This window comes from Ochotona princeps, chromosome 15 (assembly GCF_030435755.1).
Source record: "Ochotona princeps isolate mOchPri1 chromosome 15, mOchPri1.hap1, whole genome shotgun sequence".
Lineage (NCBI taxonomy): Eukaryota > Metazoa > Chordata > Mammalia > Lagomorpha > Ochotonidae > Ochotona > Ochotona princeps.
The window spans coordinates 25,173,163-25,245,251 of NC_080846.1; the positions used below are offsets into that span (position 1 = coordinate 25,173,163).

At 41.6% G+C, this 72,089-nt stretch overlaps 1 protein-coding gene across 4 annotated transcripts; it reads left to right on the top strand.

Annotated features, from left to right (window-relative positions):
* Positions 1 to 15,228: 15,228 nt before the first annotated feature.
* On the top strand, positions 15,229 to 46,335 carry CPSF6 (cleavage and polyadenylation specific factor 6). Of its 4 annotated transcripts, none has more exons than XM_058673883.1 (11): positions 15,229 to 15,383; positions 24,492 to 24,701; positions 29,895 to 29,998; positions 32,934 to 33,079; positions 33,965 to 34,138; positions 34,268 to 34,378; positions 34,822 to 35,326; positions 35,521 to 35,636; positions 36,382 to 36,535; positions 39,172 to 39,366; positions 45,916 to 46,335. In XM_058673883.1, exons 1-10 carry the CDS (start codon positions 15,324 to 15,326, stop codon positions 39,359 to 39,361), a joined length of 1,770 nt encoding a protein of 589 aa, XP_058529866.1. In that variant the 5' UTR covers positions 15,229 to 15,323; the 3' UTR covers positions 39,362 to 39,366; positions 45,916 to 46,335. The 4 variants fall into 4 exon arrangements, with proteins under 4 accessions (XP_058529866.1, XP_012781804.1, XP_058529867.1 ...); XM_012926350.3 differs by having other exon boundaries at positions 39,175 to 39,366; XM_058673884.1 differs by lacking the exon at positions 34,268 to 34,378.
* Positions 46,336 to 72,089: the final 25,754 nt, after the last annotated feature.

Here is a 72,089-nt window from a genome sequence, read left to right on the forward strand (position 1 = left end):
ACGCAGCGTTTTAACTACTGGGCCACATGTCCACCTGTTGCATTGCTTGAAGCTACTATGTTTGGACTACTTTGTCACAGCAGTAACAGGAAAACTGAGACAAGAGCCTTCTTGTTAACACAGGGAGGCTGGGATACTGTGGAACACAAAGAAGAAGATAAGCAGGAGGGACAAGGGGCAGGCGGGCTGGCGCCAGCTGCGTCCTGGCTCTTTGACCACAGGGCTAAGCACAATATAGTCAGCAGGAGCAACTTCCAACCAGGTGTCTGAGCATGCCTAGATCCTGAACTCTTCACCAAACCTCTCTTTCCCTTTCTCCCACTCCTCTTCACTTTTATTTCCCTGGCTTTTCAATTCTTGACACACTCTGACTTCTCCAATACCTGTCGTTGCCCCTGGCTCTGAGGCCGTAGAGGCAGAAATCGCTTCTGCAGCTCCCTGAACTCACAGCGCAGCCCTGTGCCTGGCCTGCTTCCTATTGCCTGTGACATTCAGAGCTTCCCACAGACCTTCTTTCTCCCTGCCTCGCCCTGATGTCACAGAACTCCCAAGAGGCCAGCTGGTCTCGACAAGTGACTAAAGGAACTGGAGATTGAGAGGGAATGAGGTTAAGATCACAGGATTGTACTCAATGACTTTACAGCAAGCAAATCACAGGTACAGCACAGGAAATACCAAAAAAAAAGCAAGCAACTATAAAAGAATTTAATAACTTAAAACTGCAATAAGCTTCTCCGAAATCCTAGAACAGAAATACATATTTTGTTTGTTTGTTTGTTTATTGATTTGAGAGGCAAAGAAAGAAATACCGAGAAAAAGAAAAGATCTCCTAACAGCTAGTCCATTCTCCAAATGCCCGGGAGCCAGAAACTCCATTTACAACTATCCCAGGGGGTATCCAGGACCCAGCTTCTGCAGTGACCACCTGCTGCCTTCCAGAAGTCCTTTACCTGACACTGCTAACCGAGAGAGGAGCTGCAGTCCAAAGTCAGATGTGGACATCCCAGTGGCATTTTTGTTTTAATTGGAAAGGCAGAGTTACAGAGTGGAGAGACAGTCACATTGCCTGCCCCTCTCCCTGACAAATGGCATATTAACCCCTGGGACAAATGACTACCTCTCATCTTTCTTATGATAAGAAATAAATGTCTTGTCGCAATGTCCTCAGAAAATCAGCTCTAGTATGAAGAATAAATTTAATACATTAAATTTGGCATTATTTATACCCATGGCAAATAGGCTTTCTACATAATAATTACTAATTAATTAATGCTTTACTGGAAGCTTCCTTATATAAATTCTTAGAATCATTCTGATGAAAGTCTAAGGAACTTAGGCCCATTGCAGTAGGCTAGTGGCTAAATCCTCTCCTTACACATGCCAGGATCCCGTATTGGCTCCGGTTCAATGTACTGGCTGCTTCGCTTCCCATCCAGCTCCCTGGTTGGCCTGGGAAAGCAGTCGAGGACGGCCCAGAGCCTTGGGACCCTGCACCCACATGGGAGACCTGGAAGAGGCTCCTGGTTCTGAATCCTATCAGATCAGCCTCTGCTTGGGGAATGGACCAGCGGACAGAAGAGCTTTGTCTTTCCTTCTCTCTGTAAATCTGCCTTCCCAATTAAAAAAAAAAGAAAAAAGAAAGAAAGGAAGGAAGGAAGAATGAAAGAAAAAAGAAAGAAAAGAATCTAGGGAACTCAAGATTCAAAGTTATTCTGAAAAAGTTATTGTCATAGCATCTGTAAAAGGAAAATGTTGAACAATAGATCAAATAGCTAAGTAAATTATGCATAAAGTATTATTTGATCATTCAAATTTAACTGAATATGAGAAACAGCTTATTTTATAGCCAATGGAAAAAAGAAAACAGGAAAATGATGCACAGTATTATTTCAACTTCAGAAAAATGTATTTTGAGAAATATTAGGATAAATCACAGAATAGATAATACACACGCATTGAAGTGTAATAAAAGAATGTTTATTGATATCGAAAGACACATTATCGCCTGGGGTGCAAATGGAGCACATGTTATGATGCCTTTTTTCAAAACAGCAAAATGTGTTTCTACATGAGCATCAAAGAAGGATAAAGACAAATGTTAGTAAATTTTCTCTATGTTTAAAACTAATTTTAAATTTCTCCTTTTTCCTTTTGGACTTTCTGTAATTTCTCTGTAATTATCATTAGATGAACATTTTTCTTTTTTTAATTTATTATTTTATTTTTTTTATTACAGTCAGATATACAGAGAGGAGGAGAGACAGAGGAGAAGGTCTTCCGTCTGATTATTCACTCCCCAAGTGACCGCGACAGCTGGTGCTGCGCTGATCCAAAGCCAGGAGCCAGGAACTTCTTCCAGGTCTCCCATGTGGATGCAGGGTCCCAAGGCTTTGGGCCGTCCTCAACTGCTTTCCCAGGCCACAAGCAGGGAGCTGGATGGGAAGTGGAGCTGCCGGGATTAGAACCGACGCCCATATGGGATCCCGGGGCTTTCAAGGCAAGGACTTTAGCCGCTAGGCCACACTGCCGGGCCCTAGATGAGCATTTTTCAATTAAATATTTAAAAATGTAGTTTTCTGCACTTGGGAAAAAAACAAAAAGGAATACTCAAATGTTCCATATGTTAACAGTTTTTCTCTGCACAGTAATGTTTTGTATAATACATTCCAACATTTCTTTTTAAAAATCTTTCATTTTTGTTAATGAGTTCTATATCTTAAATTCTTTTCTTATCTGATAATAATAAAACAAAATCACTTTAATGTTAGCTGGTGTTTGTTATGCTTTTTTGTATCCCTCTATTTTTAAAATGTGTTTAGGTATATTTTTTCAATTTCAAGATCATAATGTTTCTTTTTTAAAGGAAAGATTTATTTATTTTTCTAAGAAAGGCAGATATAGAGAGAAAAGAAGAGACAGAAAGATCTTCCTTCCACTGGTTCACCCCCCAAGCAGCCGCAATGGCCAGAGCTGAGCTGATCCAAAGCCAGAAGCCAGGAGCTTCTTCCAGGTCTCCCACATGGGTGCACGGTCCCAAGGCTTTGGGTCATCCTCTGTTTTTTTTCTCCCAGGCCACAAGCAGGGAGCTGTATGGGAAGTGAAGTAGCAGGATTCGAACTGGCGCCCGTATGGAAGCCTACTGCATGCAAGACAAGGACTTTAGACACTAGGCTACCATGCTGTGCCTGATCATAGTGTTTATAATCATTTCTTTTAGTTGGTGAGTTCAGTTTGATGCAAATTTCTTGTGTCCTGGTATGTTTTGACCTAAACTACCTAATTAGTTTGTATTTCCTACTTACATTTCAGTTTTTCTTTCTTGTTTCATTTCTCAACTTCTGTTAGTAAAAATTTCCAACAGTTTTTTCCCCTTAATGTGAAGTCAATATATTATACATCCTTGATTTTATAGAATATATTTAGCTCTTTCCTAACAATGCCTGAAATTATCAGCAGTTGCATTACAGTCCAGAAAAGGACCTTCTGCAGTCTATTTCTATCCATTTCAGCATGTTTTAGCATGTTTCTACCTGAGTGTTTGCTGTCTCATGGTTGCAACACAGTTGCAGTAACTGCATTATGTATCATATTTATATCAAAGGCAGAAAACATGGGATGATATAAGGATAGAAGTTCTATCTGTGCTGTTTATTGAGATAGTAAAAACATTCCCATATGATACTAACAGAATTCCAAATAGGCTGTATTAACCAAAACTGAATGATATGGTTACCCTACTGCAGAGGAGGCCAGGAAAGGGAAGGCAGTGCCAATGTTGACCAAGGGGTTAGAATTTCATTTCCCCTCTAGGCAAAATTTGAAGATAACTCAGAGAGAGAGAACAAAAGGTATCCTTCTAAGATCCAAAGCAAGTTTTCATCCTCCATTGTAAGAATAACATGTTGGGTCAGGTCATCTCTGTTGAGGATATATAGTGCTGACAGCCTGGCACAGATAAAGAGGACCAATAAAATTTTCCAAAGAAAATCCCACAGTGAACACTAACATCTTGGTTCCAACTGTCTTTACTTGTTTGTTCCAAGGTCCGTGTGATGAGATCAGTAGTGTTTAGGATTCAGTTTCCCCTTCTGCAGAAAAAAAAAAAAAAGAGAGAGAGAGGAGGTAGAACCTGATTTATAAGTCCTTTATAACTTTGAAGTTTGTTGATTCTTTTTAATAATTCAATTCACCCAACAATCCTTAAATATTTCATACAGTTAAATCATTCTTCCAGGTGTTATAGCAATACTTCAAGGAGTTTACAAGATAATAAATGTGGTAAGAGTGTTTTTTTTATCATCGTTATTGTCGTGGTCATCATCATCATCATCCATGCTCCTTTCTTCAGGCTCACTTGTTTCCAAGCACAGCTATGAACACTGTTGGGTCCTAGTTCAGAGGTATGACTTGGCCCTAGCCATCTCCAAGCCTGGTTCCATGTAAACTGGTGTTCAGAAGGGAGAAAAAAGAAGTGAACTAGGCAACACAAGCTTCCTGAGAAGGAGTGGGTGTTGCTGTTGCTTGTGTGCGAGTCAGCTGCCCTGGTCCTTAATGGTGTTATCCAGCTGTGCAGATGAAACTTTCTTGGATTTTCAGTGACGAGGACATGTTTTAAAAACTGGTATTGAGTGCCCAGAATTGGATAATTTCATCACTGTATAGGCCATGTTGAAAACTGAATATGAGTTGAACCGAACACTTCAATCTCCCCACCTCTGAGCTACTATTCAGGACAGGGAAACTACTGAAGCAAAGGTGTAGTCTAGGATGGTTCCTCTTCCAAAATTCCTGTTGTCCAAGAAATGGCATGAAAGTTCTTTGATTCCCTCAGAGACCAGACCATCCACGGGGTAACATTTTCTTGCTTCTATGCTGTCTGTAGCATATAGTTTCATTTCTCTCTCCAGATCTGCTTCCCACCCTTCTCCAGCTTGCTCTCCATCCTGAGGTGGTGACCTTTATAGGCTATCTTTGAAAAAAAATTTATTTATTATTTATTTATTTATATTGGAAAGACAGATGTATAGAGAAGAGGAGAGACAGAGAGGCAGATCTTTCGTCCGATGATTCATTCCCCAAATGACCACAACGGCCAATGCTGCACTGATCCGAAGCCAGGAGCCAGGAACTTCTTCCAGGTCTCCCACACAGGTGCAGGGTCCCAAGGCTTTGGGCTGTCTTCGACTGCTTTCCCAGGCCACAAGCAAGGAGCTGGAAGGGAAGTGGAGTAGCCAGAACACAAACCGGTGCCCATATGGGATCCAATGTGTGCAAGGTGAGGACGTTAGCCGCTAGGTTACTGCACCGGGCCCATATATAGGCTACTTTATTAGTACCTATTTCCCTTTGACTTCCTGTTGGGTTCAACTTGTGGGAGGCGGGATGACCCTTCCAGGACGTGTAAGCACTGGAAGAGATTAGTAACAGGGGCTTACTCTCCAGGCTCTGTCCATTGCATGCTGCTACTGAAGGCTCCAAAGATTGCACATCTCCTCTCAGGTGGCAGTGCTCCACGTTTTAATAACTGGTTGCTTCCTTGGTCCCTTCAGATGTCCTCCTGTAGCATGCCCTGTAGAGTTAAACTCTCTTTCACTCCCCACCTCCCCCAGTGTGTGTGTGTGTGTGTGTGTGTGTGTGATCTGCTTCTTGCCAGATTCTAACTGAGAAGTCTATCCAGGAATATTAAAGCAAATACTTGTGCGTAAGGATTCCCATCTCCGCAGCCTCCGGTATGCTACACAAAGTTTGCAAGCTTGAGTTGAGGCTTGCAAACGGACTGTGTGTATGTATGGCGGGCTGGGCCATATTATTATGTCTTCAGTAATTGTTGGCTGCTTTTCATTCCTCTCATCCGCAATCCAATAAGCCACTTGTAGTAGGTATTATTTTTTCTCCCTCTCTCTCTCTTTTTTTTTTTTCAATAGTCACACTGAGGTTAAGTAACCCTTGCCCAAAAATGTCACAGAACTGAAGTTGACAGATTTAGGTCTCCAGAGAAGCTCTGTGCCACTGTACCTTAACACTGCTCCCTGCACTTAAGAGTTTCGCTCCTCTAACCTGCCTTAAAGAGTTGGCCTGTCTCCCCCAAAATAATTACATTAAAAATATCTGTTGAGGGGCCAATATTGAGGCATATTGGGGTAAGCTGCTTCCTACAATGCTGGCATCCCCGATGGGTGCCGGTTTCAAATCCTTGCTGCTCTACTTCTGATCCAGCTCCCTGCTATTGTGCCTAGGAAAGGCAGCGGAGGATGGCCCAAGTGCCTGGGCCTCTGTACCCATGTAGGAGACATGGCAAAGCTGCTGGTTCCTGGCTCAGCCTCAGCTGTTTTAGTCACCTGGGAGTGATCCAGCAGAAGGAAAATCTCTCTCTCTCTCTGTAACTCTGCCTTTCAAATAAATAAATATATTAAGTTTCATTTATTTTATTTGGAAAGGCAGATTTATAGACCAAAGCAGACAGAAACCCTGCACCAGTGTGGGAGACTTGGAAGAAGCTCCTGGGTTCTGACTTCAGACGGGACTTCCATTTGTTGGTTCACTCTCCAAGTGGCTGCAATGGCTGGAGCTTAGCTGATCTGAAGCCAGGAGCCAGAAGCTTCTTCTGGGTCACTCACATGGGTACAGGGTCCTAAGGCTTTGGACCATTCTTCTCTGCTTTCCCAGGCTACAAGCAAGGAGCTGAACAGGAAGGGAGCAGCTGGAACACGAACCGGTGCCCACATGGGATCCCAAGTGCTTGAGGAGGAGGATTGGCCAGCTGAGCCATTGCACTAGGTCTAGTTTTCTATTTTTAGAGATAATATTGAAATTTTTTTAATTCTAAAGTCAACAAGTACATCTTGTGACAGTAGTAAAACACAGACTGTGTAAAGTCTTTTTTCCCTTTTAATTACTTACTTATTTTTAATGTTTGTCACATACATGAATGGATTGCAGACCTGTAATGGGATGCCGCCATTGACGGCTGGCACCTGCTTCTCAGGTTGACAGCGGACAGGGCACAGAAACGGAGTTTCAGCACCCTGCCCTTCCTACCTACTCTGTGCCATTCAAGTTAATTGAAGGCACAAAAAGTTAATTGAAGCCGCTCCTTCTTCTACATCTCATTCATAACTGACAGCATGGAAATTACTTGGGAGACTGCGCACCTGACCCCTCCTGCCTCATGTTGTGCTACATTTAGGTTAGGTAGCTGTAACTTTGGGCTCTGGTAATTCCCTTCCTGCCTGAAACTTGGTACTGCACGGCTCTCAATCCGTTTGGAGGATGAGAGCTTAAAAACCTCGGACTTCTGCCACTCTGCACAGTGGCTCCTGGAGTACAGTGGGAGCTGCTGTCACCAAGCTTGGAAAATAGACTCCTCCTAACATCCTACACTTGGGTCCAGTGTGATCTCTCTGGCACCCCGCAACAGACGCATGTAGTTCACCAAGCAGGACAGAGAGATGAGGAGACAGGTAAGGGAAAAGCCCCTGACAACTCCTGTGACCATGGCTAAGGGTTGAGAGATGCTGCACTGCTCCTTGCTGCCATGAAATCACAGGAACTCCAATGTGGAGGAGAATGCTCAGAGGTGAGAAATTGCTACCAACCTGCTGTTGGCTGTCCATGTCTATTTCAGCATGTCTATGGCCTTTGGTATTTGCTGAAGAACTTGTTCAACCTGCTTTTCTTTCCACCTTTTGATGTGGTACTCAAGGTCTTTTGTTGAATTAGAGAGACCAGCTCTTTTGTCTATCATATCCATGTCTTTTTATTCAGTATGTTGTTTATGCACAGTTGAACTGATCACCCTAGTATTGTCTACATGGGTGTGTAATCCAAACTCAATGTTCAGCCTCAAGGTTGAATCTCGAGTGTACAAAGGGCCAGAACTTGATCTGTACACTGGCATTGGTGCAGAAGCCCAGCAGTGATCACAATAGAGAACATGGAGTGACATCAAGTGCCCAGTGACGGTGACTTTAGAAATAGCTTCCTAAGCCTTTTATCTCCTGGGTGCCATGTGTATTCCAGCTTGCCTCCCTTTGTTTCTGCCTGTTTCAAGCTTGGTTCCCAAGTTGCTTGTGAGTTCACTGAGAGCTTAGCAATACGTTTTCTAATCGTTTCTGTCAGCTTGAGTCTTGTTTCTCTTCTTCCAGCTGGATATATGTATTAGCATGGATCAGCATCCTAGATAATGTATCAGCATGAACCTCCGCACTTCCCAGTATGACACCATTACACATCATATGCATTCCCCATGATCCTAACAGAACTTGGCAGCAGGAAGTGTAGTGCTTGAAACGGTCGATTGATTGATTCAAAGGACAGTAGATGTAATATACTACTTCTCTTGGTATGGACTAAGTCTCATGTGGTCATATCAAAATAACTGGCATATCAATTGTCAATGAAACTGGGTATACAATTATATTTAGTGGGATACAGAAAGATATTAAATTATGTATCCTTTTTTTTATTTTGAAAATTGATGAATTTAGTCATGGTGTCAGCACAGCTAGTAAGCCACCACTTGGGAAGACTACATCCCATCTCAGAGGGCCTGGATTGGTTCCAGCTTCCTACTAAAGTGCTTGAGAGGCAGCAAGCAATGGTTCAAGTAGCTGAGTACCACCACTCACATGGGAGACCCACACTGAGTCCATGCTGCAAGCTTTAGCCTGTGTGGGCATTTAGGGAGTGAACCAACTGGTGCTAAGTTTCTCTGTTTCTTGATGTGTGTTTCTTGCCTTTAAAAAAATGAAACAAAAATATTGTATAATGTGAGTTAAGCTTAATTCTTTCATTAAACTTTTTTTGGATTCATTTATTTAAAAGGCAGAGTGACAGAGAGAGAGAGAGCGAGCATCGTCTGCTGGTTCATGCTGAAATGCCCCACGTGGGCAGGGTTCCACTAGGCTGGAGGTGGGAGTTGCAGACCTACGCTTCTCATGTGGGTGGCAGGGGACCTAACCAAATACTTGCACCACCAGCTGCTGCCTCCCGGAATGTGAATTAACAGGAAGCTAGAATTGGCAGTGAAGCGAGTACTTGAATCCAGACAGTGATATGGAATGCAAAGATCCCGATGGATGATGTAGTCACAGATCAAACGCCTATTCCCTTACATTTAGTTCATGGGTTGGATACTAATACTCTTTGTCAGTTCACATCAGATGGTTTTCTATCAAAATTTGACATAAGTCTAGGTTTTGTGGAACCTGATGATTCTTTTACGAGTTAAGGAAAAATAAAAATTATGAGTTACAGGGACCCGGCACAATAGCATAGTGGCTAAAGTCCTCCTTTTGCACGTGCTGGGATCCCACGTGTCAAAGCTGCCGCACTTCTCATCCAGCTCCCTGCTATGGCATGGGAAAGCAATAAAAGATGATGCAAAGCCTTGGAGTCTTGCATTGGTGTGGGAGACCCAGAAGAAAATTCCAGGCTCCCGACTTCAGATTGGCTCAGCTCCGGCCACTGCAGCCACTTGGGAAGTGAATCAGTGGACAAAAGATCTTTATCTCCTTCTCTGTATATCTGCGTCCAATGAAAAGAAATAAATCTTATAAAAATTATGATTAACAAAATAAGGTATGAAAATTTAGGTCAATGATGAATCACAAATACGACAATGAAGGCATCCTTAAGTTTATAACTGAGAGCCCATAGTGACTGTTCAGTGACTAAATCCTTGCCTTGCAAGTGCTGGGATGCCACAGAGGCACCAATTTGTGTCCTACCTGCTCCACCTCCCCATCCAGCTCCCTGCTTGTGGCCTGGGAAAGCAGTGGATGATGGTCCAAAGCCTTAGGACCCTGCACCCACATGGGAGAACCTGAAGAAGTTCCTGACTCCTGGCTTTGGATTGGCTAAGCTCTGCCCATTTCAGCCACTGGGAGTGAATCAACAGATGGAAGATCTTCCTCTCTGTGTCTCCTTCTCTTGTAAAATCTGCCTTTCTAACTTAAAAAAAAAATCTTAAAAAAATCTGACTTCTGAATATTTTCCAGGAAATCCAAGCTGAATGAATTCCTCATTTAGATTCCACTTACACTCCAACCTCACCATATACAAACAATAGAGTCTCAAACTGCAGAAGACTCACAAGTGACCTGAATTACTTAGGATTTAAAATTCAAATTAGCAATCTCTGTTTTTTTAAAAAAATACATGTTTTTTTAAAATATTGTTCTTTCAGTATTTATTTATTTATTTACTTGAAAGGCAAATTGACACAACAAAGACAGAAAGTGATCTTCCATCTACTGACTCATTCCCCCAGCGTTCACAACAGCGAAGGCTGAGCCAACCTGAGCCAATTCAGATGTCCCCTGCGAGTTGCAAGAATGCAGGCACTACCTCACCTGCTGTCTGCTGTGGTATGCATGAACAGGAAGCTAGAATCAGGAGCGGACAAGAACCCAGCATGCCAGTATGGGATGCACGGGCCCTAAGCTGCAACCTAACCACTGTGCCAAAGGGTACCCCAAAACATTTACTTCCTGACCTTTGCAGTAATCCTTTCTCTGCAATGTGGGCACTTTCGAGGGAAGAGGAGACATTCTACAAAGTAAATGCTTCTACGGTCAGCCTCTAACATAAGCACATAACACACCTTACTTGCACTGTGTTATGATACATGCTGATTAATGAGAGGCCAGATGTGAGATAACACACATTATTTTCTAGCTTTAACTAAGCGAGTCATCCCCTAAATGACCCGTGTCTTAAACAGGTTCCTAAGTAATCACAAGTCATAGCTAATGTTAATAATCCCAAAACAATGAAAGAAAGACAAGAAAATGGCAGAGCCAACACCTGACATGCTTCCAGGATTTTTGTCAGTCACACAATGTGAGGAAGATGACGACATAATGATATTTGACATGAGCTGTCCCCAAAGTATCAAAGATTTTAAAAAGACAACTGCAAATAGGACTTCCATCCATATCATATGACAAGTTGAGGCCATTAATATTGGCAAGACATTTTAAATTCTTAATTCACCTTTTGACATTTTATATTTGCATTGTGTTCATAGTACAAAACTGTTAATATTAAATGTCTTAATAAAATATTTAGATTTAAGGAGCTATTTGAATATCCCACCCTGGACCTGGCACCATTCCTTCTTCCTCACAGCTCATGAAATTTGTGCCAGTCTAGCCATCCACCAATCAGATGTAACCCTGCATTTCACCTAAGAATCCCACCTCAATCTCCCAACCCCGCCCACTCACCAATTATCCCTAGGCATTCACCTGCAGGCACCAATCCCCTGGGGCCTGCCCTCAATCCCTCCCAATCCTGCCCCCAACACATTGCAGGTCCACCTGCATAAAGAGGCCCCAGGCGTCTCCATCTTCCCTTTTTCCTCCCCGCTGATCTCCGCTACCTCCACCAGGAATAAACCTCCCAAGATAGCTTGTTGCATCTGGTGTTTTCAGCTCACGGTAAAGAACCAGGTTGCGGGAATTAGCTGCACATAATAATAACGTATTATTGTATGAACTAGAACTCTAACCCTTTTTAAAATAACTAACAGTATCCCTGCGGCCCCGCTTCCCATCCAGCTCCCTGCTTGTGGCCTGGGAAAGTAGTAAAGGATAGCCTAAAGCTTTGGGACCCTGCACCTGAGTGGGATACCAGGAACAAGTTCCAGGCTCCTGGCTTTGGATTGGCTCAGCTCCGGCCGCTGTGGCCACTTTGGGAGAGAATCAATGAATGGAAGATCTTCCTGTCTGTATATCTGACTTTCCAATAAAAATAAATAAATCTTTAAATAAAAATAAAGGTAACTCTTTTAGGAAAAATACACATAAAGGAGCAAAATATCAGAGCTTCAATGATAAATCTTAAAAGCAGCCAAAGAAAAAGAGCCAAATACATCAGGATTGACTGAACAGACAAGATGCTTAACAGAAATGATTTTATTAAACTACAGTGCAGCCTTCATTCATGCTTTTAGGATGATGTGCCTTGTCCAAGAACAGACTTTTATATCCCCAAAAGCCAGGGTAACAAAGGCCAGGATATGCAAGCTTTTGCTAATCACTGTCTTGGGGGAGATTAACAGTCTGTAGGGGTGTTTTTTTTTTTAATGCTAGTTAAATAAATTAAAAACTAAGAGCAACATAAACAATGTCCGTAAGGAGAGGGAAGGAAATAGTTTTGGGACATGAAGAGAGATAGCATTATGACTTGGTTGCTTCAAGATACCGGGTGTTCTTGGCTTGTGATAAGCCTCTAGTCCACATACACTCAGCTCCTTTACATCTGCTGGCTCTGTCTTCAGACCAGAGAGGGTATACCTAAGAAGCCGTTAAACTTGACTGGACAATAAGATGCTGGACTCTATGTTTGGTATATGCTTGCAATGGGGGAATCTCAACTGAACTTGAACTGTGGTAATGCAACAAGGTGGAGGAATCCACCATGGTGGGGGGGTTTGGGGAGGGGTGGGGAGAACCCAAGTACCTATGAAACTGTGTCACATAATACAATGTAATTAATGAATAAAAAAAAAAGAGAGAAGAAAAAAAAAAACAAATACTTTCAAAGATGCAGTAGCCAATCCTAAAATCTGACTTGTCATGAACAACACAAGTTAGAACCTTGGGCTGCTTTGTAAGTGTCTGAAAGAATGGAAACTATTTCCATCACTGTATTTCCTCTGATTATATTGCTTCCCTTTTACAAGGATCCTCCGGGCACACCAAACAATCAAGGACTAACCGCCTTGGCTTGATCACATCTCCAAAGTCCTTTTTACCAGGTAAGCTAATAAGTGCACAGGTTCCCAGATTCTGAAATTGGGAGCCAGTGCAGTGGTGGATCAGGATCACCTTCCACCTGCAGTGCTGGCATCCCATAGAAACCAGTGTTCCTGCTGCTCCACTTCTGATCCAACTCCCTGCTAATGTGCCAGGGAAAACAACAGCAGAGACTGGCTTAGACTCCTGCACCCACATAAGAGACCCAGAATAAATTTCTGATTCCAGGCTTTGGACCTGCCAAGCTCTGGTGGTGAACAACCTAGATGTTTTCTGCTTTTGTGATTCTGCCTTAATTGCTTGGCTGGGGGGCTGTGTGAACTTCAGGCCTGACAGTCTACGTGACACCCAGCAGGACACCTGTCAGGTCAGGTAGGCAGACCACTCCTCAGGAAGGAGGTCCCTGGTGTTTGAAAGTTGCTCACTTCAAACCCACCAATAGAAGCCTGCCAACTTGCTCTTTTAACAGATAAACTGACCAATCATGACTGTATAATTGTATGGAATTGTCCTGGAATGTGTAAGAACCCTGTGCTGTTCAACTTCACCCTTCTCTTTTTCCTGCACTGCTGCTCCTGCTGCAGCCTCAGTTAGACCTAGGTTAGCATAAATAAACCACTTTTATGCCTTAGCACTAACTTCAGACTCGATGATTTTCTGGGGATCTCAGAAATCCAGCATAATAGTGGTAGTGGCCATTTGGGGAGTGACATTTGGGGAGTGAACCAGTTAACGACATTGTTCTAGCTCTCCATTATTTCTCTTCAAATTTTGACTTTGAAGTAAAAATAACATAAAATCTCTTCTAAAAAAGTCTGGAATTGGGACCGTTAGTGGGGAACACAAAGAGCCATCGCTGGGTTGACCCAGTCACCTGTGATGCAGGCCGCCCATATGGGCTGCAGCTGCCAATCCAGCTCTCAGCTAATGGCCTAGGAAATGGAACAGCAGAACACTGGAGAGCTTGGGCCCCTGCCACCCACTGGGAGACTCAGTTGAAACTCCCAGCTCCTGACTTTTTGGCTGTGGCCATTTGCAGAGTAAATAAGCTAATGTAACAACTCTCCCCTTTTCCCTCTCCATAAGCCTATCTTTAATATCTATATAATATATTTTATATCTGTATATATGAATTATATATATGTCTTTTTAAAAACATTTCAATTGGAAAGTCAGAGTTACAGAGAGAAGGAGAGACAGAAAGATCCTCCTCCATCTGCTGGTTCACTCCCTAAGTGGTTGCAATGGCTGGAGCTGAGCCAATCAGGAGCCAGGAGCTTCTTCCTGGTCTCCTACATGGGTACAGGGTCCCAAGGCTTTGGGCTGTCCTTGATTGCTTTCCCAGGACACAAGCAGGGAGCTGGATGGGAAGCGGGGCCCATATGGGATCTCGGCAGGTTCAAGGCTTGGACTTCAGCTGCTAGGCTACTGTGAGGGCTGTATGTATTTTTTTTTAAATAACCTGAGATTGAAGATGAGCACAGACAACTTGACTAAGGTCATCTAGCTGCCCAAGCCTCTGATCAGAAATTTGAGCCAGCTTTCCCACCACAGCAGATACAGATGTCGTCACCTTGGTTACCCTAGTTATTGTGTGAGTGGTTTCTGGCTACTATATATCTCAGAAACCGCTCAATTTTAGATGACTGGAAAAGAAAGAATGTTAAGGGGGTGTTTCAAATTGCACTTCGAATAAGCCATTTGAATAAGCACTTCGAATAAGCCATTGATGGCCCACGGCCGTCCCTTTTACCTACCTGGTAACTCCTGTTAGATCACTGGGTTCCTGCTTGACCTAGGTTTTGTCCTCTGTATCTGGACCTAACAAAACCTTTTCCAGTTTGGACATTCCATAATTCTGAGAGAGAAGCCCACGGCCTGCAGACACTTCGACTTGCTCGGTAGGTTCCCAGAGGATTGCTCTCCAGAGGCACCTGAACTAGGGCTACAGGAAACCCGCTGCACATTGAAGCAGGGAAAATGAAGGGTGATGGGTGGGGGGAAGGGCCAACGAGGACCCCAAGGCATGCAAACGGGTCTGTAGGGTGCTCTGCACAAACCCAGCAGTTCCTCCGGGAGGACCCCCTGAGAGAAACGCCGCTCTCGGGCTCAGGACGCCCAGAGTGACCGGGGAGGCTGGGGAATCACACTTCATATTTCCTCGTGGAATTAACAACTTCCACCGTCCAAGGCCCCGAACGCGTGTGGGAAAAACGGAGACGTGAAACCTGTCGTTCCAGCGTGTCGCGGGCCACAGGAAAAGGTCCAGGCCGGGAGCGGGCGCGTACGCGCAATCGCCCTCTGCGCCCCCAGCCCCAAACCCGACGCACAAAGGAAACTGCCGGGGCGGGCGGTCGGGGGGAGGCGCGGCCTCCGCTCCCAGCCAGCACAGCGGCCCAGCGGCCCGGCCTCCCGGCCGCCCGGCCACCACCCCCGCCTCATCCTTTCGGGCCTCGGAAGTGACGCAGCGGCCCCGCCCCCGCCGCCAGATCCGCTGCTGCTGCCGCGGCGGGCGGACCTGCAGGAGGCGGCGGCGGCGGTGGCGGCCGAGGCCGAGGGAAGATGGCGGACGGCGTGGACCACATAGACATTTACGCGGATGTGGGCGAAGAGTTCAACCAGGTACGTGTGGGCCGGGGCCCGCGCCGCCGACCCGGGCGACACTGCGGCCTGGACGCTGTCCTGGCGGGGGACGGAGGGGGTGCCCGCCCGCGGGCCGCGAGCCGCGGCCACTGCAGACCGTGCGCCCCCGCCGCCTCTGGGCCGCGGTGCCCCCCCAGCCCCTCGTTCTACCGCGTCGTTTCGCGGGCCGCGGGCGCGACGACCCTCCTGCGGGGCCTGGAGCGCAGTCGCGGGCCGCCGTGCAGGCGCCTTCGGGCCCTCTCCTCCGACTCCCTCCCTTCTCGCCGCTCTCCATTGTTGGCGGCTGCGGACGAACGCTTCCCGCCGCGCTAGGCCCGGGCGGCGGGTGGGCGGGCTGGCGGGCAGAACGGGCCGCCGCGCCCCCTGCCCTGCCGGCTGGGAGAGGAAGCCCCGGCGGGGCGCGCGCCCGCCGTCCCCCCTCCTTACCCGGCCCTGCCACTCGGGCTCCGATTCCTCCCGTCGCTCCATTTTGTTTTCGCTGTCCACGCACGGTCGCTTCATGGAAGGCCGCGTTCACAGCCCTTTGTATCCCGCGCGCCCCGGGTTGCTGCGCGCTCTTGCCCCGCGTTTGCGGCACGTTGCCGCATGGCGCCCTCCTCCGCGGCCCGTTCACACTTTGCAGCGGGCTTCTGCAGTGTGAGCACGTCAGCAACAAGTCCTTGGGCTTTGGAAACCCGCCGATCGTCGGGAGAGGCCAGCGCGCGGTCCCTGTCTGGCAGCCTAATCTCCGGGCGGCCTAGGGACCGGGGGTGGGGGATGGAGAGTGGGGGCGGGGGGCTTGCAAGCCGACGCAGTCCCTTCTCTGGGCTAGGCCTTTGTGTTGAAAATATGGAGCCGTGGACTTAAGTGCCTGGGGTCGCCCCGAGGAATTGGAGGCGCGCGGCGGTGGTTGGATGGAACAAAAAGATGATTACTCCCGCCCAGACAGAGCGTGAAGAAAGCATAGACCTGGTGTAGTTTTAACTAGTGCTAAGGGAGGCGGGGGTGGATCCTGTTTTCGGAAGCCGGGTGCTGAGTTTCTTCGGAGGGCTGGGCTTCTGAGAGACTGCAGAGGAAGCCGGCCAGGTGTCCCATCGGACACGGTTGCCTGCGAGAACGCACTGGCGAGCATCCTTGGAAAAGGCGCTCCTGTGTTGCTGGGTGACGTTTTAAGCCCCAAGCTTGTGGATTCTATCTTCCCTGCTACGTTTTCTCTAGTACCACCTTTTTGTTTTTGTTTTTTAAATAATATTGTACCCAACTGGAGTGCACCCTAAAGCTCTTTTGTTCCCTTGTGTTTTCCAGGTCCATATACGAAGTTTCAATACAATACCTCTGGTTAAAGCTTTTTTGTTTTTAATTTCCTTCTTCTTTCCCTCCGTTAAGGATTTTGCAGATGTGCAAACTTAGAATTACTTCTCTGTGTATCTTGACTGTGCCTCTGATAGAAGTGTTAGGATAGATATTTCCAAGTGGGTTTTAATGTTTCCTGCTCTGTTGAAGGCTGGATACGTTTAAATGTAACCCATTGTAATCAACCCTGAAGTTTGAAAATGTCTTGTAAGTTATGCTTATATTTTGAATATATAATGTCTGTTGTGCTGATTACAAATTAGGAGATGTCCTCGTGCTACGGATGCCAATTATTTAAGGTTGATAGACCTCTAGGAAATGTCGTGTATTTATCCAACGAGTATGACAGTCAAATGTTGGAAGAGTACGTTGCTTCACCACGCATGCACCCTGTAAAAGGAAGAATTGGGGCATGGTCCTAAAGGCTGAGCTTTGTTCAGTATCTCTTGAAGAAGTATTTTTAGGCTTTTATATTGGTGAGGGACAGATAGCTGCTTGCACGGATACTTTTTTAACCTTCTGCAGTAACTGGTGTTGACTCAGCAGGAGGTGAGAAATTAACAGGGAGGGACTACTTAACATGTCATCTGCTTCTCATCTGCCTTCTCAGATACAATTAGGCATTTTCAAAGAAAAAACGATTTCAATACTTTTTAAGATCTTATCTCAATTAGAGGCAGCCGTGAGGCTTGTTGCAATGGGTTTATTTCATCTGTGCTGTTACACACGAGTGGCCTTGTTCTTTCCTGTCCTGTGGTGAACCGTGATGGGTTTATTTCATCTGTGCTCATTTACACACTAGCAGCCTTGTTCTTGCCTGGCCTGTGGTGAACCGTGACTGACTGACTGTGGTTTAGCAGAGTGCTTTACAGAAGAATTGTTTTAAGCTTTCTTTACTTATTTTTGATTGTTGTTAAACATTTTAAAAAACCATTTTCGCTGTGTGAACTGCAATTTTAACTGCAATTTTGTGCTTTGAAATTCTCTGTAGTGTATGTATTTTCTGTTTCTCCTTGTTATAGCTGATCGTTCTTTTGTGTCAACTTCAGAAATTGAGGCATTCAGTAGTCTTCTAAAAGAGAAAATTTTTTTTGTTTGAGGATGGGGTGAAAATAAGTTAACGAAACTATAGTAGAATTCTTTATCAGATGAGTTTAGAACTACAGAATGAAGAGATGACACCAGGGACTTGGCTGTTTTTTGTCGGCACTCTTTAGTTCCTGACTTGGTCTCTGATGTTACCAAATTGAGAGCAGTTGCTTCAGTTTGGGAAGAACTTGAAGTATCTCTAAACTACACTTCTGCATTGCATTTGGAATTGGCCAAAGAACAGTTCTTACTCCTGTGTATCACTTTACTGTGAATAGAGGTTTTTACTCAAACATGGTATTTATGAAGCTGATATATTTTTAATTTCTTTTTCTTTTTCACTATTTTTACTCATTAAAAAAATTGGCCAAGGCTAAGTAGTTTAAGAATTCAGTCATTCAGAAATACCTCTTAAGTGTCTGTTACATACGGGAGGTACAAAGCTAGCTTCCATGCCGTTAGGATATACTGTAGTGGGTGGGGAGGCGAGAGACATAATTAGATTGTGCTGGCAGGTCCTGTTTTGTAGGTAGTGCTCTTCATGTGTAAAATTAACTAGCAAAGGAAAGGAAAGAGAAAAAACTGACCATGAGGACAGTTTAACTAGATGGAGTGTCCTGTATCTGAACTGCTGGGAACTGAAGTGTTGATGGTTCCGTGTTCTCAGATTAGGGATGTTCCATTCTACTTTGTGCATTCAGGTAGTGGGCCTTTTTGTTTGCTTGGGAATCCAAATTCCCTCATTTTGTGTTTATTTTCTAGTCTCCCTGTCTGTATATTACTGATAACCATAGCAGTTTAGGAATCTGACCACTTAGCTAAAAGTGTGTGTGTAAGGGGAGTGGTGCAATGGCTCAGTTGACTAATCCTTTGCCTGCTAGTGCCAGTATCCCATATGGGCATCAGTTCACGTCCTGGTTGCTCCACTTCCCATCCATCTCCCTGCTCGTGGCCTGGGACGGCCCAAAGCGTTAGGACCCTGCACCTGTTTGGGAGACCTAGAAGAAGCACCTGGCTCCTAGTTTGGGATTGGCTCAGCTCCAGCCACTACAGCCATTGGGGGAATGAGCCAGGAGATGGAAGATCTTTCTGTCTCTCCTTTTCTCTGTAAATCTAGTTTACCAATTGGAAAACAAACAAAAAACAAAACAAAAAACTATATAAAATGAAATGTTCAAAGGTGGTGGCCAGGAGAAAATTGGGAAATGAGGGACTAGACATTCTAATAGGCCATTTCATTTGCTGATTTGTTTTGCATTATATTTAGCATTGTGTGTTTACTCTGGCCAGTTGTTTTGATGGTTATGGAAAATAAGTGTATTGTATAAATATCCTTGAAGCCTTATTTCTGATTTGTTCATGTCTTAAGAGAAGACTATCTTTAAGACTGTAAAGGCCAAAATGAAGTACATAGAAGTTCATTCAGAAGTCTGCATAGGAATGTTGAGGGGAGCTGACAGTTCTTCCCAGTTGATTCAGGTATGAGCTCAGTTAGTTAAACTGTGCCTTCTGAGAAACAGCTCCTGTTCACTTGTCCACTCCCCAGATGCCTACAATGGCTGGGCCTGGAGAGAAATGGGGGGATGGTAGGGGGAGGGACTGAGTGCTTGGGTCGAGATAGTCTACATGTGTGGCTGGACCCATGTCCCTGGGGAGCCTGGGGCAGGCTAATCCAGTGTGCAGCAAAGTTGTCCAGAGTCTTAACTGCTAGTCCAGACAGTCACCCCATCAAATGAGATATTTTCTTTAAAAATTTGTAGTTGGCCTTGTGTGTTCTCGGATTCCACATCCACAGATTCAACCAGCTTGATTGAAACGGCCTTAAAGCTTGTATCTGTACTGAGCGTAAACACTATTTCCCCTGTCATTACTCCTTAAATATTATGTTATTATAATAGCCATTCACACTCTTCTTAGAGATGTTTAAAAGGTAAGAGTAAGGCCCGGCAGCGTGGCCTAGCGGCTAAAGTCCTCGCCTTGAAGGCCCCAGGATCCCATATGGGCGCCGGTTCTAATCCCAGCAGCTCCACTTCCCATCCAGCTCCCTGCTTGTGGTCTGGAAAAGCAGTTGAGGACGGCCCAATGCATTGGGACACTGCACCCGTTGGGGAGACTTGGAGGAGGTTCCTGGTTCCCGGCTTTGGATCGGCGCGCATCAGCCCGTTGCGGCTCACTTGGGGAGTGAAACATCGGATGGAAGATCTTCCTCTCTGTCTCTCCTCCTCTCTGTATATCCGGCTTTCCAATAATAATAAATCTTTAAAAAAGAAAAGTAAGAGTAGATATGCACAGGTCAAGTACAAATACTATGGGATTTTTGACAGGCAAATTCAGAGAGGGAGTGAGATCCTCCATCCTCTGTTCACTCTCCAAAAATGCCACAGTGGCTGGGGCTGGAGCAGGCTAAAGCCAGCAGGCTGGGACTTATTCTTTTTTTTTTTTTTTTTTTTAATTTTTATGGAAAAGGCGGATATACAGAGAGGAGGAAAGACAGAGAGGAAGATCCTCGGTCCGATGTTTCACTCCCCAAGCGGCCGCAACGGCTGGAGCTGAGTGAATCTGAAGCCAGGAGCCAGGAGCTCTTCCAGGTCTCCCACTCGGGTGCAGCGTCCCAAGCAAGGAGCTGGATGGGAAGTGGGGCTGCTGGGATTAGAACCAGTGCCCATATGGGATCCCCCGGCGCATGCAAGGTGAGGACTTTAACCACTATGCTATTGCACCAGGCCCGAGGCTGGGACTTAATGTGGATGCAGGGGCCTTGCTTCTGCTTTCCCCAGGCACATTAGGGAGCTGGACCAGAGATGGAACAGGTTGTACTTGGACTGGCACTGCAAATGGTGGCTTAGCATGCTGCACGACAGTGCCAGCTCCAACAAGGCCATTTTCTATAAAGGAAGTGAGTGATTATTCTCCTGAAGGTTGGGAGGATTTCTGAAACTAGATACTGAGGGATGACTGTTATGTATTAGATTATCTGCTATTGGCTTTAAAAATTGTTTATTTGTTTACTTATGGAAAGTCAGATATACAGAGAGAAGGGGAGACAGAGGAAGATCTTCTGTCCTTTGATTCACTCCCCAAGTAGCTGCAATGGCTGGTGTTGAGCCGATCCGAAACCAGTAGCCTCCTGCGGGTCTCCCACACGGGTGTAGAGTCCCAAAGTTTTGGGCCGTCCTCGACTGCTTTCCCAGACCACAAGCAGGGAGCTGGATGGGAAGTGAAGCTGCTGGAATTGGAACCGGCGCCCATATGGGATCCTGGCACATTCACAGTGAGGACTTTGGCCACTAGGCCTCTGTGCTGAATTCTCAAATCTTAAAAGTAAAGGAACTTTTTGAGGGCCAGCACAGCAGCATAGTAGACTAAACCTCTGCCTGCAGCACTGGTGTCCCATAAGGTGACTGGCTCATATCCTGGCTGCTCCACTTCTGATCTAGTCCCTGCTAAAGACATGAGACAGCAGCAGAGGATGGTCTTAAGTTCTTGGCCTCCTGCACCCAAGTGGGAGACCAGAAAGAAGTTCCTGACTCCGAGCTTTGGACAAACAGCTCTGGCCATTGTGGCCATTTTGGGAGTGAACTAACAGATGGAAGATTTCTGTCTGCCCTTCTCTCTTGTGATTCTTTCAAGTGAAGTAAATAAAGCTTTACAAAAGAAATCAGACAGACTTTTAAGTGAGGTATGGCATGCCTTTACCATGCATTGCTACTAGTATGTGTAATGTTGCTGTAATTTTAGGACCACAGAAGAAATGTTGGGCATGTCAGGGAGAATGAAAGGGGATTTGATGGTTATAATTCTAGTAATGGCATGTACTAAACCTGTGTTAACTAAAATTTCATGGGGTGGGTATTTTTGGGGAAATATCCAAAGTAACACCTAGGAGGAAAAGAGATGTTGCTGTTTATTAAGAGATTAATTAAGGCCTGGCACGGTAGCCTAGAGGCTGAAGTCCTCACCTTGTACCTGCCAGGATCCCATACGGGTGTCCATTGGTATCCCCGCAACCCCGTTTCCTATCCAGCTCCTTTCTTGTGGCCTGGTTCAGCCCAAAGCCTTGGGAGCCTGCACCCACACTGGAGACCCCCCCCCCCTGGGGGGGAGGCTCTTGGCGCCTGATTTTGGATTGGCTCAACTCTAGCCATTGCTGCCACGCGGCTGCTTGGGAAGTGAATCAGTGGACAGAAGATCATCTCTGTCTTTCCTCCTCTTTGTATATCTGACTTTCCAATAAAGATAAATAGGTGAATGAATAAATAAAACATTAAATAATATTTCCTCAAAAGACCCTTTACATAGCGGACCTTGACAGGGTTGACTGGCTCTGGTGAAATGTGAACTCTTTTTCTTTTTTTTTTTTTTTTTTTTTGAAAGTTTTCATTGTCAGAAATTTATTTATTTATTTATTTATTTTAATGTATAATCCATTTTATTGTATTGTTGTTGACAATCTTTACATAGTTAACTATAGTTGAAGGAAAATCAAGAAAGAGAAGGAAAAAAAAAAGAAATGTGAACTCTTCAAAGTTTAATCTGTGGGTTTTAGAGCTTACTTTGTATGATACATGTTTTGCATACTATCAGAATATTAATGTTTTTCGACTTCAGTGAAGTGGGACCCAAGTTAGATATGTGCTGTATTTTCTTAATGTTGAGGGTGAAAGTGGGGGTAAACCTGAAAAAGGATTACTGATGCTACTGAGAGTCTCTGTTTTTTAGTTTCATTTTTAGTAATAGTGACAAATATATCAGATTCACTAATACTTTTCACCAAATGTAAATGTATTTCATTGGAGCTAGCACAAGAGTACAGGGTTTGGGGTACAGTGGAGATCAAACCCAGGACCATGGTCTCAGTTAACATCATACTTCAACAAATTGGAAGCAGTCCGACTACCGGACAGAATGGCTGATGCCAAATATTAGTAGAATATCAGTACGGAAAATTGGTTGGTGTCAACATAGGAATTCATGGACTTAAAAAAATAGTAAGTGGTTGTTATGCACCAGGTAGCATCTTGTAGCTGCCATTAGTGTTTGTAAATTATTGTCTACCTATGTAAACATTACACAGATTTAAACTAGTGAAGAAAATGGAAAGTGAAGTCTTATTTGGTCTGTATAAGTGAAAGTTTTTCTTTGTGCTCATAATAACCTTTGCATTGTTTTTTGCTCTGCCTCAGACTATATTTTGTGATTGTAATATCTGCTGAGGAGGATGGAAACAACTCCCTTTGAATAACCTTCCTTTATTCTAACTTTTATGTCACTGCAATTTGAACATGTTAATTTGTTTAGTAGAGACTTGTTTCTTAGAGATTATTTTGGTAAATTTGTGCAAACAATAAAGTTAAGATATTATTCCATGTAGTCTTACCATTGCTAAGATGGCTTTGTTCTCTGATTACCTAAATCTTAGCCCCACAATGACATGTCTTTCAGACATTCTACCTCATAACAAACAAAACCCATTGTAAAAATTCTGCTACTGACAGTAAACTTGATAACTCATTATTTATGACCTGAAGATGAATTTACATCCTATGATCCCTTGCTTTTATGTATTAATAGTATTTGTCCTTAGGAGTTTGGTGTTTCTTTGTTTTGTTTTGTTTTGCTTTAAATTCTGATCTCTTTTGAATAACAGAACCATCGCCATGCTCCCCTGGGACCCATAGTAAGTCCTATTGATTGTTTCCCATCATGCAATACATGCTTTCTGTGGATCATTCTTTATCCTTGTAGTAGTCCCCGAAACTGCTCATTATATGCTAGTTGTATAACTTTCTTAACTGCAAGTCGGAGAACATATGACCTATGCCTGAACTCTTGTAATTGTCTTTCCTTTTTTAATATTTCAAGTATTTTACCTCTATGAGTAAAATAATTCACAGCAATTTAACTGGTCTTGGAATAGGAAGATGGTAAAACTGTGGTTTATTCTCTGTTGTAAGCTAGTGTCTCAAAAATTTCCAAAGTCCCGTTAGTTGGTGTTAAGTGTTTCATTTTTCTTGAGCTTGTTTACAAATTGAGCCCTCTCCCATTCTTCTCTTACTCATGTATCTTTCTCATTTTCCTCCTCTTGCTTATCATTTAGGTGTGTAAGTGACATCCACTAGCATTGCTTTAATTCTGCTGGTGACAGACAGTTGCTGTTTTGTTAAGTCCTTATAACTTTTATTCTTTTGCTAATTTGCTTGATTAGATATCTAAAGCATCAGGTAAGCATCAATTCTTTGTTGACTGAGAATAATTAAATAATTGTAAGATGCTATTTGCATAAATTTACTTACTTGATTTGTTTTTCCCTTGTTTGGTACAAAATTATATCATTTACACACTTTATGTCTTTGCTTAGGCCAGCTCACCGTCCTTTTCACGAAAGTATAGCTTTCTTGGGGTTGGGAAATAAGAGCTGACTGGCGTAGAAGATTATAGTTGTATTTTTCTATGATCAAATATTAAAGACGCAGTGGTTCTGGGACCTTTTAATGTTGTTGCATGATATATTTTCTTTAGATATTCATCTTTGTATTTGTTTACTGTTACTTGAGTATTTCACTCCTACTAGACTTTTAAAATGACTTTTAGATGAACGTGTACTCAAATTTCTATAATTGTCATGTAATTATGGTATAATCGGGAACCTTGTTTTCTGTGCTTCAGGAAGCAGAATATGGTGGACATGATCAGATAGATTTGTATGATGATGTCATCTCTCCATCTGCAAATAATGGCGATGCTCCAGAGGACCGAGATTACATGGATACTCTACCGCCAGCGGTTGGTGATGATGTGGGCAAAGGAGCAGCCCCAAATGTGGTCTACACATATACTGGAAAGAGAATTGCATTGTATATTGGGAACCTAACCTGGGTAAGTAAGATTAATACAAGAATTAAATTATTAGTAATTGATTTTCAACCTTTTCATGGTTCATGTTTTTTGGTCCAAATTTTTAGAAAATATGTATTTTGAAAGAGGGAGAGATTTTTTTTCTTTATTATTATTTTATGATGCAGTTCCATAGGCCCTGGAATTTTCCTTCCCCCTAAGTCTCCCCACATGCCGAGTACCCCTATATTATTACTATAGTATAGTTCTAAACAGTCTTATGTTCATATTGCGGGCATGGACAGTGGCAGAGTCCAGCATCCATTTGTCAAGACACAATTAAGATTCATTGGGAGTCCATCTTTGATCTGGAAGTAGCGATGTATACTGCATTATACCCTCACATCTGGATATGATAGTCTCCATTACACAGTTACTGTACATCCCCCCATGAAAAGAAACAAAACAAAATCAACAAGAAAAAAAGGAATTAAAAATGCAATGAAGTTAAATAACATGCTACAGAATTACCAGTGTGTTGCTGAAGAAATGAAAAAATCAAGAATCTTGAAAATGATGCTGCTGCATGATCTATGAGTCACTGAAGAATTGAATGAGAAAAAAATGTTTTGAAGAGATGGAACTAAAAACATCAAAATCCATGAGATACAGTTTCTGCTGATCTTTGTTGGTGAAATGTGTCTCCTGTAGGCAACAAATAGATGGGTTTTGTTTTCTTAATCTACTCTACTAATCTATGATGTGTGATTGATAAGTTTAAACCATTTACTACATTCAGGGTTGATGTGAATGGATGGTAATTTGGTCCTGTCATTTTAGCAATGGATTGTTGATTGATTTCATCTTTATTTTACTGGGATGTTGTTCACATTTATCTTTCGTTTTGGTAAATGTTATGCCTCTTCTCTGTCAAGAGAACATCTTCAAATATCCTTTGTAGGGCAGGTTTGGAAGAGGCATATTTTAACTTTTCTTTACTGTAGAAGAATTTTGTTTCATTTTCAAACACAAAGGAAAGCTTTGGGTACATTATCTTGGGCCGACAATTTTTTGCTTTTAGAATCTGGAATATGTTGCTCCATTCTGTTCTTGCCTGTAAGGTTTCTTGTGAGAGATCTCCTGTGTGAGTTTAATTGGCATTCCTTAATATGTAAGTTTGTTTGTTTATTTTTTTTATGTGCACATTTAAGGGTCTTTTCTTTATGTTCAGCAGAAAAGAGCTTAATGATCATGTGTTGTGGTGAAGATCGCTTTTGGTTAGTCCTGTCGGGAGTTCTGTGCCCCTCCTGCATGTTGTTTCCCAGTTCTTTCTCTAGGTTAGGGAACTTTTCCTTTAGTATTTCATTAAATACATTTTTAAACCCAGTTTCTCTTTCTGTACCTTCTGGGACTCCCATAACTCTTATATTTGGCCTTTTAATAGTGTCTTTTAAAGGTGTTTTGAATACTTTTTTAGCTTGGCACAGTTCTACTTGCAGCTTTTTGTTTGTTTTCCCTTGGTGACAGAAAGTATCTTCTAATTTTGAGATTGTTTCTTCTGCCTGCTTCATTCTATTTTGGAGCCTCTCTACTGTACTTTTTTAAAAAGATTTATTTATTTTTATTACAAAGTCAGATATACAGAGAGGAGGAGAGACAGAGAGGAAGATCTTCCGTCCGATGATTCACTCCCCAAGTGAGCCACAACGGCTGGTGCTGTGCCGATCCGAAGCCGGGAGCCAGGAACCTCTTCCGGGTCTCCCTCGCAGGTGCAGGGTCCCAAAGTTTTGGGCCGTCCTCGACTGCATTCCCAGGCCACAAGCAGGGAGCTGGATGGGAAGTGGAGCTGCTGGGATTAGAACCGGCACCCATATGGGATCCCGGGGCATTCAAGGCGAGGACCTTAATTGCTGCGCTATTGCTCCAGGCCCCAGATCTAGGTTCTTATATTAGATTTTCACCGTAGTCTCTGTAGCCCCAGCTCCTGGCTCACCGCTCTCCACCCCACCTTATGTGATACTGTGCTGAGGCAGCACCATTGTCTGTATAACCTTTTTCCCACTTCTGGCTCAAGTAGTTTCCAAAATTGGGTAATTCCAGGAGTCCTATATAGCTAGGTTGTTGTTGGTGATCTTGCCAGAACCTCTTGGCCATTAGGTCTGAGGGCCGCAGGGACCTGTTTTGACCCATACAGTACCAAGTTGGTGTTTTCCCTGTGAGACCAGTGCAGTGCACTGAGCTCAGCGAATTTTTTGCATTCGCTGAGTTCAGCGCATGCACAGCTCACTGTTGTTCCCTGCAGTCCTAAATTCTTTGCCACACTGTACAAAATGGTGCCTGATATGCCACTATTCGAGGTTTTGATCTGCTGGCTGTCAAGTCTGAGGGCTATCCAGACCTTTTGGGTAGAACCTGTTGGATGCCACTTCGTTGCAGTATACTGAGCCAGAAAATGAGTTCACTCCCAGCTTGGTGCATTCACAGTCCTGTCCCATAACCTTTGCCTCTGTAGACAAAATGGCACCTGATTCAGCTCTAAGGGTCAGACTGGGCTGAAAAATCCACCCTGTTCCCACACCACGGTCTGAGCCCTGCTGCTCTTTCTCTGCTCCTGGTCAAATCAAACAGACCATCAGGGCGAGCAGTTCTTTCTTTAGGTTCACCTCCTGAGTATCCTGGTGAACGTCCCTCCCCACCTTTCTGCGGGTGGAGACCAGCTACCCAGTGGAATTCAGATCGCAGCTTACTGAATGCCCCTGGAGTATCAGTCACTGCAACACCACACTGTCTTCTCTGCTGCTTTCCCATGTGTGTCAGTCTCCAGGTACCTCTCTGCTGTGGTTCTGTCCTCTCCTGTTTCCTGGAACGTGCCCTCTCTACTTCACACTGGCTAATGTTTCTCTGTCTGTTGAAAGGTGCCCCTACCCTATTCTGCCATCTCTTATTCTCTGAGAAAGTTAAGAAGTTGAAGGTAACATTTGTCTGTAGTTTACTTGTGCGTTTCCTTTCAGTTTTGGATTTTGTGGTTGTTCAGCTGGTCTTGATAGACATATTAGTTAAATCGTTAAGTTATTTTTGTCCTCAATTATCCTTTTGATGTTAGTACTCCTTCCTCAATTGAAATATCCCAGTTGACTGTGACAAACACTGCGTTAGGACCTGAAGGCAAAAATCAGAGTTGTCAGAGACAGATAACAGTTTTACTCTTGATTTTTAAATTGGTTATTTTCTAGTTCATATCACAGTTAAATTTCATTTCTGGTCTATTTTGAAATGTGATGTAAACACTACTGTACAAACCATGTCTTAATTTGGGTTACTTGTGAGACACTATCATTTGCTTCAGTTTTGCACATCCAGTAGACAGGGGTTTTTCGAAAAGTTCCGGGAAAGTTTCCATAAATGATAAGATTAAGAGAACTCATTTATTCTTGTAGTTAAACATTTCATCCCACGTTAGAGTACCAGGAGTTGATGCCCAGTTTTATCTCTTGCTGGATTCCTACTGTTACATACCATGGAACCCAGCAGTGAGGGCTCAAGGAGTAGGCTCCTCCTGCTACCCAGTCCTTGGGGACATTGGTGTGGGCACCAATTAATAGCACAATCGTTGTCCCCCTCCGCAAATAGTTTTTAAGAATTTAAAAGCAAATTTATTTCACTACAAATACGGCTTTGGAATTCTTTCTCACAAGGAGTCTTAAGGTCATAGAAGATACTCATGAGAAAACTACATTTATTTCAAATTTTATTTTTGCACTCAATCATAGCTATAAATTTCATCTTTGAAATCTTTTATGTATATAACCTCCTATTTCTGTGTATCTTCTGTTTTACGTATATATGGGCACACTAAACACAGAATTTTTACATCCTGCTTAGTTAAAAGTCAAAATAAATTTGACACCCTGTCATTTTGCTAAAAATATTTTAATGTTTCATTTACATTTTTTTTTTTTTTTTAAGATTTACTTTATTGGAAAGGCAGATATCCGATATACAGAGAAGATCTTCCATCTGATGTTTCACTCCCCAAGTGACCACAGTGGCTGGATTTGAGCTGCTCAGAAGCCAGGAACCAGAAGCTTCTTCTTGGTCTCCCACACGGGTGCAGGGTCCCAAGGTTTTGGGCTGTCCTCAACTGCTTTCCCAGGTCACAAGCAGGTAGCTGGATGGGAAGTGGAGCAGGTGGGATATGAACCAGCATCCATATGGGATCCCGGCAGGTGCAAGAGAAGGACTTGAGCCACTAGGCTACGCCCATTCACCTTTCTTTTAAAATTAAGTGTGAATAACCTAACATTGGTTAGGTGATCTTTGTAATGTTGGAAACAATAGCAGTGTAGCTAAGAATGTGGTTCTTAAGTAAAAATTTGAATCTTAGTTTTATTACCTGTTGCTTTTCTAACTCTGGACAAACCCTCTGTTGCTTTGTATTAAATGTTAATTGTAGAAGTTATGAAGTTACTGTAAGAATTAAATAATTGCGATTAACAGTTTTTTTTTGGTCCATTTTGTTTTTAAACATATGGTGTTTATTTCAGAAACGAATTTTATTTTAAAGGAACGAAGTAGCAGTTGAGATTGATTTTATTAAGAATTTTAGTTCTGGGCCCAGCATGAAAGCTTAGTGGCTAAAGTCCTCGCCCTGCATGGGCTGAGATCCCATATGGACCCCAGTTTGTATCCTGGTTATTCCACTTTACTTCCAGATCCCTGCTTGTGGTCTGGGAAAGCAGAAGGGGACAGCTCAACGCCTTAGACCCTGCACCTATGTGGGAGACGCCGAAGAAGCTCCTGGCTCCTGACTTCAGTTCGATTTAGCTCCGGCTGCTGTGGCTACTTGGGGAGTGAGCCAGTAGATGGAATATCTTTCTGTCTCTCTTGTGTAAATCTGCCTTTCTTGTAAAAACAAATCTCAGAAAAACTTTTTTTTTTAATCATTGCTGTTTAAAACTAGAAGATAGACAATGGGCCCTGGGCTGTCTGTAGCAGCAGATTCAGAGCACATTGAAATAATAGACTGATGGACTTCTGATGCTCATGAAGGACTGTCTAGTGTAATAGTTTGGGGAAAATCACTGGGGGGAGGGAAATCTCTGACCCTATGGAATTGTACCATAAAATTAGCATTGAAAATGAATTTTCTTATTTTTAATGATTTTACCCTTAAAAACTAAATTTGAAAGAGAATCTTAGCTGTACCTGAGGTTGATGAGGTAAATGTCTTTGCAGTGGACAACAGATGAAGACTTGACTGAGGCAGTTCATTCTTTGGGAGTAAATGATATTTTGGAGATAAAATTTTTTGAAAATCGAGCAAATGGCCAGTCAAAGGGGTAAGATTTTGCCTGCCTTTGGTTTTTTTTTTTTTTTGTCATGTAAGTGATTACAGTTTATAAGTTGACTTTCCTTAAAGATAATTCTAATTACATGTGTATGGATCATGTGGTTGTCTACCTTGGAATGAGGTTCTTGGGCCTTGTACTGAAAGCCAAGGGAGTTGGATATGTGGACAGATAGGCATTTTCCTTTCTAATTTTCCTGAGTTTTCTCCACCTACGGTTGAAATGACAGTTGTAAGAAGCATTGCTCTTCCTGTGGTTAAGAGATGGGGGAAGATGGGCAGCTGGAGAATACTGTGAGTAACATGAATGTTTTGTTTTGCTTTTGGAACTACCAAACTATACAAGTGAGGCAGGATCATTATGTAAAAATAATAAGCTACATATATCCATAATAAGAATTATAATGCCGTAATCTCATTAGTGATAGCTGGTCACCCTTAGCATTCTGGTAAACATACTTTTAGGCCTTTTCTTTTTTCTTAAGTGGTGTGACAGTTTATATATTTATAGCATAATTTGATAACAGTAGAACAAATATTTATCAGTAAATTCACATCCTGTCTAGTTCTTTTCCATTATGCCTTCTTTCATGTTGCTATATTTTGCTTTTTTGACTGTTTTGTGCTTCTAATTTTGCTTGTGAAAAGTTATATGAAAGGCATTGTTTTATGCACGTTTTCAGGTACAGATTTTTTTTAAGGATAAATGTTTAGGTCCAGAATGATAAAGAATGTTTATATTGTTTATCATTTGAGTTTATACTAAAATAATGACATCTTCAGGATATGTGCAGAAACAAATACATCTCACCACCTTCATTGCTACAACCCTCATGCAAAATATTTTTATCAGCTGAACTTTGCAGTAACTTCCTCACTAATGTTTTGCTTTCACTGTGATCCATTTCATACCATAAAATGAACGGAGAATGGCAGGCCTGCAGGTGTGAAAGACCTTGCCAGCACAGTCATATGCAAGAGTCAAAATGCAGTAAATCCATAACACTAGCATCTTAAGTTGGCAATTTTTTATGCCCCATGAATGATGATACTGATATCCAAATGACCCTTAACAGAAAAAGTTCCCTACAACTGCTTTAAAATATGGAAGTTACAGACATGTAACATTGGTACTTGTCTGCTCACAGTCTTTTAATGGCTTCCTTTCTCAGTCGTTACCATGTGGTTTTAAATTGCCCTGTGTTCTGTGGCTTTCAGCCTCCCTCTGGTCTTACTCCCTAGTGCTCCTTGTTCAGCCCCATCAGTCTTTTTAAGGCATTCTTGACTGTCCTGTGCAAATTGCACCTTTGTGTCTTATCTCTCTTTTATTTTTTCATTCTTTTTATATATTTTAGTTCTGGGCTTGACTTCTCCCACTAGAGTGTAAACTTCACATGGACACTGATTTTGTTTTGGCCTAGAATGGTAGTTGGCATGTAGCAATTACTTGAATAATTATTCAAGTAATTAAGCCATTTCTAAATGTTGTAAGTAAATTCTGGAATATGTCATAAAATTTGTTGAACAAGGGATCAAATCGAGGAGTTGCATTAGGGGGAAAAAGGAACAGCCCCCCAATCCAGACTATTTGATAATTATAAAAATGAGTTTTCAGTTTTTAAAAAATTGTTTCTGATTGAGATAATTTTCACATGCAGTAAATTTTTACCATTTTGAAGTGTATAATTCAGTAATTGCCAAAAGATATTTACAAAGTTATGCCACCACTGCTGCTCATTCGAGATCATCCTATCACCTTAAAAACTTCACACCCAAGTTCAATTATATAGCGTGTCATCCTGTGTGTTGGACTGCTTTTACGTAGTATGTTTTCAAGGTTCATCTGTGTGATAGAATGTATCGGCATTTGTTTTTCAGATTCACTACTTCCCCATTATGGTCATGGCACTTTATTTATTGGAAAGGCAGAAAGAACAAGATCCTATCTGTTAGCTTATCCCTAAGGAGCCAAGAGCTAATTTTAGGTTTCCATGAGGGTGACGGAAACCAAACTTTTTTTTTTAATGTAATTTATTTGAATGGCAGAGTTACAGAGAGGTCTTCCACTGACTGGTTTATTCCCCAAATGATTGCAGTGGTCTGGGTTGGGCCAGGCTGAAGCCAGGAGCCTGGAGCTTCTTTCCAGTCTCATGCTTGGATGCAATGGCCTGCTGCATTCCCAGGCATGTTAGCAGGGGAGCTTGATCAGAAGTGGAGCAGCCGGGACTTGAACTGGCGCCTATGTAGGATGTTGGTGTTACAGTCAGCAGGTTTACGTGCTAAGCCAAAGCTCGGGTCCTGAGGCTTTAGCCTTCACGTTGCAGCCATTTGGGGAATGAACCAACAGATGGCAGGTTTTTCTGTGACTCAGTCTCTGTACCTCTAACTTTCTGCTTCTCTGGTAAGTAAATGAACAAATCTTAGAAAAAAATATTCTCAGTTTTTTAATTAGATGAAAGTGAATTCACAGACAATTTTTTAATATAGATACAGTATGTAATATTGGGTTACTGTTGCGGCTTAGTAAGCCAATGCTTGTGACAGAGCTGCATCCTATATCGGAGTGCCAGTTTGAGTCCCGGCTACTACTCTACTTCCAGTCCAGCTACTTGCCAGTGGGCCTGGGAAAGCAGTGGAAAATGGCCCAAGTAGTTGGGCACCTGCCACCCATGTAAGTAAGACCAGGATGGAGTTCCTGGCTTCTAATTTCAACCTGGTCCAGACCTTGCTGTAGGGATCATTTGGAAAGTGAACCAGAAGGTGAAGAATCTGCTTCTCTCTCTTGTTCTCTCCCTCTCTCCCTTTCTCTCTCCCTCTCCCCTCTCTGTTGCTTTGCTTTTCAAATAAATAAATCCTTTTATAATGTAGTCATAATACTATTAATCTCTCCTCACTTTCTGCCCTCACCCCTTTAAACGTTTTTTTAGGTTTGCTCTCGTTGGTGTTGGATCTGAAGCATCTTCAAAAAAGTTAATGGATTTGTTGCCTAAAAGAGAACTTCATGGTCAGAATCCTGTTGTAACTCCATGCAATAAACAGTTCCTGAGTCAATTTGAAATGCAGTCCAGGAAAAGTAAGCAATCCCCCCAGAGACTTTTATTCAAATATGTTCATTCTAGCCAGTTGGTAATGTTTATTAGGTGTTAGGTTAGGGAAGCCGTTGAAATATTAAGTTCATTGGAGGATACGTTTTCAAAAATCTGTGAGCTGTGCTTAATCGGTGGTTATGACCCTGGGCCCATGTCCAGGAAATTAGCTTTCTGCTGATGTCCTAGAGCCAATACCGTTACAGGGTTGAACTTTGAATAGTGCTGCCATTCTTGTCCTGTCAGTCTCATTTCAGAGATAGGTTCTAGATTATAATCCTCAGATTGGAAGAAAGCTGTGTGGAAAAGTGTTGTGGGTTGGGAGATACCACTGATAACCAGAAAATTTTTTGTTGTCTGTCTGCTTTGGCACCAAGACCTTTTACCACTAGATAAAGTGAATGTGGAGAGGATTTGCATTGCACACTCAGAATGTTATCATTTAAAGAAATGAGATGGATGACCATGTAATTAACAGCAATTCAAGTGCTTGTTTTTCTTTTAATGTTTTTAGCACTTAAGACATAACTGAAGAATATGTTACAAAATTTAGATGATCTCTATACTACTGAATTAAGATTACTGTTGAAGAATTTCAGTCTTGGCTGTTGCAGAGCACTGGTATTTTGAAAGTAATTGATTTAATCATTGGCAATTTATTTAAGCTGGTGTTTTGAGACTTAAGAAGAACTTAAATAGATGTAAATGTTTTCCTAACCAATACTTTTTATGTAGCTTGCACAGGCCCAAGGCTTCTGAAAGTTAATACATAGCATAAATGGACTTTGAAGTAGAATTGTTTCTAGTGACAGTGGTACATTTCAAAGAGCTGTTCTAATAAGTGCTATTTATGAGTATTTGGATATTTGCAGCTACACAATCAGGACAAATGTCTGGGGAAGGTAAAGCTGGTCCTCCAGGAGGCAGTTCACGTGCAGCATTTCCACAAGGTGGTAGAGGACGGGGCCGTTTTCCAGGGGCTGTTCCTGGTGGGGACAGATTTCCTGGGCCCGCAGGACCAGGAGGGCCACCCCCTCCTTTTCCAGGTAAAATTTTACTTAAATTATCATGGATAAAACATGTCTACCTAATACCTCTTTTCCTTTTCTCTCTTTTTCAAGTAATGCATTATTAATGTGACTTACTCTCCTTGTTATGCTATTTTTGGAATCCAGGAAATTTGATCAAGCATCTTGTTAAAGGAACTCGGCCTTTGTTCCTGGAAACTAGGATTCCATGGCATATGGGGCACAGCATAGAGGAATTACCCATTTTTGGCCTAAAAGGTCTTTATTTTTCTCCAAACTTGCTTGACTTATATATAGAATAATTACATCAGTCTTATTTCTTACCTCTTAAAAATCCTTTCAAGACCATTTTTCCTTGTTTCACTTTCTAGCTTGGCATCAGAGTAGAATATAAGGTGGGTGATTTCACTGTAAGAAGTGTATGTACACTGAAAGATGGAAAATATCTAAGCACTGTAATCTTTTTTTATTAAAGCTTTGCTTGAGTAGTTTTTGCTAAGTGTAAATTGAACTTGTTAAATTTGTAAGGATATCCTTCACTTGCAGTTGTTAGAGTAGCATTTACATTATGGGTTTTATTTAAAGTGAGAGAATTTTGGTCTGAGTTAATTATGTTTTAAAAGTATAATCTGGCATATGTAAAGGTTAAATATTCTTGTTATTAAAATTTTCTTTTCCCCTTTCTTTCTCTCGTTCTGTAGCTGGACAGACACCGCCTCGTCCACCCTTAGGTCCTCCTGGCCCACCTGGCCCGCCAGGCCCACCACCTCCTGGTCAGGTTCTGCCACCACCTCTAGCTGGGCCTCCTAATCGAGGAGATCGCCCTCCACCACCAGTTCTTTTTCCTGGACAACCTTTTGGGCAGCCTCCGTTGGGTCCACTTCCTCCTGGCCCTCCACCTCCAGTTCCAGGCTACGGCCCCCCGCCTGGTCCACCACCACCGCAACAGGGACCACCTCCACCTCCAGGCCCCTTTCCACCTCGCCCACCTGGCCCACTGGGGCCACCCCTTACACTTGCTCCACCACCGCACCTTCCGGGACCACCTCCAGGTGCCCCGCCGCCAGCTCCACATGTGAACCCAGCTTTTTTTCCTCCACCAACTAACAGCGGCATGCCTACATCAGATAGTCGAGGTCCACCTCCTACGGACCCATATGGTCGGCCACCACCGTATGATAGGGGTGACTATGGCCCTCCTGGAAGGTATGTTACTTTGTAACAATGATAATGTTTCATTGGTAAAAGATGGTATTTGTAGGAAAAATAAGTTGCAAAATGCAAGTAGCTACTGTTTATCAGACATATGTCAAGAATACTGTATAAAGTCCTTTATACTGTTGTGTGAATAATTTGGAAAATCCATTTGGTTTAATTTAAGGTTTGTTTTTATTTTCAAGGGAGATGGATACTGCAAGAACACCATTGAGTGAAGCTGAATTTGAAGAAATCATGAATAGAAACAGGGCAATTTCAAGCAGTGCTATTTCAAGAGCTGTGTCTGATGCCAGTGCTGGTTTGTATATTTCTTCCTATGTTCATAATTCTTGCTTATGTTACTAGGAATGGTCTAAACTTAGATGCCATCTGGAAGACATGTGATTTACATATAATAATTTTTGTTTTTTCAAATTGTTACCAGTTTTAAGAGCAATGGAGAAAGCAATGTAGCAGATTGTATAATGTTAACTCATTTGGTGTAGATTTAAGTATTGACCTTGACATTCAATAGTTTCTGAGACTTTCAGGCAGCTCATTTAGTGTCAAATTTGCAAAATGATAACCTATTTCACACAGCCATTGTAATACCAAGTTAGGTTAATTTCATATACATGGAAGTGTTTGTAGGTTTTGAAACCAAAAAAGATATTATCTTCTGTGATTGTTTTAACATGCAATACTTTGAGTAAAATGCTTCTACACTCTTATTCCCAGGTGGCTTGGTGGTGTTTCTCAATGAAATTTATGAAGATTTATTCATTTGCTTGTAAAAACAGTTGGGAAGGGGGAGCGTAGGGAGGAGATAATGTTTTAATCACTAGTTCTTTCTCAGAATGCCTGCAGTAGCTAAGCCAGGCTGAAGCCAGGCACCCTGCTGCCTTCACTGGTGTATTATCAGGAAACTGGATTAGAAATGGAGCATCAGGAACGTGAACTTGAGGTCTAATACTGATGCTGGCACTGAAAGCAGCTTAACCCACTGAGCCACGCTAACCCAACCAAAATTTGCTTGACTTCAGCACATTTCTCTTCTCCTGCAGGTGATTATGGAAGTGCTATTGAGACTTTGGTAACTGCAATCTCTTTAATTAAACAATCCAAAGTATCTGCTGATGATCGCTGCAAAGTTCTTATTAGCTCTTTGCAAGATTGCCTGCATGGAATTGAGTCCAAGTCCTATGGTTCTGGATCAAGGTAAAGCTGTCCTGTCTCCTGTATGTTGAAAATGGCTCATTTACAAAAGGAAAACGATACTGTATTTTGAGACTTTTGATTTGCTTACTGTTGACTCAGAAGCCAGACTGATTTTTTTAAACCCTTAATCAAATGTCAGGTGTTTGCTTAAAACTCTTCAGAGGCTTCCCATTAGACTTAGGGTAAGGTTCGAAGCCCTGAGGCACGTGCTTTGGTCTCTCTCTGTCTGTCCTGTGCTTCTCCCCATTTATGCTGTCCTCCAACCATGTTGATTTCTTTTCCTCTGGATACGTTGAGCATTTGATCATCTCACTGATTTTGTAATTGGCATTCCTTCTGGGGAATCTTTTCCCTGACTCTTCACATACCTGGCTTTTCCTCTATGTCTCAAACTTCTTGGGAGAGTCTTCTTCCAGGTTAGCCTGTCATTTTCTTCTCTTTATTTCTTTCATAGTACTTGCATAAACTGTTCTTGTTTGGCACTTGTATTTCATCACGTTACACTAGCATATTGAATTGTGGCAGGGGCTTGATCTAACATACTCAGTACATTTCTGTGTTTCTAATTTGTATGTAAACCTTGCCTGATACAAGCTAGTGCTAATTAAGTACCTCTTGAATGAATAAGTGAGTGAGTAAATAGAGTTCCTGCCTGAGCATCCTTAGCAGCTGATGTGGATACATTTTATATAGTTTGATAGATGTCTTTAATCTTCATATGATATTCCTAAGTTTTCTTGAGTGTACTTTATCTGGTGGTAGAGTCTTCTTCATTATTAAGTTAAGGGAAAGGACTTTCGCGATTTCTAGGTTTATAATTATTGCCTTTTAACTTTGCTTATCTTTTAATGTGAACCAGCTTGTCAGAACTGTCTTAAATTTTTCAGTCTTAGCAAGAACTTCCTCAGTAAAGGAGCTTAGCCCCTAACAATGTTTGATCAAATCTGGTACAAAAATACAAGACTAAAGTATTCAAATTTTAACTAATCTTTGCTCCCCGTCATAATGATAGGCTTCTGCTCCACTTTTCCTCCCCTCCCCCCTGCCCGAAACCATTTATGTTAGAAATTTTCTTAGTAGAGTACAGTGTTTCTAGTAAATCATTCTGGATAGTTAGAAAGCTAAATTTGATGCTTATATAAAACTATCCCTCATTATCCCTGTTTGATATTCTAAGATGTCTGCGGCTGTTAGAATATGTTACTACTCAAGTCCCTTACGTAAATTGGCCCACGATCACTTGTTTATGACCTGCCAGAATTTTCCTGTGTGCTTTAAATCTGCAACTTACTCGTAATAACCTAGAAAATACCGTGTCAATGGTTACTTTTGTTGTTTAGGAATCATGACAAGAAGAAAGGTTGTTCCATATAAGTCTAGTACAGTCACAGGATTTTTTCCCCCTGAATATTTTCAGTCTGAGGCTTGAATCCAGAGATAAAGAATCTGGGTAGTATTGCTGCCTGTGTAGGTTTAGGTCACCTATGTTGATGACATTTAAAAAGTGTTAAAGCCTGTTGTATGAATGGCTTTCTAAGTTCATATATAAAACTGTTCTAGATGTTCTTGATCTTAAAATGCAGGTGCTTTGAAATTTCTCTTTTTACCTTTATGCTCATTCAGCAAATATTATGTGTGCTTTACTCTCATGTTTAAATAGATGTTTTAACGTGTTTTTGATTTCCAAATGCTTTGTAAATATTTTTTTAAATGGAATTTATGATTCATCCTTGCAACTCATAGTATGCCTAGACTTACAAAGAATTTTTTAAACACCAAAATACAGAGGTTGCATTCTAGAAACTTCATTGTGTACCTGAAACCATGACTAGTTCTGAACCCTAAAATATAATGCAGTCCATCTTAACTACATGAACAAATTTCAGTTGTAACTCTTGCACTTTGGGGTATAACAGCAAAAGCAGCGCAGATTTCTCTCTCTTTTTTTTTTTTTTCCATGATTCTACAGACAGGACTTATCAGGCTTGTTTATTTAAAAGAGAGATGTTAGAGAGGAGAGATAGAAAAGGTTTTTTATCTGCTGGTTCATTCCCCAAATGGCCACAATGGCCAGAGCATAGTTGATCCAAAGCCAGGAGCCAGGCGCTTCTGAGTCTTCAATATGGGTTCAGGGTCCCAAGAGCTTTAAGTCATTCTCTGCTCCTTTCCCAGGCCATAAGCTGGGAATTGAATCAGAAGTAGAGCAACTGGGACACGGACTGGTACCCCTATGAGCAGAGGATTAGCTTGCTGCACCACTCTGCCAATCCCAAGATTTGCTCTTACGATAGTTACTAGCAACCTAAAATCAGTCTAATAAGAACTGCTCATTTGCTAAGGGATGAGTATTGTGTATAACATAAATGTATTGAACAAAGGCATGATATATATCCATCCTGGACAGAAAGGAATAGAATGCCATGAGAAGACCTCTGTAAGCTACACAGAACAACATTCAACTTAAACTTTAAGAACTGTCAATTTTTGGAATTTTCTATTTAATGTTTTCAATACCACTGTTGAAAACAGGTAATTGAAGTACAGAAAGCGAAACAGTGTTTTGGAGGGGATGACTGTATTGAATGTATTTTTAAACTGTCTGGTAAGGAAAGCATTAATTCAGTAATTTCTTTTAGAAGACGTGAACGATCAAGAGAAAGGGACCATAGCAGATCACGAGAAAAGAGTCGGCGTCATAAATCCCGTAGTAGGGATCGTCATGATGATTACTATAGAGAGAGAAGCAGAGAGCGAGAGAGACACCGGGATCGGGACCGAGACCGGGACCGAGAAAGGGACCGAGAGCGAGAGTATCGTCATCGTTAGATGAGGTGGGTATTCCTTGATCCTGGTATATTATCAACAGCAATTATAACTCCAAGGCTCTTGTTCCTACAGTATATATACCTACATTTTAAATGGTCCAACTACTTGTTCCGAATTTAATCTGAAAACATCTGAGAAATAGCAGGTAAGTGATGACAGGTAAAATTTTTGGCCTTTTATCTTGAAAACTGTATTGTTGAATTGTCACTTTTAGTCTTAACATTATTATGATCCAAATAAAGCAAGAAAAAATAATCAAGAGGACTCATTGCACTTCTAAAACCTAAAAATTGGCATTCCCATCATCTTACAGTTTTCATGTGGTTTAAAGTATTTAAAACACAAATACAAAAGTTATCTCAGATACAAATAGTGTGTGCTTGGAGCTTTAAAAATGAATTTCAAAGTTTGTACTCGAATTAATTTCATTTGTCCCTGCAACTTTTTAAGAAAATCCACCTCTGTTATAGTTGATAACACAAGACAGTATTTACTCAGCACTGAGTTTTATTTTTTTTAAAGCATTTTAGAAAAGTCACTGTTGCCCTGGCTTCTGTTTTTTATTTTGTTAAAAGAGGAGAAACAGTATAAAATTTGCAAAGAAGATAGAGAAATCCCTTGATTAAAGTGGATTCAACTTAAACTTTTAAATTGTGTCAATACAAACATCCCAGGTTAGAATAACCTTTGAATAATTTTCTTTGATGTTTCATTCATAAATCATAATCATTGTCTTTTTTTCTGTATTTAAAAACTTTCTTGTGTGCATTTTTCATTAAGTGGGAAAATTGTCTGTTTATGGTTTATTTTTACATGTAATTTTATTTTCATATTTGTGAGCAGCACTTAACTCATGTGAAGAAATTGGGAAAGCACTTTTTAAGGCCTGTGCATGTTACACAAAGGTTACTCTGTAGAACAGAATTATTTTTTTTTATTATTTGTTGTGGCATATCCAAATTAAGTTAGGTTAAAACAGAAACAAAGCCCCTTCTAGGTAGATACTCTTTATGTTTTGTTTTGGTTTTTTTGTTTGTTTTTTTCAATAATCATGGAAAATTTTAATACCAGACCTGATAATTATTAGTGTTTAAATTATAATGGGCAAAATCAAAGGCTTTGTCAAGTGTATGTACTTCTGTGACAGAATGCCAGTTTCTTTAACCATAATAGGTGTATTTTAATAAAAATAGTAAAATATTCATCAAAGTGTTTTTTTTTTTTTAACAACAATAAGCTTTTATACTGTTCACAATATTAAGGGCTTTTTGAAGTAAAAAGACCAGTTTTAGTACTTCTCATTGCATTTTGGCTGTGTAGCTTGAAAGCTTTAATTTCATTATAGTCTCCATATATTTGTATACAAAATTTAATAAAGTTCTAAAAAGACATTCCTTTAATATGAAATAGAACATCTTTTAGTTTAAAAAATAAGTTTACTGCAACTGGTGCTATGTTTGGATGCAAGAATTGAATGTTCTATCATATAAATCTAAAGATTTAAGTTTTAAAGCTGTAGCTTTTCCTGTAGCCCCTAAGTGGAACTTATCCAAGTTCATGTTATAAAAGCATTCTTAATCCATCTATTGTTTTGAGATAGATGAGGCCAGACTGTTTCTTCAGATGTTTTAGCTGTGTCATTTTGTTTGTAGAAAGGTACAAGTTCTATAGGATGTATACATTTTTCAGACTTAGTTGTCAGCAGTCTCCCAATTACACAAGACATAATGAAACTTAGCTATTTTGTCAGTCACCTCTTAAATTATGTGTGCCCATGAATGTGACTTTAAACCAATTTATGCCCAATGTTAATTATTGACAATCTTCTGATTTTAGAAAGTTAGTATAATTGGCCAGATGGATTCCTGAAAAACCCATTGATCAATTTCAGTATATTAACTCACATTTGTGTAGTGGTACACTTAGGCATGTCATAATTTGAGTTTCATTACATTTAGACATCAACTGAATTCCTAACATAACAAACTATTGTTGACATTTTTCGTAATGACTGATGTATCATACCAGAATTTCATGTTTTGTTTGTACATTAATCAAAATTGAGTTGTAATATTGTTACGTGCCTCATCCAAGCAAAAATTTAAATATATTTCCAGCAAAAATTTGTTATCCTGGATTATTGTGTTTTGCTATTATTTATTGTGGAAGTAGATATGATTAAAGGAATGGGGTTGGGATGAAAGATACTAAAAATGAAATTTTTGTTAAAAAAAATCATCTTCAAATCTCATTACCAATATTACAAATCAGGTCTGTTGTTGACCATTTTAGAAGTTTTCAAATATGAGTCCTTTTGAGCTTTCATGCAAATCTTAAATGGACTAAATGGATTAAGAGTGACATGAAAGCCGAAGTGAATGTTGATAACAAGTCTGTACAAATAAAATACAAATGTAGTGGATTATTAAAGTGATGATGAACAGCTAATAGGCAATTTCTTGATTTAACTGAAAACTTACTGATGTTGACAAGTTGTTAATGTCTGTCCATTTTACTTTTTTGTGTGTGTTTCAACTGTTGGTAATGTTAATTGCATTCTCATTTTTAAGATGTATTACTTTTTCCAACAGCATTCTATATCTAGATTCAAATAGATAATATCCAGTGAGAAAATAACAATATTGTAAATTTCAGTATGTAAATACATTGTGGTTCATATTCTGTAATTTCTCTATTCTCAGACCACTCTGAGCAAAATAAAAGTGCTTTAATATTGTATGCTTCTTTCAGAAATAATTTTACTTTCATAGTTGAGTTGCTTTGTTGAAGGTTGTGTTCTTTCTGTTTGGAATAACCTTAGTCAGATTGCTATTGATAGTTTCATTTTTCTTTGTGTACTAAGCAGTAAGAAAACGAAAATTTTAAAAATACTCTTTATTCAGTCTTTTCCTAATTTGTGAAGTTTTTGCATACTCTGAAGTCATTTTCTGTTCTTTATATAAGATTTTTAAGTATCGTGTATGGAGTCTGCATTAAATACCTACACTTCTCTTAGCTATATGATTACTTCTGCGAATATTTTTGTTACTTGCACAAGCTTTGGAATGCTTTGAAATGTTTATATTAAGCTGATTAGCTTTGTGTTAATTCTGGGAAAGAAAGCCAATAGAGTCAGATTGCTTTCTTCAGTGTTAGCTGTTCCATTGAGACTTGAAAATTAAATTCTTTTGATAACTTGTGGGGTGATAACTGACTGTAAAAAACAAATGTCATCTAAGCTCTGTAATACTTCCTGGAGTGTTTTCTCAGTCTCTGTGTGTGTCTTAACTGCTACAACTGGATGGGCTGGTTCTTGTTTCTTTAGCTTCTGACTTCCCTTTCTTTTAGTATTATTTAGAAATATTATGTCTGACACTTCATGGCTAACTGAATTTTAAAAGGGTAGGAAGTGATGCTTGGATGGGTATAGTGTTTTGCTCACTGTGGTTTAAGAATATGAGTATGGTTTTTTGTTTCTAAATAATTAATATTCCCTGTTGTTTTTAAATGCCAGTGAAATCGCCTTACTTCCATTTCATTTCAGTGTGAAATTTACTATCATTTTAGTTTGTAAATTAGATTATTTTGAGTAATTAGTGTTTGAATATTTAACATTGCTAATAAAAGCCCAAGAGCCAATAAGAGGTGATTTATTCTCTGCAGTTATGAATTCACTTTCTGTGTTGCCATCTTTGAGTCTTACAGTAAAATCTGAATAACAACACATTTGAAATGTCAATTTTTGTAAATATTTTGAGGCAAAGCTTATTCCCTTCGTGGTTTGTTTCTATACTTAAGTAGACTGCCTAGAGCAATCATGTGTATTATGTTCTAGAATAATAGCATTTCTTAGTTAAAATGAGGTAAGTACTGTGTTCAGAGACAGATGAAACTCAGAATGTTTTGGTAATAGGGAACTTTCTGTAAACCTCTAACAACAAAAAACAGGTTTTTTATGTAATAACGTTCTAGTCAGCTAAAGAAGGAATTTTGATTGGAAAAAGAGTTTAATATGTTTTTAGACGGGTATTTCTCTTGTCCACCTCATCTCCGTTTCTTTCATTCAGGAGAACTTTTCAGATAGAGAAAAGTTAGTTTGATTTCTATAGGTTTCAAAAATTTTAATGAAAATCTTTTAATTCAGTATATTAATATGAAGACCTATAGAAGAGCTCTACATAATGTCTTTTTACTTAAAAGATGAGTTTAAAATGTGGATTCTTGCCAGTTCTGCATAATAAGCAGAAGCATTCATAATTGAAGTTATTAGTAATTGCTTGATCTCCATTATTTCAAAATGGAGGTATTTCTCTGTGTTGAAATTTTACTTGCAGATTAATGCTGAGACTTTAGCTAGCGAGCTGTAGATTGCTATTGTCTTTCTAGTTCTACTAACTGTTTATATAGATCTTTTATGGCTGATGGCTAAGCAGGTAACTGTGGCTTTGACTGTCGATTTGATCAAATGCTATTCTGAAAATGATGGGCATTGAATGTATTTGTTACTTTAAAGCTTTTTTATATATTTGTTTATGTAGCTGTAGATATTTGAGACCAGTATGGAATTGGATGATTGGAAATGGGTTGTATTACCTTTAAATTTGCTTGTTTTGGGATTGTAAAACTTGTATTTTCAAATGGATAAATGTAAAATGTTTAGAAATAGAAATAAAAATTGTCAGCCCCTCCAAATTTTTTATATCTATATGGTAAATTAAGAGATTTACTAATAATTAGAACTTACTATAAAATATAATTAAGTTCATTAGTGCTATATGAACACGTATATTGTAATTTCACATGCTCTAGAAAGTAGCAAAATTTTCCATTAAAATAATAAAAATGTTACCATATATAACTTTTATTATTATTATTTCGTTTTATGGCAGTTTCATAGGCTCTGGGATTCCCCCAAGCCCTACCCACATATTGAATTCCTCCATTACAATATAACTGTTTTGAAAGGGTTGAATACTATAATCTTACTGTATATATATTCCCCTCTTAACTTACTTGTGTCTCATTTTCCTATATTCAGGACACTCATAGAAAGTTAAAATTGGGTCAGTAAATTTACCACTTAGGATAACCTTGCACCTGTGTCAGTTTTATTGAAATATTTGCAAAACTGAAAACTTTTGGGACTCGAGGATTAACAACCCCTGTCTCTTGTTCATCCCTTTCTAGTACTATCCATTATGAAGGGAGATGGCATTGTTTTGTGTTGTAATTTATTAATTTTCTAGTAACTCTTTTTCCAGATTAGAACCTAATGCCTTGTCCCTTTTAATGCAGTACTACTGTTTTTAAAAGTTTATTGCACAAATTAAAAAAAGGTAAAGTCTGTCATTTGAGGCCTTTGGGTTTTTTTTTTGTTTGTTTTTTGGTGTTTTTGTTTTTGTTTGCTATTCAGTAGCTATATGGCTATAACGTAAAATAAAGGTATCTCTGAAAAATATGGCATATATAAACCATTTAAAGGTAATTCCAGAATTTCAACATCTATTCTTAAACTGCTAGGTAGTGAATACATATGTATAATGATGTTAAGATGATTACAACATATTTGTGGAATAAAGGACATAAAAGATTTTTTAAAACTCTTGAGTTGTGCTAAATTAATTGTGAAGCAAATACACTTTGCAACTTACTTTTTATGACAGTATCTCTAAAAATTGTGCCCGTTTGATTTCTGAGTCACTATTGACGTGCTGTTTTGGAATTTATAGTTTAAATACTAGTATTTAAATAACTATTTATTTACGATCAAGTTAATTGAATGTTTCTTTGTGAACTTCTGCCTGAAGTTTGGATATACATGTATACTTGGAATTTTAGTTTATGAAATTTATTCTGCTTCTTTTTTGTTTGCATTATGTGGGTTTTCAATGAAATTTATCAATGTAGATTCCCATTTAGCTTGTTTATGGTTATCTAATATAGTGAAAGGAAAGAAAATGTCTTCAATTTGTATTATGTCTGATGATTTGTATGTGGATGTTACATTAAATGTCCATCTTGAGCTATCTATATATTTTGTAACATGGAGCACCATTTGATTTATAATAACTTCAGAAGTACCTGTATGCTGTCAAAAATGATTAATATGTAAAATATTGGATATTCAGTTGAGCATTTATTTAATGAGTTAGTACAGAATTGACATATGAATGAATGAAAATACTTACATTGAAATCATGTAGGCATTTTCCATTTATTTTTGTAGTATGCATATTTTAGAAAATGACTTAATGCTGTTTCTATTACAGAAACAGTAGCTGCTATATTTTCTCTTATGTTTCAGTCATTAAATTCCAGAAAATAGTATTTAAGAAGAATGAAAATTGGAGTCTCTCAATCTAAAAAATCACTAGATAAATTGTGAGCATTTCTCCAGCACAGAAGCAGCTACTGTTTCAGTGAATTACAGTTTTGTGTTAGAATACCTAACAGTGAAGTAGGTGCACAACTTGTGTATGTATAGTTAAGCCAACGTTTTTCTGTGTATTTTGGGGATTAGCAAAATCTACATCACAAATTTTGACACATTACAGCTGAAGGAAGAGGAGCACCTTCCAAGACAAAAACAGCCTTCATGGGGAAAATGACGCTTGTCCAGCAGTTTGCTTCTTGCGATGAACTGAACGTGTAAGGATTCATGGATAAAGTGAATAGATCTGAATAAAGCAAATCTGCGTAAATGGTAACCAGTAGCTCTACTTTTATTTTTTTATGTTGCTTAACTGTTTTATTTGAAGGAAACCTGTGTGATTTAAAAAGTTATAGCTTTTGCAACTTTATTACTGGTTATATACATTTGGCCATTATAATGTGCAAGCAATTGGAAAAAGTAAAGTATTTGCTTGTTTTTATAGTAGTTTGTTCTTGTTAAAAAATGTTCATATGATAATGTCTGTAAACAGCACCACTTTGATTACAATAGATGTAGTGTTGTAATAAACTGTTTAATGGGGCTGATGTGTAAAGCTGTTCAAGTTATTTGATGTTTACACCTCAGGGAAAGTCTTGTGTTCAGCAATATCTAAAGATAATGTTACTATTGACAACATTTTTACTGTCCTTTAAAGAAGCATTGCAATAGCGGTTTTTGGAAATGCACCAATCTAATCTTGTGTTAAGTGAATTAAACATACTAATTAGGTGTCTCTTGCCCTTGGTTTTGATATTAGGATAGGTGATCACATGGTTATTTAATATTTCTATATTCTGCTTTTCTAGCTGTTTTTACCTAGTTAGCTTGTGACTTTGCTGAAATGATGTGTAAACTTGTAAAAACTAAAATTTGACAGATATAGCAATCCAGTCAGTGTATTAGGGGTCAGAACAATTTGAGATGTTAACATTTCGGTTTAAAAAAAAAAAAGCGTATTTGGTATGGTCATGTGGCTTAATTACAGCACAGGTATACTGAAACACTTCATTGTGAGCTGCCGGTTCTGAGGAAGGACTTTGACAATTCTGATTTTATGCAGCAGTTGTTTGCTGCTTTTTGTTTTTCTTTTTAATCACTGGTGCTTATGGTTTAGTTTCGAAGCCATACACAGTTAATACAGTCATACTGTAGGCTTAGTTTCGGGTTACCATAGATTTCTGAAGAATGTGATTCTAGTATTTGAGTTCTATTCTCCAAAGTGTGAGTCATGGAAGATTAAAGGCATACCCTGTCTCCATAGTTGAAGGAAGTCTGTGTTTATTCATGCAGCCTGACTTACCTGTAGGCCCATAGCAGATGCAGCTGGCTGTGTGTTAGTAATTGCAGAATTTCACAGAGGTAGACTGTTGACTCAATCAAATATTTTTATAGGAAGGTAATTCTGGATTGCTACTTAAGAAATTTGAATAAAATCCTTAAGCCAGTTAATTTGGTTTCAATTTTATTTTGAAGATCTGGTTATCTTTGAGAGATCTAGTGATACACTGTTTTAAAATATAGCCACATTTTTTTTTTTAAAAACAAGTTATTTGGTACCCTATGTTAGGTAGTAGACGGCTTTCAAAGATTTGTAGTGCCGTCTTCAGTCTCATCTTGTCTTTGGCCAGCTGCCTCTCACAGAATGAGCAGTTGCAGGCAATTCATACTACTGCCAGTTTTATTTTAAGACATTTTGTGATTGGAATATTTTTGCATGGAATCATTGGTGTTTACAGCACTGTGCTCTCAGAGGTGATGCTTTTAAAAGTTTGTCTTGAAAATGCAGTTGCCTTTTAATCATTGAGAGTTGTATCAAACCTGTTTATGTGAATAGATGCTACTAAGTTTTTAGCTTTTTGCATATTTTAAGTATGCCCTAATGTGAAGAAGTATGGGCATAAATAAATAAAGAAGGGAAATTAGTTAAAATTAGTTAATAAATAAAATTAAAAGGTAAGTAAAATGTCCATGAGACAGAAGTTGCTCAACTTTACAATGGAATCACAAAACTAACTGTACTTGAACTTGAAATGAAACTGGAAATTTTGTACTAATTGTATCCTTCATTTGCCTTTTCCTTGTTTTTTTTTTAATCAATGAAGCCCTTTAATTGCTTCTTTTTGTCACTCATTCCCTCTGACAGATCTCATTCCCTGCTTTTGTTGCAGACAATGTGAGTGTACTAGAATTGCTTGCTGCTAGTCCAGTGCTTTTTTTTTAACATTTATTTATTTTTTTGATTTTTATTACGAAGTCAGATATACAGAGAGGAGAGACAGAGAGGAAGATCTTCCGTCTGATGGTTCACTCCCCAAGTGAGCCACAACGGCCCGTGCCGCGCCTATCCGAAGCCGGGAACCTAGAACCTCTTCCGGGTCTCCCACACGGGTGCAGGGTCCCAAAGTAGTGGGCCGTCCTCGACTGCTTTCCCAGGCCACAAGCAGGGAGCTGGATGGGAAGTGGAGCTGCCGGGATTAGAACCGGTGCCCATATGGGATCCCGGGGCGTTCAAGACAAGGACTTTAGCCACTAGGCCACTGCCGCCTGGCTCTAGTCCAATGCTTTTAAGTGTTGTCAGGAAGAAATCACTTTCTGGTTTGACCAATGTAATCTGGCAGAGTCCTTCTCTACCCATAATACAAATGTATAGTAGGAAAGGTAGTCATTGCAAGATGATTTTATTCTTTACACCCCTCTTGGTTATGGGCCAATTTATTTGAAGTGCTTTAAAAAATTTTTTTGTTGTGTAAAAGCAATCCAAAGAGATAAATCTTTGCATTGACACGACACCAAAAAAAAAAGTGTCTCAGAGACCTTTTCATTTATTTCTTAACTAGTTGACAGGAAGGCAAATCTGAATTGTGTTTTGAACCACAGCATTTATTGGTGCTCTGCAGTCATTCCTTTAGGCCATTGCTCTAGTGAGATGAATGGTCACAGCACCTGCATGGTACTTGGAACTGAGTATATGGATGTTGGTTCAAGGAAATATGTTGTGGGATTTGCAAAGCTTATTTTTTCAAGTTTTAAAAGCAAGATTTAGACTAAATTGTGGCTGTTGATCTTAATTTAGCCCATGTAATGGCCCCTGTGCTCAGAATGTTCTTAAGCAGTTAACTACAATTTGGAGTTCACAAGTAACTTGTAGCTTAAGGTGTTATTTTCATTTAATTCTCCTGTGGAGAATATTGCTTTATTTTTTACTAGTTTAAGGTCAGTTCTTAAAACAAACGTGGAGGTTTTAATGAATGTTATATAATATTTTATAGTGAAAGGGGAAATAGTTGTAAGGGTAAAGGTTTTCTCTTTCCCTTATATATTTAAATGTGCCAATCACCTAAATAATACTGTTTTTATATGATGATGCTACTGCAAGACTTTTCTGTTGGAGAGCTCTCAACATTTTGGTTTTTCATATCTGAATGATCATTGCATTTTCTTTGTCATCAGATTGCTCCAGTTCTGTGTTTGAAGCTTCAGCTTAAGTTATCTTAAGAGGAAGTTTATGTTCTGATTCTTTACTGAGAATACAGTATTGAGATTCTCATTGTTTTATAGATAATTCTTTTTAAATTTTTATCATTAAGTTCATTTACATCCCCCATAGCCCTCTGTAAATGTCTCCCCCAGTTGTATGTACTGAAATGCACGCTTATCCATTGTACATAGTAGACATTTTTGTGCTAAAATATGTTAAGTGGGATTTTTGTAGCAAGGCATTCTATTTTTCTGTTCTTACAGTGTGTGTATGTGTATGGTTTTTTTTTTTTTTTAACATTATCCTTCAGTTTAAACACTGGTGTATTTTTTTAAGCAACTTGACTCTTAGAAGCCTTAGACTAATTTTTAAAATAAGTACTCAGCCAAAAATTATAAATTTATTAAAATGTGGCCTTATATATGGCATTCCTTGATTTTGTAACTGTTGAAATTTTTGATTTTAGAGATACCAAGACTCAAGGTTAAAGTCTTGTAGTTGGTTGAATTATAAAATGTGTTAAAAGTGTCTAGGCTTCTGGGGAAAAGTTCTTACACTCTTCTTTCTTGACATTAGAAAGAAGTAATATGAGTTTATATGAATAGTCAGGCCTCTGTATCCTGTTCAAATTGAATTAGGTTTGTCTTAACCAGTGTTTCTTTAAACTTTCAGGTTGTTGGCATTCACTATCTGAGTTTGCAGCTACTGTGTTTTCCCCCATGGGTTGTATAAACATGTGGTTACATACAGATGTTAATGCTTTGAAGACTTCCTGCTATATATAGTAACATCTGTTGTAATGGGAGTTTCTTAAGACATTAGGTAGAATTTAATTGAAGTCACACAAATCTTGAAATGGTGTTTGTGGTTGATAACTACTACCAAGAGTTTTTCCTGTGGGAGTACCCTAAAACTCCACCATGGGTGAAAATGTTTAATTGGACAGACCCCGCATTTAGTGAAAGTATCTTTTTGAAGGTGTGTTCTTTTGTCCCACTGTTACTGCGTAACACTTCTCAATATTCTGTAAGTTAAATTATTTTCAAATATGGCAAATTCCTGTTTATTTTTTTACTTTGAAAATTGTAGTACTCAGGTGGAATTTAATGGGAAAGGATCCTTTGGGGTAAATCCTAATGTATTCTGAGGAATGCATCTAAAAAACATTTTAGCCTTAAAAAAAGGTCTATTTATTGTTCCTTCTTCCTCTCCATCCCATGGTATATTATAGCAACTAGTTTACAATCCTGTACAGCCTTACAAAGTTGTTTCACAATTTTAATGGACCGTCCTTAAAAAAACAAATGTATCATTACCAGTATCTATGAATTACTGAATCAATTTGTAAATAATTTGTCCAATATCAGAAGGCCAAAGAAAGTCTTAAAAATTTAGCTGTTGACTCTGGTGACTTCACAATAAGATTTCTGTGCAAAAGGTAAGGCATTTGATCAAATAGACATCTTTTTGGTGTCCCTGAGAACTAAACTTCCATATTAGCTTCTATTATAAAAGCATATTCCATTTTATTAAAATGTTTGTAACTACAGTTTTGTTTTTAATGTTTACTTTGTCTTTTCTTTCTTTAGCATTTAGGTGACTGTTGAGCAGTTTGCTAGGTGGCCACTGTTGGCCCTAAACTGCACTAGTAACAAGCATGGTATTGGTCTTGTATTGAAAATAAAACAAGGTTTTGATAATACTTCTGTAGTCTGTCCTTTTTGTTTGATTTGTACGGTGTTAAGCATTGTGAATGCTGCAGAATGTAGCGCAACAGAGGTTCGACTGTGACTTGAATTTTGTCTTTGAGACATCCTCTTAGGTAGTGGTTATGTTCTTTTCTATTTCAAAATTCTTGTATTTGAAATTCATACTGAAAAGAAGACAGACCTTCCACCTGCTGGTTTGCTCCCTGAGTGTCCACAATAGCTGAGGCTGGGCCAGACCAAAGCCTGGGACTCACATTTGGGTTTACTGTGTGTGCGACAGAGACCCAAGTACTTGAGCCATTATCTGCTGTATATTTTAAAGCACATTAGCAGGAAATTGGATCGAAGGAAGAGTAGCTGGGATTCAGACCCCATATTCTCGGAGGGTGGGTGTCCCAAGCAGTGACTTAACCTATATAATGCACCACACCTGCGTCTTGGGTGCTTTCGGTGTAGTTACACATTTGTTTCAGTAAATAATAAGTGTGTATTAAATAAAGCCCCAATTTTCTTGCAAGCTTTGTTATATGTTTACATTTTAAAGGAGGTTGCATTTTATGGTCCAGTGGTTATAGAGACAGCAAGAAACTTAATGCTTTTTCACTGGATTCCATATCAACTCTGTGTGAATCAGTTGAGAAAGATCACTTTTTTACAAATGAAATTCCCACAGACTTCCTGACTCAACCATGCAACAAAAATTGTTACTGGAAATTGTCTCCATTGCTGTCCCAGGTCTTGGTCTTCCTTTTCCCCCTCATTACATTTCTACATTGCAGATCATTTGCCTTTCAGCTGTTGTCGGTGCTAGATATACAATCTCTTTCCCAAAAAAATCACATTTATTTGCAGGAAAACTTAAGAAGATACAACTTGATTCCCTAACTTATTCCAAAATGTGAAAAAGGAGTGAGTCTTGACATGGAGAGCCTATCTGGAGGATGAAAATGCAGTATAGGGCTGAATTAGAGTGAGGAATGTAGACTGGATATAGAGTGCAACAAATTAGCAAGCCCATACTTCTAGTCTTCCTCCAACTGTGGGGAGATGGGATCAGATGAGAGGATGAGGAAAATTGTTTCAGTGAAAGACTTAGGAGACAAAATCAGTAAAACTTTGGAAAAGTTTAGGTATATGGCGAAAGATAGCTTGTGCAGTGGTATATTGAGACTGGCAACTGCAGAAGAAAGTAGCAGGTTGAATTTGGTACTTGTAGGATCCCAGAAATTATTGTGAAGTTATGATTCTGGAGTATGACGACATGTAGCCTGAATTACAGCAGTTACAGTGCAAATACAGAAGAAATCATCTCTGTAAGGAAAATATGGATGGTAGGAAAAGGAAATTGGCGAATAGTGTAGCATCATGTTTTGGTGTGGAAAAAGATTGACACTGTGACTAGTATTTAAGGCCGTAGCTTTGGATGCAAAAAACTCTTTGTTTTGAAAGTATGTTTTAATAGTGGCTAAAGTCCTCTGCTTGAACATGCCAGGATCCCGTATGGGCACCAGTTCTAATCCCGGCAGCCCAGCTTCCCATCCAGCTCCCTGCTTGTGGCCTGGGAAAGCAGTGGAGGACAGCCCAAAGCCTTGGGACCCTGCACCCACGTGGGAGACCTGGAGGAGGTTCCTGGCTCCCTGATCTGGATCAGCACAGCACTGGCCGTTGCGGCCACTTGGGGAGTGAATCATCTTCTCTGTTTCTCCTCATCTCTCTCTATATATCTGACTTGGCAGTAAAAATAAATGGATCTTTTAAAAAATAAAAAGTGGAGGAGCTGCATTTCAAACCATTGCCCAAGTGGGTTGGCAGTGTTGCTGCTGTTGGTCTTACGTACATTCATTAATTAGAGAATACGTTTAGCTTTTCTTGGAGTTTGTGGTATGCTCTCATGCTTAACAGAATTTTCAGCTGTTAACACAGTGAGCTTAGTTGCACTGAGCTCTTCAGTGCTGTGCTTTGATTTCGCTTCTAATCCCAGCAGAAAGCTTAGTGTTCTTAGGGTTTGAGTGTGTAGTCTGTGGGACCCAGGAAGGAGGTGTGAAGTTTGGGGTAGTCTTTCAGAAGGGAATAGGAGAGTGTTCAGCCAGTGGAAACTCAAACTGATTGTGGTGTGCCTGGTACTCTGAGTATACAAAGAAAAAAACTGGCTGTTTGAGAAAAGAATTAAAGAGACTTAATCTTATTTCATGTGTGTGTGATTCATGTAAGCATCGAAGTAGTTTTGTTGGAGTTACACTGATCGGGAAGGAAACAGATCAGTAGGAGTCAGAGTCGGCATCCTAGAGAGGGTTCTGGGACTGGCTCCCGGCAGTCATCTGTAGATGATGGGAAGAAAACGTCAACCTAGATTATTGGAAATCATGTGGGATTACTGCTAGCCAGCTCAGAATCGATACAGAAACCAGATGTGATGTTCATGTGTGATTTAGTAAATGCTTGGAGAGGCATAGGAAGATGGCCCAAGTGCTTTGGCCCCTGATACCCATGCGGAAGACCAGGATGGAGTTTTCCGGCTTCGGGGTTTGGCCTAGCTTGTAACTAGGGAGTGAGTCAATGAATGGAGCACTGTTTTCTTTCTCAGTGATTTCATTTCTTTTCTGTTGCTCTGGTGAAAAGTATTTTTGAAGTTCAACTTTTTTTTTGACAAGGTAGGTTGACATTAAGACATTTAGAGAAAATCACAGTATTTATATATATTTATCCCAGTGGGCAAATTTGTGGCTGCATATTAGAGACTCTTACATTGGGGAGAGATATTAGGAAATCTATGCAAGGAAATCATTTTACAATTTTGGCATTGTGATTCTGGAGGGTTAGAGGTAGAGAAGTAAAAGTAAGGAGTGTCACAGGGGTTCCTGAAGTGCCACCACACACAGGGACCAGCGCTCATCTGCTTTGCTTTGGACTGTAAGATACACAGAAGTGAATTGAGTATTTTACATTAAATATTTACAATAGAGTTAACACCAACACACTGCTGTGTAAGACTGAGTTCTAGATCTTTCTATCTACCATTATACCTGTAAAAAAGTACAGATAATTTATTCATTCAGACATGCCTCCAGATAAATAGAAAGTTAATAGATGGGCCAGACACAGTAGCCTGGTGGCTAAATTCCTCGCCTTGCATGCACCAGGATCCTATATGGGCACCAGTTCTAACCCTCGCAGCCCTCTTCCCATCCGGTTGCCTGCTTGTGGCCTAGGAAGGCCGTCAAGGACGCCCCAAAAAGTCCTGGAACCCTGCACCCGCATAGGAGACCCAGAAGAGGTTCTGGGCTCCTGGGTTTGGGTTGGTACAGCTCCTGCTGATGCGGCTGCTTGGGGAGAGAACCGATGGATGGAAGATCTTCCTCTTTGTCCTCTGTGTATCTGATTTTCCAATAAAAATAAAATTCTTTAAAAAGAAAAAAATTCGGAGATGTTTATTTTGGTATAAAAATTAAGAAATTCATGCCCAGTTTTTTTCATAACTTTTTTGAACTTTTGGAGGTTCCTTTATTATTTAGAAAGCTTTAGTTCACTTGAAGTGGTGGCTAGTTTAGTCCAGTGAGGGTATAGAGATTACAACTAGGTAATTAATAATTTTCTGCTCTGAGACAACCTGAAAGAGATATTTATCTTGAAAAATTGTTTTTAGAGTTACCATTGCTGCTATGTATTTTGTTTCAAATAATCCCATAGAACATTTATCATACTTTCTTTTTTTATTATATATATATTTTTTTAATTTTTGTTTAGTATTTTAAAAATACATGAAGCCCTCTCCGCAGCCCATCAGGGAGCTGCTCCACTTGCTAAAGAACGCCCGGGGCCTGCTCTGTCGAGGAATGGGGGTGGTGGTAAGGTTTCCCGGGACCTCATCTGCCAAAGTTCAACACTCGTCAGCTTGTGAGTAGCTCCAGTTCCCCATTATACTTTCAGTGTAACCAGAAAATTAGTCTTGACACTGTGTTCGGTAAAAGAAACAAAGCTCTGTCGTCAGCATCTCTGGTAGAGTTGAGTGTAGGGATAAGTGGTTAGCAGTGATGGTGTGTTTAATATGGTACTAGCAGGATGAACAGTCTGAAGCTTCGAATTGCAAGTGATGTTACCAAAAGTTCTATACTCTTGGTCTTGAGGTGCACAGAGCAACACAAGCAACATATCTAAATGTAGACAACACCCATCTCTTATTTGGAATTTTATGCCTCCTGTAACCACTTTAAGGAACCCCAGTGTCCACCTGGTACCTTTGCACCTCTGAGTAATCTCCCTGTGTCGAACCATTCCTGCTTCCTGTTTCCAGGTGCTCTGCCAGGTGTAATAGGCTTCAGTTCTTGAGCTGGTGAGCCCGGTTGGAGTCTGATTCCTGATGGATGGGCCACGAGGTTACCAGGACTGCTCTTCCTGTGACGGGAAGGAGTAGCCAACCTGGGTCTGGAAATAGGACCTTTTGTTACCTGAGGGGCCTTGATTAGCCACAGATTCCATATCGTGTTCTTTCAGAATTACTGTTAGACATGGATGTCTGATGTCAGTGTTAGATGTCACACACTGTTCTATGTCCAGATGAGTAAAGAAACAGTGTTTCTGTGAAGGTGTGGATGTAGTTTGGTCAATTTGGAGGACCTTGTTGGCTGTTGATAAAGATAATTTGGTTGAAGCATATGTAGCTCCACAGTGACTTTCTGAACTTTGAAGTGTATGTTTTGCGTAGTTTGTCCTGGAGAAGGTGGTGCCGCAGTATTTCAGATGTGTGGGGACTTGTTTGTGAGTGCAAGAATGAGATCCAAATCGGAATGATGTACCCATACTTCATCGTTCATTTAACCAATGTGCCGACTGCAGGTCTGGGTGCTGGAAATGCGGTGATGAATACAGTAGGCCACAGCCCTCCTTGTAGAATATTTTTAGTTGGTGAAAGGAGGCAATGTTCATGCTCTTTAAGTGGCTCAAAGTAGGTGCTTAGACTAAAGCTAGGGAAGATCTACAATTCTAGTTCTGCATCTTACCACTGGTTGCTGTTTGAAGGACAGGGATGGGCATCATTGTAAAAGCGAGCCGGCCAATTGAAGTAATTTTACATTAACAAAGATAGATTAGAGTGCCCACAGTAGAAATAGCAAGATTTTAGAGCTATTTTTAAAAATTGATTTTATCATATTGAAAGGCAGATCTTCTGGCTGACTTCCTAAACTTAATAGCAGCCAGGACTGGGCCAGGCTGAAGCCAGAAGCCAAGAACTCTCGCATGTGGATGGCAGTGGAGACAAATGCTCAGGTCTTCTGTTGCCTCTCTTCCTTAGCAGTAAACTGGATGTGGAAGTCCAGCCAGGATTAAAACAGGCATTTCAAGATGGGGTACTGACTTCCCAAGCAGCATCTAAACCGCTGTGCTGCCTGCCCACCCCAGGTTGTGTGTAATTAAGTCAAAGCAGTTTCATTTAGTGCCAGGCAGGGGAATAAGAGAGAGGATACAGTATAGTTCCAGTGTTCTTTCTTCACCTAAGACACTGAGGAAGTATAGTGTCTTCCACTGAAATGGAGAAGACTAGTGAACGGGGGAGGAGGAGGCTTTTTGTGTGAGGATAGAAATATTAACTTTCCTGTTGAATATGCTGAGTTTGAAAGAGTATTAAACCACCAAATGGAGCTATCAGTCATTGAATAAGCATCGCTGGAATCCAGGGTCAGGCAGGGCTGAAGAGAACAGGGATGGGAGAATAGATCGTATTTAAAGAGGAGGACCAGAAGACATCACTGAGCATGCTGATGGATGAAAAGAAAGGGTTCCAAGACTGAGTAATGGGGTGTTCCTAAACTTATTTTTTTAAACATTTATTTTTATTGGAAAGACCGATATATAAAGAGAGGAGAGAGAGAGGGAGATCTTCCCATCTGATGATTCACTCCCCCAGTGACCACAACGACTAATGCTGTGCCGATCCAAAGGCAGGAGCTTTGAACCTCTTGCATGTCTCACGTAGGTGCAGGGTCCCAAGGCTTTGGGCCATCCTCAATTGCCTTCCCAGGCCACAAGCAGGGAGCTGGATAGGAAGCAGGGCTGCAGGCATTCTATATGGGATCCTGGCACGTTCAAGGTGAGGACTTTAACCTCTAGGCCACTGTGCTAGACCCTATGGTTGGTTCTTGAGTGATTGAAGTCACGCAGTTTCAGTGTAGAGGTGGGAAGAAACATGAATCAAGTAAAACATGAAGTGGGGGGATACAATCTTGCAGAGTATTACAGGACAACAACAACAAAAATAAGAATGATATGTAAGCCAGATGCCTCTATGAGGAATCAGAAGTCAGGGAGGGTTCTTGTGCCACAGGTGAGTCTGACCTGCCCCGATTAAGTCAGGCAGGAAAGTTCAGAACCTTGTGTCTTGCCAGAGCCTCCTAGTTTCACCGTCTACTCCATGCATGGCATTGTGCAGTTGGCAGGAATGTTTCAATTTCTGTCCCCTCCCTGGGACGACAGAAGTGAAACATGGTCTGATCTTGGGTCTGGGCTGTGTCCTGCTTTGGTCCCAGCAGTGACAGGAACAGGTGTGAGATGGGGGATCACTGATAACAGACAATTCAAGGGTGCTGGAGCCTTCAGTGCAACAGATGGACACTAGGGGACGCTCCAGCACTGCAATTACAACACAGGTGATGCCACCGGATCACGAACACCAGGGAGCGCTCCCGAGCACAACGGCAAATCTTCATCTGCAGTCCTGAAGGTAGCCAGAGCTGTATTCTCTGAAAAGGTTTGAGCAGCTTCCAGGATCGCTAGACAAGCGGAGTGGGGAAATCCTTCGCTCCGCAGATGCAGACCATAAAAATTTTGGAGAGAAGTGGCTGATTCTTCAATACTGAAGTCCTAATAAACAACAAGGTATGCAAAATATTGGACACATGACACGTTTTTAAATTTTTATCTGAGCTTTACAATCATAGAAGGAGAAAGGAATCGCATCTGCTGGTTCACTCCCAGATTGTCTCAATGGCCTGAGCGGAACTGACCCAAAGCCAAGAGCTTCTTCCAGATCTCCCTGGATACAGGAACCTAAGGACCTGAGCCGTTGTCTACCACTCTCCCAGGCCAAAAGCAGAAGTCGAACAGCCGGGGCTGTTCTGGAGCTGCAGGCAGAAGACTAGCCGACTCAGTTAACTATGCTGAACCCACAGGACACGTTTAAATGGAAAAATAAATTCCAGAAATCAACCCCATTGAAATGGAGTTACAAGAGTTACTAGGCAAAGCATTAAGGTAACTATGTAGTATTTGCATCATACTAGCTAGTACAAGTAGTCTTGAGCTGATTTAAAGTATGTGGGGGGGGGGTGTGTAGATTGTAAGTAAAAGCTAAGTCCCTTCGTAAAAGGATATTCAGCATCTAGATTTTGTGCTCTGCAATGGAACCTGGAACCAATCTTCCATGGATACAGACAATTAAATAGACACTTCTGAGCAGAGTCATTATAGGACTCTGATATTTTTTTAAGATTTATTACTTTTTATTACAAAGTCAGGTATAGAAAGGAGGAGAAATAGGAAGATCTTCCGTCCGATGGTTCACACCCCAAGTGACCTCAGTGGCCGGTGCTGTTCTGATCCAGAGCCAGGAGCCAGGAACCTCCTCCAGGTCTCCCACGTGGGTGCAGGGTCCCAATGCATTGGGCCGTCCTCGACTGCCCTCCCAGGCCACAAGCAGGGAGCTGGATGGGAAGTGGAGCTGCCGGGATTAGAACCGGCACCCATATGGGATCCCGGGGAGTTCAAGGTGAGGACTTTAGCCGCTAGGCCACGCCGCTGGGCCCAGGACTCTGATGTTCTAAGTGGGCCTGAAAAAAGCTTAGAAATTCAGAACAGAATTTCAAGAAAGAATATTATGTAGTTAAAAGCCTGTATTAATAGGTACTCACAGAACTGCATAATTTGTGCCATCAGTAAAACAGAAGGGATAGTCATAAAGAAGTAGAGTTTTATGTTTCGCTTACCAGTTTAAAATAATTTGTTATAACTTTAAGATGTAATTATGGTCATCACAAAGATAACCACTAGGAATATACACAAAGGAAGATGAAACCAAAGCATGTCACCACACAAAATACAGCATGGAAGGAAAACAGGAATATGAAAACCAACACATGCCCGGCCATAGCCTAGTGGTTAAATCCTTGCCTTGCTTCTGCTGGGATCCCTTAGGGGCGCTGATTCATACCCCGGCTGCTCCACTTCCCATCCAGCTCCCGCCTGAAGCCTGGGGAAGCAGTCAAGGACAGCCCAAAGCCTTGGGATCCTGCACCTGTGTGGGAGACACAAAAGAGGCTCCAGGCTCCTGGCTTCGTATTGACCCAGCTCTCAGTGTTGCGGCCACATGGGGAGTGAATCAGTGGATGGAAGATCTTTCTGTCTCTCCTTCTGTCTGTATATCTGCCTTTCAAATAAAAAAATAAATAAAATATTAAACCAGTGCAGAAGACAACAAAATTGGAATAATCCACTATCAGTATTTTAAATATAAATGGATTAAGTGAACCAGCCAACCATACATTGGCTGCATTTTTTTAAATCTGTGTAAGTCAATGATTACTTACCTGTGGGAACAATTTTTTGTTGTGACCGCAATGGCCAGTGCTGTGCCGATCCGAAGCCAGGAGCCAGGAACCTCTTCCAGGTCTCCCATGCGGGTGCAGGGCCCAAAGCTTTGAGCCATCCTCAACTGCTTTCCCAGGCCACAAGCAGGGAGCTGGATGGGAAGCTGGGCTGCCAGGATTAGAACCGGCGCCCATATGGGATCCTGGGGCGTTCAAGGCGAGGACTTTAGCCGCTAGGCCACGCCACCAGGCCCTCTATTAAAATTTATTTCTGATTATATAGTTGAGAAGGATGTGTGCCCATGTGGACCACTGATTAGAGTGGGAATGGTCAAAGAACAGTGAAAAGTGGATGGGACAATTGCTTCCAATTTTTCTTCTTCCTGTATATGGGGAAAGAGAAGAGAAAGGGAGAGGACCGCTCCCGCTGCCTAACTGCATCAGTACCTGGGGATGGGGATGGCCACTCGATGTCATCCTAGGACCCCCAATGTGGAGCAAGCTCCCAGGGTGCTGCTTAAGTGGTTTCAGTAGTTCTGAGATGCTGCTGATTTCATTGCTCTAAGATTAAGGAAATCCTTCCAAGGTCCATCAGCTAACCTCGTCCACCTGAGAGTTGCAACTTGCTGTCAAAGCCTGGCAGGGAGAGCTGTCCAATCTGTTCTTCCCTCCACCCTCTGCCATGATACTAAGTGTCCTCTACAGGCCTCAATGAGCTATCATGTTCCCCATGTGCATTTGGAAACAGGCTTTAGCAACTGAGGAGGCCCAGTTCTGACACATGTACTCCAAGGTCAGACCACAAATCCTGCGATTTTCCCCGTGGTTGGAATTTTGAGTCCAGCAGTCCAGATTTTTGAGGTGGACGAGGGGAAAACAGTTTCCAAAGAAATCTTGCCTGAGGTGACCCCAGACCTGACTCCTGTGTGTCCCAGCTGGTGTGGGTCCATCACCCACATCAGCATACACACGTGTGATGGTGGATTGCAGTCGCCCACTCAGTTCTGTCTCCAGCCCCATCTCATAAGCAAACTAATGGATGCTGTAGCCCAGCCGAACCCTGCCCACCACACACTCAGCGCTCATGCACACCTGCAGGAACTGCAGCCTACTCAAAGTGACCCCCATAAACCCTAGGAGGCCTGCCCCTTTCCTGGTTCTCATGCTCATTGGTGGAAACTGCAGCCCATCAGAGAGGTGCCCACAGTTCCCCTACAAAGCCCACTACCAATCCCGAATCTTGCATTTTCCAAGTGATAATGCGGTCTAGCTGGTGTAGGACTTGCCTCAGTCCTGAGACTTGCAGCTTATGCATTTTGAGAAATGCATCACCAAGCAAGTTTATGGTTGTGCAAACAGAGTATGCTTTCATGGATTAAGGTCCAACATCATTAAATGATAGAATTTTGAAACTTGTCACACAATTGACCAAGACATTACGTGGTACATGACAATACAGGCTGTCTACAGGAAACCCCATGAATCTTGGGACATAATCAGGTTAACTGAGAAGATAGAAAAATAGACTATGTAAATGGAAGCCTAAGGAGAGCAGGAGTGGCCATGCTTAACCTCAGATGAAACAACACAGCAACTGTCTAGAGACGAGGGGGGCATTATAGGATGAGAAAAGGGTCTGTTACTAGGAGCAAGTTTAACAATTACAAATACATAGGAAGGAAACAATCAGATATTAATTGCAATGCAATAGTAGTGGGAAGCATCAATACTTGTCTGGATGCGGATAGAACCAGGCGGCTCAGTAAGGAATAGAGGCCCCTTCTGCAAGTGGGCCAGTTGGCCCTAGCAAGCATATTCACATACAGAACTCTCCCCCTGACAACAGCAAAATACAGTCTCTTCAAGGGCACATTGAGCATTCTCCAAGAGCAATTACATGCTAAGTCATAGGGAAAGTCTGAAGTCAGAAAATATCTTCCCCAAGCATGATGCCAGAGTCAGTAACAGAGATTAGGATTGCTTCTTGGCCTTTTGGCTAAGAGTAAGTTTAGAAGGAAAAGAGGAAAAGTCCACCAATATATGAAAATCAATCAGTGCACTTAACCAATGAGTAAAAGGAAACATCGGAAGCGAATTTAGCAAATACCCAGAAATGAATGAAAGTGAAAATATATCAAGTTTGTAGAATGCAGTGAAAGTAGTACCACGATAGTTGTTTATTTAAAAAGAACCAGTGGATGGAATATCTCTCCTCTTTTTTTAAATTATTATTACTTTATTTTGATTTTCTTCACATAATTGATTAGAGTACAAAGGGCCAAGGGCTGCAGGAAAGTGGGGAAGACCATTGTTTCCACATTTTCTCTTTTCTTTCCTTTGGGGAAAGGAAGGAGGGGAGACAAAGGGAGAAGCCACACCCACCCTCCCTCCCAACCATCCCAGGGTGCCCGATGTGGGACATGGTCCGAGGGCGCTGCTCAAGTGGGTTCAATAATTGAACAGTTCTGAATTGCTGCTGATCTCACCATTCCAAGCATGATGAAATCCCTCCAAAATCCACTGGCGATCTCTCCTCTTTCAAACAAATTTAATTCTTAAATTTTAAGATTTGTTTATTATTTTTGGAAAGGCAGATACACAAAGACAAGGAGAGATGGAGAGGAAGATCTGCTGTCTGATGGTTCACTCTCCAAGTGGTCGCAACAGCTGGAGCTGAGCCGATCCAAAGCCAGGAGCCCAGAGCTTCTGCCAGGTCTCCCATACGCATGGCAGGGTCCCAAAGCCTTGAGCCATCCTCGTCTGCTTTCCCAGGTCACAAGCAGGGACCTGGATGGGAAGCAGGGCTGCAGGGATTAGAACTGGCGTCTATATGGGATCCTGGCACGTGCAAGGTGAGGGCCTGAACCATGCTATCACACCTGGCCCAAAATATTTTTTTCATAAATCTCGTAAGCTAACATCACTCATCACTCAAAGAAATGAAAAAACAAACCAACCAACCCAACTTCTTAAAATTTTATATTTTATTTTATTTTTAGTATTCGTCATGTCATTGTGAGAATGTCAAGCAATGTAGGACTCTGGTTAGAGTGAGGAGGGCCAGGAACAGAGGAACCAGGGTGGGATAAATGTTTCGGTGTTTTTTTTTTTCCTCTTTGTTTGTCTGCAGGAGTGGGAAGAGAGGGCCACTCATTACTGTCAAACTACGTCAGCACCTGGGGATGGGGGTCAGTCATTTGATGATGCCTTGGAGATCTTGATATGGGATAGTGTTCTGAGGGTGTTACTTAAGTGGTTTTGATAGTTCTGAGAAGTTATTGGTTTTATTGCACCAGAGTTGAGAAAATCTTTCTAAGACTTACTAGTTGACAAAGTCTACCTTAGTGCATCCACAAATCAAAACACTTGCTTTAAAGTTTGGCCAGGAGAATCATCCAGCCTGTTCTGCTTTCCATCCTCTGATGAGACAGTCACTCCCTGCTGGTCTAGATGAGCTAGCCATCATGTGGCCTGTGTGCATCTAGGCATGCTGTCCACTGCACAGGCATCAGCAACTGAGGAGGCCCAGTCCCAACACATTCTCTCCAAGGTTGGACCACACATACTGTAATTTTCCCTATGGACAAGGTTGGAGTCCAGCGGTCCAGTCAAGAGTCCCCCAAGAAACCTCACCTGGGGTGACCTCAGACTTAACTCTTGTGTGTGCCAGCCAGTGCAGGGTCAGGTTCAGTCTGTGACCTATACCAGCCAACACACATACTGGTGGATGTCGCTGCCTGGTCAGTTCTACCCCATGCCTGCTGATGGGTGCTGTATCCTGGTCCACCCACAGCCCTGTCTCTCACATTCAATACTGGGAGCTGCAACCCTGTAGGAGAGCCCTCAAAGCTCCCCTACCAGGCTTGTTCCCAGACCTGGGTCTTGTGTGTGCTGGCAGTACTTCGACCCACCCTGACATGACCCACCCATAGTCTCAGCTCTCACTGGCAGGTGTTACAGCCCAGCTAGCCAGGCATGGCCTAAACCCTGTCCTTAGTCTCCTGCATGCCAGCAGGTGCCGTGGCCTGGCCCCAGTCCTAGCTCATGAGTGCTGCAACCTTGCCTGGTCTGTTCTTTCCTCACTGTGCTCCACAGTGGGAGCTGAGGCCTACTAGGGGAGTTTCCCCAAGTTTCCCTAAGTTTCCCTACCAGGCTTTCTCCCAGCCCCATATCTCACATGTGCCAGTGAGGGCAGCAGCCCTGCCTGGTGTGCTCCGCCCTCAGTTCCGGCCCTTTTATTACCAGCAGGTGCTGCAACCTGGCGCAGCCCAGCCTCCTCTGAGTCCCAGCCCCTACGAGTGTCAGATGAGTTCTGTGATCTAGCCTGGCTTGACCCATCATCGCCCCCAGCTCTCCACACAAGCTGGCAGGTGCCACAATCCCACCAAAAGGAGCCTACAAGTCCTCTTTAGAAACTGCCCCCAGATCCAGTCATATTCTGGTGGGTCTGTAACTCAGTGTGCCCCCACCCCATGCGCTAACACTCATGGGCAGATGCTGCAGCCTAACCCAGCCAGGTATGCGACCCACATGGTTTGGTGCCCTGACCTGACTCTGATATGCCCTCAAGTCTCCCCCCTCTAAACCACTCTGTCACAGCTCCCTTACCTACCTGTGAGTGCAATGTCTGTGAAAGATCCCAGAAGTCATTCCTTCCCTGTCAAGTATGTTCTCAGCTGTTCCCACTCCAATTCTTCCCCAGGCCCTCTTCCCTGGGCAATTTGCAGTGCACACCACTTCCCCTCTGACTGGGGGTGGGGATGGGATGTTGTGTCTGGGTCCTGAATTCACTGCCATCCCCACTCAGCTTTTAAAAACAAGAAAAAAATATGCAGCTATAGTGGCAAACTGGTATAGTTAACACAAATTTGGCATTAACCAGGCCCAGAATGCCTGCCAGCTATAGATATAAGGCAGTTGCCTACTGCTGGGGGCCAAACCCAGCTTGTTAGCTAGTTCCCTGTGTTCACTCACACACAACCCTGGAAGCAGCAGTTGGTAGCGCACATAGTTGAGCCATGTACATGTGAAGCCTGGATTGGGTTCCTGACCCTAGGCTTCAGCCTGGCCTAACCTGAGCTACTAGAGGCATTTGAAACAGCGGATGGAAGGTCAACATTCTCACTGTCTCTCTCTCCTCTAACTTTAAAATAAATAAAAATCTAAAGAATTATTAGTAAGAATCCCCAAACTTTTCCACAGAATTCTAAGAGACGGGGACACTGTAAAAGCATTCTGTGAGGCCAGTGTTACCCTGATACCAAACCATAGACGGAAAAGAAAGCTACAGACCAGGGTCTGAAGAGTACGGATGCAGCAGCCCAGGTGTTGGAGGGATTTATACCAACGTATTAAGGTCATAACAGTAACATTATATTCAGTGGTCAAAGACACACACGGTTGGTTGTCTATACAAATGAGTGTGCAGTTTGTTTTACAAAATAAATGTTTTAGAGATCTGTTGTACAATTATATGAATATTCTTAATGCTACTGAGGAGCTAAATTAAGATGATAAATAAACTGCCAAGTATTTTTATGAAGAAAAAGTTTAAAAAGGAAAGTAATTGAAAGGGGATGTCAGTATTAAGCAAGGATTTGGAGATCTTGCACAAACCAAATATCATGTAGAATGACTAAGTCACATTTCTAAGGCTAACTTTCTGCTTAGGATCTTTTCTGATACAAAGGTGAGATCTGGGGTGGTCATTTGGTCTAGCGGGCAGGATGCCTGTGTCCACTGTCATGATACTCTTGATGTGATCCCAGCTCTGTCTCCCAACTCTAGTCACTGCAAATGAAGACCCTGTGAAATAGTGTAGGTTCCGCTTCCAAGCCGTTGCAGGCTTTTGAGGAACTGAACCCAAAGAGGCAGTGCCGGGAACATTGGTTTATCTCCCATCTAAAAGCAGCAGTAAGTTATCTGAAAAAAGACTGATCATTCAGTTTCCACCAAAAATAATCTGATTTATCGGAGGATAAGATACGGATTAAAAAAAAACAAAAGAAACAGCAAATAATGGGAACAGGCCTACCAGGTGTTTAACTTACTAAACCAAGGGTCAACAAACCAGACCATGAGCCCAACCCAGACCACTGCCTGCTTTTGTAAATAAAGGGTTGTTGGAACACAGCTACTGTCATTCATTTGTTTATTATCAGTGGCTGCTTTTATAACCTATTAACAGAGAAAATATTTGTAATAGAGACTGGTTCACAGAGCCTAAAACATTTACCATCTGTCCCTTTACAGAAACTTTTTGATCTATGCATTTATCTCATAGGACATCAAAGAAATGGCAAGTTAAAAAAAAAAAAAGGAAGAAAATTTTAGTGATAAAAACATAAGTTAGGGCCCGGCGGCGTGGCCTAGCGGCTAAAGTCCTCGTCTTGAAAGCCCCGGGATCCCATATGGGCGCCGGTTCTAATCCCGGCAGCTCCACTTCCCATCCAGCTCTCTGCTTGTGGCCTGGGAAAGCAGTTGAGGACGGCCCAATGCATTGGGATCCTGCAGCCGCGTGGGAGACCTGGAAGAGGTTCCAGGTTCCTGGCTTCGGATCAGCGCGCACCGGCCCGTTGCCGCTCACTTGGGGAGTGAACCATCGGACGGAAGATCTTCCTCTCTGTCTCTCCTCCTCTGTGTATATCTGGCTGTAATAAAATGAATAAATCTTTAAAAAAAAAAAAACATAAGTTAGAGAAATAATAAATATATCCAACATGACCAACAGTTGGAATTTAGAAAAGATAATGAAGCAAAATAACCCCTAATGGGACAGGAAGAGAAGGCAAAACTAGAGTCAAAAATGAAAGAGGAAATTAATGTAAGTTTTACCTGTCTTCAAAGGTAAGAGGATTTACTGAAGAAATTATACTAATCAGCTTGTGAATGGTGAAATGGACAAGTTGTTAGGACAAAAAACAGCTTGCCAAAAACAACAAGAGAAAAATGAGTTGGGGTGGAGAGGTGTAGCAGTGAAGACACCCACATCCCATGTGCTTGAGGCTCCAGTCAGCGCCCCTCTTCTGCATCCAGCAGTGGCTCATTTCACCCGTGTGATAGACCTGGACGGAGTTCTCAGCTCCTGGCTTCACTCTGGCCAGGCCTCAGCTGCTGTGGGCATCTGGGGAGTAGATCAGCAAGTGAGAGAACCCTGTCTTGCTGTCTTCTTTCTCTGCCTTTCAAGGAGTTGAAATTAGATTGAAGAGAAAATGAAAAAAGGAAAACAAACTCCATAATTTTCACAAGTAAGTACAAGTACATAGTTCAGATTCAAGGAAGAATAATACCAATTGCAAAAAAGTCAGGACATATGAAAAGGATCCCAGGGCATTTCTAAAGAACAACGAGGAAGTGCATGCAGGGGGCTATCCCAGCAGGTGGTACAAGGGTCCAGACCTTGTGATGAGATTGTGCAAGTGGCACAGTCATTCCAAAGCTGACAGAACCTGAAGGAAGTGGGGGGTCCTCGGAAAGGAGTAGCCTGGAGTGGGGGTGAGGTCAGAGCCCACAGGGGGTAGTGCCTCGGGTGTCCCTGAGGAGAGGTAGCCTTAGGTTGCAGTACAGCCTACGAGTCTGTGGTTGGGTGCGTCTTGGTGTGGATCTCGGAGCCTGGGGAAGGGGGAATAATGTGGCTGCAATGGTGCATATGGGGAAGGAGGGCATTCCCGCAAGGCCAGTATGGACTGGCAGAGCTCAGGCAAGGAAAGAGGGAGAGAGCTGGCTGTGGTGTTGGGAGTGGAGATGAGCAAATATGAAAAAGGAAAGTGGAAGTCATATTTCTCACTGCCTAAGAAGAGAGAAATACAGACAGGCTGAAAACTAGTATGATTTCTGTGGTTTGAACTGGAATTGTAGATATACCAAGGGTTTTCAAAAAGATCCTGGAAATCTATTAAAAGCTCTATATGGATTTAAAATTGCACCAATGTTTTGGTGAACTTTTAAAAACATAGCTTTGAAGATAATTTTCCGTTTTAGTACGCTTAGACTTGAGGGTCCAGTGAGATTACAAAACCATGAATTTATCTAGCAGCCAAATCTTGGATTCTGAATGTCATATCCAAGAAAAGAAATCAGGGATCCCTAGGAAAATGACTGGTTTTGAGTCTTCTTGAGGGAAAATGGATGATGAGAATGTAACACTCTGTCCCCGAAGGTACAGAATGGAGAAACCACATGCTTGCTCAACTGGCCAAACCAAGGCTATTTAGATAGCAGATGCAATCCCACACAACTGACCAATGGAACAGAATACACAGCCCAGAAGCAAATCCTAAAGACATGGCAGATGATCTGGGTGGGTGCCTACAACACACAGTGTGGAAAAGTTACCTTTCTCTCTTCCTTCCTTCCTTCCTTCCTTCCTTCCTTCCTTCCTTCCTTCCTTCCTGTCTTTCTTTCTGTCTTTCTTTTTTTTTTTCCGTTAGACTTATTTATTAATTTGAAGGCAAAGTTGCAGGCAGAGGAGAGATAGAGAAAGAAAAATCTTCCATCCTCTGATTCACTTCTCAAATGGCTGTAGTGGCTGGGCTTGGGACTGAGCCAGGCCAAAGCCAGTAACCGGAAGCTTCATCCATGTCTCCCAAGTTAGTGCAGGGACCCAAGAATTTCAGCCATGGTGCAGGGACCCTATTCCGCCATCTTGATTCTCTTAAGCTTTGTATTTTTAGCAGAAGTTGAAATTGAGAACAGACCTAGGACTTGAACCTGGGCTCTCTGATGGGATGTGGACACCTCAACTCATGGCTTAATCACTTTGCCAAACACCCATCTCTTTATTGTTGAGAGAACAAATATCATTTACTGGCTGTCAAATGTGCTGTAATCTGCACAGTATGAGCTCAACAAAGACACAAACTCATGATCTCAACAAAGTTACACACTAGACATCACCTTCATTTAGTTTGGAAGGAAACTGAGCTTTGTAACGGACAGGATCATGGAGATCAGAACGGCTTCTTTTGAGAGTCTGCTTATGGGAAAATATCAGTAAGTACTGAAAGTGTGGATTTTGATGGAATTAATTCAGTCATGGATAGTGTCCTTTTTTAAAAAAAAGATTTATTTATATTGGAGAGGTAGATTTTTTTTATGGAGACAAGGATAGACAAAGATCTTCCCTCTGCTGGTTCACTCCCCAAATGGCTGCAATGGCCAGAGCTGAACCTCCCTGAAGCCAGGAGCCAGGAGCTTCTTCTCGGTTTCTTACATGGGTGCAAGGTTCCTCAGCTTTGAGCCATCCTCCACTGCTTTCCCAAGCCACAAGCAGAGAGCTGGATGGGAAGTATAGCAAATATACTAGCACTCATATGGGATGCCAGCACTCGAAGGTGGAGGATTAACCAGTTCAACCACAGTGCCAGCCCCATAGGTAGTTTCTTCATGGCAGAATGATATTCGGAAGAAAAAGTAGTTGTTCAGCCCTAGGTTTTTTTGTGTGTTTGCTTATTATTTTCAGTTGAATGACACAGAGACAGAGAGATCTTCCATCCCCTAGTTCCTTTCCTAAATAGCTGCCATAGCCAGGGTTTGGCCAGACTGAAGGCAGGAGTCCCGAACTCAGCTGAGATCTCCTACAGGGGGTCACAGGGACCCAGCTACTCACCTATTCCTCCAAGAGTATGTGTCAGCAGCAAGCTGGGGTCAGAAACAGAGCTGCCATCCAAGCCCAGCTACTTCAGAATGGGGTACAGGTGCCCCAAGTGCTATCTTCACCTCTGGACCAAATGCCCAGCCCAGTTTCACAATTTTATATCATGAATTGTACCCTATCTTAGTGTTCTGCTTAGTCTTTGAGAAATGCTTAACCAGTTACAGCCCTACTTGGTTACATTAACAGAAAATGATGGTTTTTCTTCTATTAAGTACCTCTTTATCTGATGTTCAAAGAATACAAGGAATATCAGTCTTATTTGATCTCACAGCTTCTCTGAAGCTGGACGGCCTAGACAACTCAAGAAAATGGCCTCTGTTATACCTTTTGTCACTATTGCTAACCTCAAGCCCTCCCTGGAGAGAGATCAACAGACTGCCTTTCTAAAAAAGAAAGTTTATTTATGGGACTAATACTGGCATTCCATATGGGCACTGGCTCAAATCCCAGCTATTCCACTTCCAATTCAGCTCCCTGTTAGTGTACCTGGAAAATCAGTGGAAGATGGCTTAAGTGCTTGGGCACTAACTAGGAGATCCAGGTGAAACTCCCAGATCCTGACTCCAGCCTGACCCAGCCCTGGGTCTGTGACCATTTGGAGACTGAATCAGTGGATGGAAGGTCTCTTTTTCTCTCTTTTCCTCCATTTCTCCCCCTTTCTAAAACTTAGCCTTTTGAATAAAAAAAAATAAATATTTTAAAATGAGATTTCTTTATTTTAACGTTAGAATTAGAGAGAGAGGCATCGCCCACTCCCAGGTTTACTCCTCAGATAGTCACAATGGCCACGGCTGTGCTGGAACAAAGCCAGGAGCTTCTCCTGAGTTTTCCATGTGGGTGACCTAACTATTTGGGCAATCTTGCTTTTCTTCCATTGGCACCAACTGTGGATGGAAGTGGAGGAAATGGGGTCCATATGGGATGCCAGCATCACGAGCAGCCACTTAACCCTCTTTATGTAATGCCAACCCCCCAGACTGCCCTTTCCCTAACCTGGAATCAATTGTTTCTGAAATATGTAGCTAACCCTTGGCAGCCTGTTATGAAGAATAGATTTCTGTGTGTCTGCTCTTTGGCCAGGATATTCATATATGGTGACCCAAGACAGACCATACACGCAGTACTTACACTAGGGACTCACTCTCTTCCAGCCCCGGAATAGAGCTATCTGTCCTCCAACAGAGCTGAACCTTTCTGTACTACTCTTCTTCCCTTGTCCTGCCCCTGTAACTGGAGGAATCTAGAAGTTCTCCCTCTTGATGGAGCTCTCAGCCTTTCCCAGGCAAGGTTCACCAGATGTAGCTCTGATAGAAACCAACGCCTGGATTACCCGTGCAGAAACACAGAGCAGACGCTTGTGGCGGAGCTGCTGACACGAGATGGGGACTGACAAAAGTGGAGTTAGACACCCCTATTTGTGAAAACACAAAGAAACCCAGAAAGAAAAAAAATACAAACTTTGGAGAACAATGAGCCCTTTCAAGGAGAGAAGTGCCTACACATTCAAGAAACAACAGAAAGACAGACTCATCCTAGATGGGTAAAGAGAGCTTGCCAAGTTTCCCTCAACAGTTAATGGCCACACATGGGTTAGTGTCACAGACAACATGCCAAGGACACCCAACCACAAAACAAGTCTGCATCCATTCATGGGTTTTTTATCCCAGGGGTGAAAGTGGTTTGTTTAGGGATATTGGGCAACGAAGTTGGGGCAAGAAAGAAAAAGCTGAGAGAAATCCCCTCCTGAAATGTGTGGTACATGCAGTACATTCAGGGCACTCTCTGGGGGCTGGAGGGACAGGAAAGCAGAAGACAGAAGTCTATCCATGGCCCTCCAGGGCCCCGCTGCCCCATCTGGAGTTGGATCAGGACTGCTCGCAACAATGAGGCTACAGGAGACCACCAAACTCTGAAACAGAAGGTCAGCCTGAAGGACCAAGAAAACTCCCAAGCAGCCCACTCTGGTGTCAGCAATGCAGGAAGAGACTCCCCCACGGCATGGCTGAGGCATGGCTGGGAAACACCGGGGGATCTCTAGGGTCTTGTTGGTTCTCAGAACCCAGGCTGTGCTTTAGGGAAAGTCCTCTTCCCACTCTCACTCACACTTGAGGCTGGCAGTGACCCGAATCTATCTAAAACTGGAACACAGTAGACATAGCTCAACCACATGCTGAACTGACTTAGTTTCACTATGCTGTACTTCCTGGAGAGCAGGACATCCAGGCCAAGTACTTCAAATTCACATTTCTCTATTCTCCTATTTCTCTCTCCATCTTTCAGTATGTTAACTTCTATCTGGAAAGCTGAAATAGAAAAACAGTGTCAAACTCTCAGTGATTCAACACACGTTTCCCTTGTTCATTCCAAAATGTCTCTGTTCGGCAAGTGGCTCTGAGATTCAGACTGCCAGAAGTTCCACCATCAAGCAACCGTGTCTTCCTTTAAAGTGTGTGTGTGTGTGTGTGTGAGAGAGAGAGAGAGAGAGAGAGAGAGAGAGAGAGAGAGAGAGATTCATTTGAAAGACAGAGTGAGAGAGAGAGCTGTTTATCGACTGGTCCATTCCCACAGCAGCCAGAGCTGAGCCACGCTGAAGCCGGGAAGCAGGAACTCCATCCTGGTCTCCCATATAAACGGCCAAAGCCCAAGCACTTGGGCCCTCTTCTGCTGTTTTCCAAAGTTCATTAGAGAGAGGCTATATCAGAAACATAACAGCCAGGGCTCAAAGCAGGGCTGCGATGTGGAATACTGGTGTGACAGGTGCTCCAACATCAGCCCCAGGCAGCTGCACCGCCCACTCTGCTGCCAAGGCAGAGTAAGAGAACTGCAGTGTCTTGTACCAGCAAGTAAATGTTTCATCTTAGAAATGATCATTCTGGG

What these genes read in the sequence shown, in the direction of transcription:
- CPSF6 (XM_058673883.1), top strand. Translation starts at nt 15,324, where the DNA reads ATGGCGGACGGCGTGGACCACATAGACATTTACGCGGATGTGGGCGAA. An exon ending in TGGGCGAAGAGTTCAACCAG is followed by an intron (nt 15,384 to 24,491) that starts GTACGTGTGGGC and finishes TCTGTGCTTCAG; the next exon opens with GAAGCAGAATATGGTGGACA. An exon ending in TGAAATGCAGTCCAGGAAAA is followed by an intron (nt 33,080 to 33,964) that starts GTAAGCAATCCC and finishes GGATATTTGCAG; the next exon opens with CTACACAATCAGGACAAATG.